The sequence below is a fragment of the Cupressus sempervirens genome, chromosome 9 (assembly GCF_028749045.1).
Source record: "Cupressus sempervirens isolate cs-2001-9-10 chromosome 9, ASM2874904v1, whole genome shotgun sequence".
NCBI lineage: Eukaryota > Viridiplantae > Streptophyta > Pinopsida > Cupressales > Cupressaceae > Cupressus > Cupressus sempervirens.
The window spans coordinates 448,884,066-448,956,154 of NC_143126.1; the positions used below are offsets into that span (position 1 = coordinate 448,884,066).

Below are 72,089 nucleotides of genomic sequence, written 5' to 3' on the forward strand. Positions count from 1 at the left end.
TGCGAAAATGGGATATCAACATCCAAACTTGCCTAGATAACATTATAGAAATAAAAAAGTTTGTCAATGAAAAATTTCACAATATTCTGTGGACAAGACGCATAGGGCGAAAAAAATCCTATTACATTAAAGAATTTAATCCCACTTATAGTCATGATGAAAAGGCCTATATAAGAGCACCTATTAACTGGAAAGCAAAAATGTTGATGGCACAACTTAGAACTAGTTCACATCAGTTGCGATGTGAAACTGGTCGGTGGCAAGTTCCAAAGGACGAGTGGGCAGACAGAACATGTTTATTTTGTAATATGGGAATAGTTGAGACAGAGCAGCACTTTGTCAAGGACTGCCTGGCTTATAATGACATCAAATCTGGTTATACAAAAATATTGCAGAACAAGGACTTCAACTATTTATTCGAGGAAGATCAAGTGAAGAGAGCAACGGATTTGATTACCAAACTTCAGAGAAGGAGAGACAAGTTATCCAAAACTTTACAACTAACTAGTTTTGCTCCTAAGTTGGGAGGGTGATTGCATGGGTCCCATAGACTACTTTAGTCTCGTGGACGTCATTAAAATCTATCATATCAGACATAGGTAGAGACAAAGTTTTTTTTTTAAAAACATGTTCATTGCTATAGGCTTAAATGCCACCACAGACATGTCACCTTCCAGTACTTCACGTGGGTCAAGTCTAGCTGTGCTATTCTTGGGAGTTTATGGGGTTTGTCATTAAAAAAAAATTGACTTGCTTGAATCTCCAATCTGCTTTTTTTTTTATAAATCTGACGCCTAGGAAAGTGGGGGGGCTTAGTTATGACATAAAGTTAAATTGGTGAGGATAAGATATTTGATATTTAGGATTTTTTTTTTTTGTGTATTTATAGTATTGTTTATTTTATTTTATTTTTGTTTTCTTTTCATTTAAATAATCAATATTAATAAAGTTCAAAAGAATATTAACAACATCTTTTAGATGCTCTGTTGTAGGGAAGGAATTAAATCTTTCTCCCATACAAAAAGCAGCGAGCATTTTGTTCTTGTAAATGTTATAAAAAAATTCAAGTCCTTATTTATGTTAAGTATGAATTTTTCAAGCAAATTTATTTTTAATAACAAAGGGAATTTTTTTTTTTCTAAATGGGTTTATAACTTGGAGTTCATAGTTTGTTTCCACAATAATGCAAGATCAATTTTTTTATCTCCTATTAATCATGAAATCGAATTGATGATTCAACCATATCAACATATATATATATATATATATATATATATATATATATATATATATATATATATAATTATATAATTTTATTTTATTTTATTTTTTCCAATATTAATTGAACTCAAAATTGCATAAAATTGTATGTTACCATTTTATCTACTTTTCAATACACATGATCATATAACTAAAAATACGAAGAACTCATAAGCAATGATATTACTTAATCATTATTTTATTGACCACCTAATTCAAAGGCTCTGTTGGGAAAGAACTAGGAAAAAAACTCGACATCATTGCCACTTCAACAATAAGTTTAAATACATTTTTACACAGGATTTCATTTTCGAGGAGAAATCTTCTCAACCTAACTAAATTCCAATAACAAGATAAATTTCCTTCTTGGCCCTTAACAAGGGATCCATTTTGAATTCTGCAATATATTACGGTGATCATGGAGAGGATGAAAGCTAACCAAGAGACAACCAATCACAACATGAAGACAAAATCAGACATTCACTCCCATACCGAGTTTTCACAACAAATTCAACATTGAACCAAACTAGGGAGAAGGTGGATTTTCCCAACATGAGACATCAGACACAACACCAAAATAGATGCCCTATCAGGGCTATAACTCAAGAACTTCCATTCTTCCATTCTTTCATGCCAAAACTCATACGTGGTTTGTGCTGACAGGTAGGGGCCCATAACACCCTACCCTCTCTCCCTCTTCTCATCCTGAGAAGAGACTCTACACTGTTGGAGTCCAACTGAAGACCTTCCCCCATACATGGCCACTTCTTCCCTATCTGAGGGTGAGTAATTCCATTACATCCATACAATCCCTTCGAAAATTCAAAACAAAATGCAAGGAAGACGTCTAAGAAAACTTGTTTCCCATCCCTCCCACACATTCTCAACACACACACATACATACATATGAAATAAAATTGAAACATGAAACACAACATGAACAGAAAGAGGTGAAGTATTCCTACCTTCAAAAATTATTTTATGGCAAATGAACAAATTTGAGATGAGCTTGTTTTCCTCTCCTTTCCTTCAATTCAGAAAATCCACTCTAAAATTAGAAGTTGGGTGAACACCCCAAACCTCCTCAAAATTGCCTCTAAATGTGATCATAACTCAACCACCTCAAAAAGGCAATAACTCCCCCACTTGCCCAATAGTTCTAGAGGCTTCTAACACAACTAGACCTAAGGCTAACCTCAAGGTGGAGTTGAAGTCATTCAACCCATGATGAAATCATTCAATTTTCATACTAAAGCAAAAATTGATTTTTTGAGTAACCATAAAAGTCAACAAAAGGGGCTAGGGGGGTGATAAATGCCCCCAACCCATACCCATACCCCTTGGGTATTAAGATTTCATGATTTTAGGCTTTAGGGATTAATTTGGGACCTAACAAATGCTAGGAATTTTAGGACTATCTAACAACCTTCAAAAGGTAGATTAAACACTAATTCGGATTATGGGTAATTAATCTTGATATAAGCTGATTAGCAATAGGGTCACCAACCTAGTTCGACTTAGATATTTAGGTTACTTGGTTAACCCTAACTATCATGTTGGAATGCATATACAATTCATGAGTGTCAAGTGACACTATAAAAACACTGTTACGAAACATTAACATATATTGATTACGGAATGATACATTCATAAATCGCATGATACAAATAAAATACATACAATGAGGTTTCCACAAATGGTACATAGGGTTCAGTTTCATTTCTCCATTAGATTTCTCGGTTAAAATATCCTGCACACATCAGTAGCTCAAGAAAACCACATGCATATATGTATTTAACGTATTAGGGAAAGCATATTAAAACATCCATTTTCAAATAATCAATTGTTAAATCTCTTTCTACTGATAGTCTCAATCATAAAAATTTCATAATCAAGTGTTAATTCTACATTCACTTACTTCATCAAAATACGTGTTCATAAAGCATTAAATGAAAAAATCAAATATCTGAAAGTAAACATCACACAACATGAAATAACATAATATGTTCAATGTATCTGATAGTGCCTCGACATATCTAGTCATGAGTATCAAAATAATAATGTATTGCTATGCTACGAAGGGTCGGGACGAGGCCTCACATCCTCCCCCACTAGGCATGAACTTCCTCCTGGAGTTCATCAAAAAGATAAGGGTACCGAAATCGCATCTGTGCTGCATCCTCCCATGAAGTTGTGACCTCATCGTAACAATCCCACTAGACCCTAACTTGGTCCAGCTTTCGGCCTTGGAGAGCTAGGGTCCATCGAGCAATAATACGGATAGGCTCCAATGCTAATTGCCCGTCCAACTCCATCTGTAAAGCATCCCAATCAATAATATGAGACTCATCATAAATGTATCCTCTAAGTACTGAAATGTGAAACACATTGTGGATGCGTGATAGGCTAGGTGGCAAAGCTAAACAATATGCAACTGGTCCTATCCTCTCTAGGATCTCGAACGGTCCAACGAACCAGGGTGCCAACTTAGAGCCCTTTCCAATCGAATCAGACTCTTGTGTGGTTGCACCCTCAAGAAGACTCTATCACCAACTTGATACTCTCGATCTATCCTCTTCGCATTAGCATACTTCTTCTGCCTATCTTATGCCTCTCTCAGGTGCTATCTAATCAGGATCACTTGCTGCTCCATCTCCTTTACTAACTAAGGACTAATAGATACTCGATCTCTGATCCTATCCCAACTCAAGGGTGTTCTGCATGATCTTCCATACAAGGCCTCATAAGGCGGCATGTCTATGGAGGAATGGTGCCCATTGTTATAGGCAAACTCAACAAGATGTAGGTATTCCTCCCATTTGACCTGATGGTCCATCACGTACATATGTAACATGTTCTCCAAAACCTGATTCACTTGCTCAGTGTGATTTTCAATCTGAGGATGGTATGTTGTACTGAAATTGAGCATAGTGCCCAAAGCTACCTGCAACTCTCTCCAAAAGGATAAAGTGAACAATGAGTCTCTATCGGAAATGATCTTACGGGGAACACCATGAAGTCTGACAATGTCCCACAAGAACACCTCAGCTATGTCTCATGTTGTGTATGTAGTACACATGAGTGAGAAATGGGAAACCTTGGTCAACGTGTCAACTATCACCAAAATGGCATCATGACAGCAATATGACATAGGGAGACCAACAATAAAATCCATAGATATAGCATCCCACTTCCACTCTGCAATCTGATGAGGCTAAAGAAGCCCACCAGGATGACGATGCTCTACCTTCACCCTCTAACACTCGAGCATCTCGCAACTATATCAACAATCTACACTCTCATGTTTGGCTAGTGATACAACTATCTCAGATCTACATGTAACTTCTTAACACTGGGGTGCACTACATAAGGTGCTCTATGAGCCTCAAGTACAATAAGCTCATGCAAACCCCCAATGGAAGGTACATACATACGCCCTCTATGATGCAAAAGTCCATCGAACTCCAAGGAATACTCTGAATACTTCTCTTCCAAGGGTCTCTAAGAATGCACTATCTGACTAACTTCTACATAAAGCTCATCTGCTAGCAAGTGTTCTAGGATCTACTCCCTCAAGTGAGTGCAAGTAGTCATAGATGAAAGCTCATGGTGCCTTCTACTTAAGGCATCTACAACCACATTCTCCTTTCCCTTGATGTAATGAACATCAAAATCGTACTCACAAAGGAACTCCATCCACCTTCTTTACCTAGCATTAAGGTTTGGTTGAGTAAATATGTATTGCAAGCTCTGGTGGTTAGAATGAAGCTCAAATCTATGACCTAGAAGGAAGTGTCACCACCTCACTAAAGCATGAACCACTGCTGCAAGCTCTAGGTCATGAGTAGGGTAATTGAGTTCATGAGTCTTCAATTTCCTAGACTCAAAGGAAATAGGTCATCCATCCTGCATAAGGACTACCCCTATACCATCTAAAGATGCATTTGTGCACACCACAAAATCTACAAAAGGATCTGGCACTGCAAGAATCGGTGCGCTTGTGAGGGCTCTCTTGAGCTCTTCAAATGCTCTATCACACTTCTCTATCCACTCATACTTCTTCCCTTTCTTCTGAAGAGATGTGATAGCGTGTGCCAATCTAGAGAATCCTGCAATGAAGTGTTGATAATAACCTGCTAGACCCATAAAGCTCCTCACTTCAGTGACACTGGTGGGTGTTGGCCAATCCATGATGGCCCTAATCTTCGATGGGTCTACTGAGACACCATCGCCTGATATGACATGACCCAAATAATGTATCTCAGGTCTGTAGAATGCACATTTCGACAAGTTGCCAAACAACTGATTCTCTCTCAACTTCTGCAGTACCTGTCTCAGGGGCTCTTCATGCTTCTTCTCATCACGAGAATAAATTACAATGTCATCAAGGAAAATAACCACAAACTTATCCAAAAAGGTACGGAATACTCCATTCAGGAGGCTCATGAATACAACTGGAGCATTTGTGAGGCCAAATGGTATCACGGTGAACTCGTAGTGATCGTACCTCGTACGAAAAGCAATTTTGGGGATATCATTGTCCACAATCCTCAACTAATGATAACCTAACTTCATATCAATCTTTGAAAATACTCGGGCAACCTGCAACTGATCGAAGAGATCATCAATTCTAGGAAGAGGATATCAGTTCTTGATGGTCACCTTATTCAATTGATGATTATCAATACACAACCTAAGTGATATGTCCTTCTTCTTTATGAAGATCACTAATGCACCCCAAGGTGACACACTAGGTCGAATATGCCCCTTCTCTAAGAGTTCCTCCAACTGAGTCTTTAGTTCACTGAGCTCATGAGTAGTCATCTTGTATGGTTCTCTCGAAATTGGCTTGGCTCCTGGCACAAGATCTATATGAAAGTCCACTTCTCTAAGTGGAGGCATACCAGGGAGCTCTAAAGGAAACACATCTGCAAAATCATGCAGGATTGGCAAATCGTTGAGGGATGGCTCTCCCACTAAATCTTCCCCTCTGTCACTAATGGTGATAGTGAACAATTGACACCCCGTTCGCATGCACCGCCTAAGCTGCATAGCGAAAATCATACGAAGAGATACTGGTCTCTTTACTCTAAAGATCTCTCTAGAGATACCATCCTCATCCACACATTCCACCCTCTTTTGTAGACGATCCATCTTGGCGCTATGAGCAGAATGCCAATCCATGCCAAGGACTACATCATAAGAACCTAGAGGGGTAATGTGTAGATCAAACATCATGGACATGTCTCCAATCTGCATCTGGCAATCATGCACCATGGAATTAACTGACACTCTGGCTCCTGAGGCTAACTCTACCTCCCAACTGACATCTTGTCTAATTGCCACTAGCCTGCAACGCTCCACTATATATGGAGATATAAATGAGTCAGTAGCTCCAAAATCAAATAAAACTGCAACCATATGGCCCTGTATAATACCTATAGCCTCGATAAATGTGGCCTGATGCTCAGCCTAGCAATTGTCAACCGCTACAAAAACTCTGTGGGATCTACCCATGTCACCAACTGTCAGCTCTAAAAAAAAGCCCCTCTCTGACCATCGGATGCTTGTCCCTATGGACACTCTCTAGCTATATGACCCATGCCACCATAAGTGTAGCATGGTCCTCAGGTATAAGATCTTGCACCATGTGATCCAGACTATTGTGGGCCTCCTGACCTGCTAGATCCACTATATCCACCCCTGGAAGACTGTTGAGTCTTCACTGACTGTGACTGTGGGGCCTGTACCTTATAATCTTGCTTGGGACCATGTGACTACCACTGCTTGAGCTTGGAGCCCTGATAACCTTGTGAGGGTTTCTACTAATGAGATTGTTGGCCCTTAGAGGACCCTACTGTATAGTTCTGATTCCCTTTCCAAGGGGGTTTCTTTTAGGTAGAGTTTCGATTCTGAGACCGATTTCGTGACTCCTGTCTACCCCGAGTATCCTCAGCAACTAGTGCTATCTCAACTACCTGTCTGAAGGTGGTAGGGAAGGCCAAACAGACTGGACCCTAAAGTGAAAAATCTAGGCCCACGATGAAGTGATGTACTCGCAATTTCTCATCCTTCATGTATTCAACATATGGAAGGAGCTCGAGAAACTTGCTCTCATATTGAGCCACTGTAAGACCCCTCTGATATAGAGAATGAAACTCCTCTATCTGCTTCTGTCTGAAGTGCTCTAATAGGTACCTCTCTTAGAATCTCTCCAAGAATGACTCCCATGTGAGGGTATCCATCCTCACTCCTCCTATAGTCTCCTCCTGATGCCACCAATTGGAGGCATCTCCTCTCAATTTATGGACTGCTAGACGTGCCTTCATATTACTCCCATAAGGACGTAATCCAAAGCACCGCTATAGACTCTGTAACTAGGCATCTGCTACCGTTCCCTCAGTGGAACTGGTAAAGAATGGTGGCCTGAGTCGTATCAACTCTCTGATATCATCTCCTATATGCCTAGGAGGTCTATCGAGTGGTGGTCCTCTCTGATGTATCGACTCACCCTCATGCTCGCCTTGTCCCTCTACTTGCCTAGGTGGGGGACTCCTACTCCTCTCTCTGCCTCCTTCGAGTCCCTCTGCTTCCACTACGGGAATCTGTTGCCCTGGTTGTACTACAAGTAGTACCCTCTGCTGGACTACACCAATCAATGTCTAAAGGGCATCCAAAATGTCCTAATTCGAGTTCAATGATGGTGGTGGAGGTGGTGGTGGTCCATCCTCCTATCCCACTCTACCACCTCTCGCCTTACGACCTCTGCCTCGTCGGTTGCTTCGAGTAATAGGAGGCATCCTACACAATTTAAAGTTTAGTTTAAGTTCAGAACCATAATTATTTTGGGTTCCTAGTATTGAAACATGGGCTCTGATAAAATATTAATATGTAGAGTGCATAAACAAGCATGTTGGATAATATTATGAATAAAGCTTATGTTTTCTTAAAAGAAAAAAAATATATATATATACTACATTTTTTATGCAACAACACATAGTATTACTTGCAAAAAGAATATGTATTTGCATGGGTTAGTACATGGATGCCTATTACAAACAAATGCATTTATACTTTATTGCAAGAAAGCAAGATGTAGAACTATGTGATGTGATTATAAAATACGTTGACCATTGTTTTTAATATGCATAGCAAGGAAAAATATTAGTTCATGTTTGAGTGGTTATTTCAAATAGGATGTGTGATGTAGTGAACAATTAAGGTTGGGGAAACACATCAAATTCATTGTGGAAATGGCACACCAAGATGATAGTAAATAAAATGAATCTCTACATTAAATACCTAGATTAAATCTATTTTTTTCTTCTTGTTTTTTATTAAGTATATCTTCCTCTTCTTTTTTATTAGAATGATGAAGGGGTACTTAAATGTGTTTCTCATAAAATTTATGGTTGGGGAAACACATCAAATTCATTGTGGAAATGGCACACCAAGATGATAGTAAATAAAATGAATCTCTACATTAAATACCTAGATTAAATCTATTTTTTCTTCTTGTTTTTTATTAAGTATATCTTCCTCTCTTTTTTTATTAGAATGATGAAGGGGTACTTAAATGTGTTTCTCATAAAATTAATGGCACTTATGTGCTCATAAAAAGAAAGTTGCATAAGGGTAATTTATGTATGCTACAATTGAGAAAAAAATTCTTAGGGGAGACATAAATATTAGTTTTTAAAACTTTAATGCAAGGATGTTGAATGTGGAGATATTGTAGAAGGTTATGAAAATAGTTTTCTTTAATGTATGCCTACCTACAAATAGAAGTTGGTTAGAATGATTTGGCCTAAGCTGATTTGCTTATGTTTACTACGTATATGTGGTTGTTGTAACATCTCCCTTTCAGATCAATGTTTAGTTCTACAATATCGTATGTGAATTGTAGTTAGTTACATTGTTGCACTAAATACATCCAACATGTCAATTCCGACTTGTGATGCAGAGAGTTTAGTTCCATATATATTAAATGATGATTTCACTTTATGGCCTTCATTGTATTTGTAATGTACTTTATATTTGATATATTTGACAAGTTGGTAAAATATAATTGGAAATGATATTCTATTTACTGAGAGTTGATGCATATTTCATTTAATTATTTTAATGAAATTTTATTTGACTCTTAGACTCAATGGTTGGCTTTCATTCTTTTTGGAAATTAGCTTACATTGTTTGTTTGAGAAACAAAAAGAGTCAAATGATAACCTTTTGTTTATTGAATCCAGTTCTTTCACACACTTGTTATATATACTTCAAAAACATCAACATCAAATAAGTCAACATAAACCTATCCCATCATTAGCTCTTGTTTTTCAAAATGAAGATAATATAATACTATGAATATAATAGCTAGTCTAGTTGTTCCATTTTAATAACATTAGTAAACAATCCAAGTACTTCGTTGGAATCAATAATAATTCTTCTAATCATGTTGGATCTAGATTCAAATCTTGCAATTTTACACCTTCGGAATCAATTGATCAATCATGGTATGTTTTTGCTTCCTCTTATCCATCTCATGGATACATCCAAGCCTTCGCCACCTTTTGAACAAAAACACTTTGTTAGTTTTATAGTCAAACTAGCCATGATATGGGAAAACTATCTTTTGGAAACATGTAATCCACAACTTTATTAACTCTAATGTTATTACGGTGATGTGAATGATAAAGATAATAAATATGTGGATGATGTCAACACAACATAGTTGAAAATCTCAAACGTAAAATAAGAAACAATATGCTACACCAATATTTGCATTATCACAAAAACAAGGATTTACATTAAGTTTGTCACAATAAGTAGTTATCCACTCTAGGCAATCATGCTTTGTTACAAATAGAAATCCTACCACTAAACTTCAATCAAAGACCTTACATCATGCTTTCATCCACTTGTTACGTCCATGCCACAAAGAGGTAAATTACAAGCCTTATCAAGACTTCACAACACATTACATTCTCTAAGAATTTGGAAAACATATTACAATATAGGACAAGACCTAAACTACATAGATCTCATCACATAAGTCATGAATTCTATGGTAATCCAAGATAAAAGTCCATACATGATCAAAGAGCATCAAGGTATGTGCTAGCACACTTTACCAATTGAAAAATTGCTTCGCAAGATTAGAAAACACGAATTGGTTGAAAATTTGCAAGAACGTCAAAAACTCGAGAAAAATCCAACATAACTTTAACAAGATGAAACCAAATAAGATTACAACAACAGTAGGTCCAAATCAAAGGTTCGATACCTAAAATAGTAAAACTAGAAAACATAAAGAAAACTAAAAGGGAATATTTTTGGGTGATGCAAGATTTGGAACAACCCAAGAATGCTCTTGCATTAGACACCCCAAGTAAGTAGAAGATGTTCCATAAGAGGAACTTAAGAACATCTTATAGGATTCAACATATAAATCCTATGTTGATTCTTAATCCAAATAACCTCTTTATTTACAACTCTCATTCTCTATAAATCTTCTCTATTCTTTGTTAGATCCATCAACCTACTCTGCTATACACCATACTTCTCAGTAGTGAAGGACTCTTATCATCATCTCCCCTTTTTTTGTTTATATAATTTTCCTCTACTACAATACTTCAATTGTTCAACAACCAAAGTCTTCCAAGTAGCTACTTAATTGTACCTTTCTCAATACTCAACTACTTCATATTCTCAATTTTGCCCAAAAGATCATGTTCCTTTCCACACCAACCTCTAGCTTATTTTTTGCACTCTACTACTCCAAATTGTAAGTCTTCACAATGTTCAAATTTCTTGCACTCATTTCCCCTTCCTCCTTCATGGGTACCAAAGTAAATGTATGCAAATCATTTTCTGTTGTGACCAAGTTTCTTCTAAAACCATGATAGTTCCCTTATCATATTACTAAGGTCTACCCAACAAACCATGAAAAGCACTCATAAATACCACATCATAGAATACTTCATCTTTGTATGGTTTAATGTTGAAACTTACCAAACATTGTTCTCTCACCTCCACCATACGATCACCTTGAAACCAACTTATCCCATAAGGACAACGATGTACAAGCCTCCTTAAGCCAAGCTTTTTTGTCATCTCTTCTAATACCCAATTCATCAATACTATCACTCTCTACAATAACTTTGCAACATTTATAAGTCCTAATTTGCTCACAATCCTAAACAAATTTATCCCTTCAATAGGTTCACCTTCCTTCTTACTCAACATGGTTCTCTTAAGTATACAAGATTCTTTTATCTCAGGTGCTTCCTCGAGTTCATCAATGGTATGTTCCTTAAAACCAACTTATCCCATAAGGACAAGGATCTGTAAGCCTCCTTAAGCCAAGCTTTTCTATCATCTCTTCTAATACCCAATTTATCAAAACTATCACTATCCACAATAACTTTGCAACATTTACAAGTCCTAATTTGCATACAGTCCTAAAAAAATTCATCCTTTGTATAGGTTCACCTTCCTTCTTACTCAACATAGTTCTCTTAAGTATACAAGATTCTTTTATCTCAGGTTCTTCCTCAAGTGCATCAGTGGTATGTTCCTCGTGTGACAAGGTTTTGTTTACCCAAGCTTTTTGCTAGATCCCTTGGAACATTAAGAATCTCTATCCTATGCCACCACCCTTGAAACAAGTTCTTTTGAAACCTTGATGTCACTTCCTCTCCCAAGTGCCCCTTGATTAAGTTCCTCTTCAATTGTCTACTTCTCTTTATCAATGCCATTTACTTGCCTCTCTTTTCCTCTATGACTAACTTGTTTCGTCTTCATCTTTTGCCTTTGATGCATACTACTAAGCATCCTCAACTATGCTAATTATCAACATGGCTAGCTCATCTTGAATATTGAGTCTCAAATTCTTAATGTATTTGGCTACCTTATCCCTAAACTATTCTCAATCTCTAGATTTGGTTCTCATCTTGTAGAAACCCTTGGCATATTCCCTCACATTCAAGTCCTTGTTCAAGTTTTGCAACTTCTTGAATAATTCCAATTCATAATCCTCTAGGATGAATTTAGAGATTAATTTGGAAACCATCACCCTTAATCTAATGATTTTTATTTCACCAATATCTTATATGTCCTACAATTCCTTCCACTATAAGAGAACACGATCCTTCAACTTAGTTTGTGCTAACCTAATGCTTTGTGGATCTTTAATGTCCTTCACCTTAAAGCAATCTTTTAGTTCACATATCCAATCACTCAAATCTTCAAGATGCAATGAATCGAAGAAATTAGATACATCCATCTTATGACTCTTACCCATTTGTGTCATAACTCTCAACAATCTTCCCTCTTCTACAAGGACCACAACAAAAATTATAAATATATAAATGAACTAAAAGAGCATTTATTTATATGATTTAGGTGAAGAATTATACACGTCTTTGTATTTTTATTCTTTTATATTGCTTTAATTATATGGTTCCTTCATGTTGTGAGTAACAAACATTTGAAATTATGCAATGAGAAGCATAATGAATATATCTTTTAATATAATGTAAAATAAATAAATTATAATTATAATTAATTTTTAATTAAGCCGAGAGGCTTTCTACAGTGAGAGCTTTCATCAATGTAAACATTCAACACTTTTTAAAAAAATTGACGGTTGTTTCAGTGTCAGCTTATTGGCCCTTGTTTCCATATTGAATCAAAATCTGATCATTAAAAAAAATTAATGGGATTTTAATGGGAAGTATTGGAGTAATAATATCGTATGAAATGGAACCAGAAAGCGTTCCCTTTGCTAACTGCATCTTTGATCTGTGAAGCCGTTAAAAATTCCAATTTTACCTTCAGATTTATTGAAGACTGGATTTTCGTTGAACCCCACTTTTAACAATGAAGTTAATTTAATCTGTAGAAATGAAGAAAAACTGTCACGTTCAATATTAATGAAAAGACTGCATTTGCATTTCAACTGAAGGGAGAGGGATGCATACGCCAGGCTGGGCCAACTGTACTTGCAGACAAATGGATCCAAGAAACAATGGAAGAGGGCACTGGACCATTCGTTATGCTTTATCAAGATTTAAATTTGCATGTTGCGTTACAAAGCCGACTGCCAATTCAACTAAGACGAATTACTACATCTTCTCTATAAAAGATTTTGCTCATCAATTTCCAAACAAGGATATCTCTTCTTTGTATTAGAGTTTTTCACCTTTTTCTACAGGTATCCATTTTATCATTTGCTATTGCATTGTACTTTAGAAGTTGCAAATTTCTCTTATCGATGACATTTTTATTTAAATATTTGTGCAGGTTTGGACTCGATCAACTTGTTATCTACAAGAAAGTCACATATTTTGTTTTAGCATATTAAAAGCCATCAACTGCATTTTGATCAGGTGCGCTGTTTGGTAGCTTTGCAGAAGCTTCATTAAAGAAATAGAAATTTTCATGTTTTGTTGTATGTGATAAGCTAAAACCCAAAAGCTTCCAATTAAAAAATAGTAATGATTTTTTTGGTTGTTTCTCTTTCAATAGAGTGTTGAATGAATGAATAATAGTGGAGGAGAATGGATGTAGTAGATTAATTTATGTAGTAGAATGGAGCGTTCAATTTATTTTTCTGGTTCTTCTTTAAACAGAATGGGTATTTCTTGGTCAAGCTTGATGGTGACCCTATTTTTTGGAAAAAATCAAGTCTCCATTTATGAAATAAGGATGGAAAATTAATAGAAATGAGTCTCTTTCCTTCTTCACATGAGGATTGTGCTGACAAGGAAGAGATTTGGGGTGAGAGATCAGTGGGAGTGAATTCTGTTAATAGTTTGTGTGAGAAGTATTTGATGCTTTAAGATCGATTATGTAAATGAAGAGTAAAAATGAGACTTGAATTCTTAATGTATTTTAGAAAAGATCAATCTTTTACATTCTTTTCTTTAGTTGATGTCATGCTATCATTACAAAATCGTTGTTTCTAAATATAATATTAGATTTACAATATTTTTAGAAATATTACAAATATTAGATTTAGCTATTGTTTAAAAACATTAGATTTAAAAATATTAGATTTTGTTATTTTTTTAAAAATATTAGATTTAGTTCACATTTTAATAGTTTGTGAATTGACATAAGGTAATAAAGTGATGTTTATATTTATATATTTAAATGTTATTCACATCTCCTCCAAATCTTACTTTTATTTTAGAAAAGATCAATCTTTTATATTCTTTTCTTTAGTTGATGTCATGCTATCATTTCAAAATCATTGTTTCTAAATATAATATTAGCTTTACAATTTTTTTAGAAATATTACAAATATTATATTTAGTTATTGTTTAGAAACATTAGATTTAAAAATATTAGATTTTGTTATTTTTTAGAAAAATTAGATTTAGTTCACATTTTAATAGTTTGTCTTATAAGTTAGATTTAATTTATTCCATTTTTAAAATCCTATTTATAATTGCGTAATTTACTATATTTTTCAATTACGAGACTCCAACTTTGCAAAAAAACTAATATAAACTTAATAATTTTTCTATTACTTTTTGTTACATTCTATGTTTTGAAAATATATTTTCATAATATGAATATTATAAACTCTCTTTACTATTACAAATGATATTTATGTTATGATTTTAACAACTAAAATTTTCTATTGTTTTAACTGTTCAAAAAGGTATAAGACATGGATGTGCATATAGGGATGAAGGTTGAAGTGTCATCTAATGAGAATGGTTTTGAGGGTGCTTGGTTTGAAGCAACCGTCATAGGATGTGTTCGTAATAAGAAATAATAAAATAATAAGTAATATTAAGTACATTTTTTACTTGATAATTAAAAAAGTTCTTTATAAAAAAATATAGGTTTCATTTTTTTAAAAATTATTTATGGACATATTTAATTTAGAAGATATTAGAACCACTTAATCAATTATAAAGTTTGAGTTTTAGTAACTAATTTTAAGCCTTAATTTGAATAGCATCACCACTTAAATAACATACTAATTAGTGAACTCAAAATTAATTTATAATTTTAAAACAATTTGAGAGATATCTTTTTACAAAATATTTTAGAAACAAAATACTTAAATGTCACCCTAACCCCAAATTTTACACGCCCATCCCAAATGTCAAACCATAAATTTTAAATATCAAGCCAAGTTATAATATTAAATAGTAAACCCTAATATTGAATGCTACACCCCAATTGCTAAAACCACGCTCACATCTAAATATGGATTGTACATCTTATATGATAAATGATAAAGTTACTATGGAAATATTCTATTTTGGTTGAATATTCATTGAATTGATCAAATAGGAATCTTTTAAAATATAGTAGAAATCATTTTAAAATTAGAAAGTATGGATGTTAAAAAAAATTAATAAGAAATAATAAAATAATAAGTAATATTAAGTTTTTAAGTACATTTTTAACTTGATAATTAAAAAAGTTCTTTATAAAAAAAATAGGTTTCATTTTTAAAAAAATTATTTATGGACATATTTAATTTAGAAGATATTAGAACCACTTAATCAATTATAAAGATTGAGTTTTAGTAACTAATTTTAAGCCTTAATTTGAATAGCATCACCACTTAAATAACATACTAATTAGTGAACTCAAAATTAATTTATAATTTTAAAACAATTTGATAGATATCTTTTTACAAAATATTTAAGAAACAAAATATTTAAATGTCACCCTAACCCCAAATTTTACACGCCCATCCCAAATGTTAAACCATAAATTTTAAATATCAAGCCAAGTTATAATATTAAATAGTAAACCCTAATATTGAATGTTGCACCCCAATTGCTAAAACCACGCTCACATCTAAATATGGAATGTACATCTTATATGATAAATGGTAAAGTTACTATGGAAACATTCTATTTTGGTTGAATATTCATTGAATTGATCAAATAGGAAGCTTTTAAAATATAATAGAAATTATTTTAAAATTAGAATGTATGGAAGTAAAAAACAAATTAAGAAGAAATAATAAAATGATAAGTAATATTAAGTTTTTAAGTACATTTTTAACTTCATAATTTAAAAAGCTCTTTATGAAAAAAATAGAAGTTTTATTCTTTTTAAATATTTATGGACATATTTGATTTAGAAGATTTCAGAATCACTTAATAAATTATAAAGTGTGAGTTTTAGTAACTAATTTTAAACCTTAATTTGAACACCATGAGTGCCACTTAAATAACATACTATTTGGTGAACTCAAAATTAATTTATAATTTTAAAACAAATTGAAAGATATCTTTCTAGATACACCTATTCTCAATTTGTCTCAAAATATTTAAGAAACATCTCAAACTATCTAAGAAACAAAATATTTAAATGTCACCCTAACCCCAAATTTTAAACGCCCATCCCAAATGTTAAACCTTAAATCTTAAATATCAAGGCAATTTATAATATTAAATAGTAAACTCTAATCTTGAATGTTACACCCCAATTGCTAAAATCATGCTCACATCTAAATATGGAATGGACATCTTATCTGATAAATGATAAATCCTACTTGAAACCATAGTCCTAAATGGTAATAGACAATGATGAAGATAATGAACCCTAATCTTAATAGTAAATTTTAAGCCCTAACTTGAAACCTATTTTGTAAAAGATAAAATCCTAATCCTAAATGTTAAATCATATTACTAAACCTAATTGATGATGTGTGCACGTGCATGCATGCACACGCACACACACACACACATGCACACGCAAATGTGCGTGCGTGCAGGCGCACATGCACACACACACACACAGAGGGGGGTAAATTGGAGCCAAGAGATGGCAATATGCCACAATAAATTTGATGCTAATGTAAATAAAAGGCAATAGATAAGATAGAGCTCAAGGAGGATTATTAAAACTCATAATACATAGAGATAGTGATAGGGGATGGAAGAGGGAAGAAGGCTAATTACACAGGTACATGTGTGAGATATGGTGAGAGATATGAGCTAGAGTTAGAGGGTAAATAAGGAGGAAGTGATGGGGATAGAAGGGACATGTGAGTGAGAGATGGAGAGAGGAAAATGTAGTGTTGAGAGTAGTGAGGGGAGAAAGCACATGTAAGAGGTTGATTAGGAGGAGAGGGGGAGAGGGGGAGAGGATGAAGAATAGAGAGATGGTCGAGGGGGCAACGGGGAAGGAAGATATAGGGAGGGGAGGGAGATTGAAGAAAGGGAGATGATGATGGACAAAAATATGAGGTAGACAAAGGGAAAGGGGCGAGTGAGAGAGATAAGTTAGAGAAAGAAAGTGAAGATTCATAGATATGAGATAGATGAGAGATGTAAGATACATGTGGGAGTGAAGAAATATAGAGAAGGTGAGAGACATGAGGTAGAGACAGATGGTAAATAGAGAGAGGAAGGGGGGTGTTGAGAAATATGTTAGAGAAGGGGTGAGATAAGTGGGAGAGGGTGAAATATATGTGATAGATATAGGTGGAAATTAGGGGGGAGATATGAGAGGTGGGAAAAAGAGAAAGAAGGAGAAGTGGGAGAGGGGAGATGAGGTAGACAAGGAAAATGAGGGGACAAGATCAAATAGATCACAAGAAAGGGTATCATTAGTGTTCAAGGTAGATAGGTATGATGATGATGATGGTGTGTGTGTGTGTGTGTGTGTGTGTGAGAGAGAGAGAGAGAGAGGAGGGGGGTGTGCGGGAGGGGGGCATGTGAGAGAGTGAAATAAGGGGGAGAGGGTGACAAGTAGGAGGTAGAGATAAATAGATGATGTCTATATCGCAAATAATTAAAGAAATTTTAAGGGTAATTATCTATCAAAAAATATAAATAGGTTTCTATTTTAGAAATGCATTTTTACTTAAACTAACCATAAACTATGTAAAATCAAACATATAAGAATATGTTTTTAATAGTTGAAACCAAGCACAAGCTAAAATGAGGCATAAGCACCAACCCATTTAATACTAGAAAATATTATGATTAAATTTCAGCTCATATTTGAGACATAGATATGATCCTTCCTCAATTTTGTTGATGTTTAATTTACCAATCAAAAGTTAAATGCAATTATAGCTTATATTTCTCCCAAAAAAAATACATTAGCTATTTTTTTGTTCATGTTTAATTTACCAATCAAAAGTTAAATGCAATTATAGCTTATATTTCTCCCAAAAAAAATACATTAGCTATTTTAATAAGCTAATTAAGTTGCAATCTCTAAATCGATTTAAATCTAGGAAGTTATATTTAAATAAGGAAGTTATGTAGAAGGGGAGTAGCTTGAGAGATGCACTAAATAAGAAAAAGAAAAATAAGGCCCAAAATAGATGTAGACACTGATGTGGAGAGCAAGAGTATGATGGACAATGATGGACAGTGAGAGTGATTATGGATGGAGAGTAGAGAGAGAGAGAGAGAGAGAGAGAGAGAGAGAGAGAAGGGAGTGGGGGGAGTGGGGAGGGTCTACATTATAAGGGGTGGAGGGGGTGTGGTAATTATAGACTGGGACATGTGAGAGAGAGTGTAACAAGGGGATAAGGGTGAGGCATGAAGTAAACACTATGTGAGAGAGTGAGAGATAATGATACACGAGACAAAAAGAGCAGATAGTAATAATAAGAGGGGACATGATAAAGGGTATGGGGGGTAGAGGACATGAGAGACACGAGGTAGACATAGAAATAATGTGAGAGATAAATGAGGAGGGGACATGAGAGTTAGATAAGAGGAAATATGGTGAGAGACATGTGCAAGAGATATTGTGAGAGATAAAGATACATGAGTGAGAGATATGGGGTAGATATACAGGGTAAATGGGGGGAAGAGATTGTGAGAGCAGGGAGAGGAGAGACTTAAAGAGATTAATGATGTAGGGAGGGAGAGAGATGATGTAGAGATAAATGGTAATAAAGACTAGGATGTGGTAAGTAGGGGTGGAAATAGGAGAAAGGGAGAAACGAGGGAAGGAATAAGGTACAAAGAGACAACATCAAAGGGGAGAGAGATGAGGTAGAGAGAAAGAGAATAATTAGGGCATTGAATGGATGGAAATGATGATGGGGGAGAAATTTTGGAGAGCGAGAGAGAGAGAGAGAGAGAGAGAGATGACAATTTTAGGAGGAGGAGATGGAAAAAGAGGTGGGGAAAAATGCGGTAACTAGGGTCCAAAAAATAGATTTAGATGTGATAAGGAGAGAAGGAGAGGGGGGGGATGTGGGTGATGCATGAAGTAGACAATTTGAGAGAGGGTATGAGATAATGATACATGAGAAAGGTAGAGTAGACAATAATAACATAATAACATGAGGAGGGTGAGAGAGAGAGAGAGAGAGAGAGAGATGGTAATTAGCAGGGGGAGATGGTAATATGTGGTGGGAAACAAGAGAAAGGGAGTAGAGGGGAAAGAGAAAGAGACAACATGGAGAGAGAGAGAGAGAGAGAGAGAGAGAAAATAGGATAATTTGAGAATCAGAGAGAGAGAGAGAGAGAGAGAGAGAGAGAGAGAGATGGGATAATTTGTAATAGAGTAATTAGCATGTGACACATATGAGGGAGAAAGAGAGAGAAGAGGGCCCAAAGGGTGAGAGAAATGGGCTATGGATATATGGTAATCAAGAGGAATAGATAGTGAGAGGGGGAGGGATATAAGATAAAGATGGAATAGGAGAGGGAATAGGGAAGAGATGGGATTAATATAATAATTAAGGCATAGGATAGATGGACATGGTAATGAAGGAAGGAAGAGAGGATAATAGTGATAAGTGTGGCAGGGAGGGAAGTGGGGGTTAAGTCCTACTACGACCTTTGGTCTATTGCAAATAATTATCTAGCTTTAAGGATAAAACTTATGCTAACACTAATGCAAATGGAAACTCTAATTTCAATCAAAAGTTTAATTCTAATTACAAGAATAACATTTTTTTCATAGTAATTATTATATATGTAGTGATTTAAAAAATAAAATCAAAGGGAATCTATTACATTATTTCACGTAAAGTCTACTCTATCAATTAAAGTACAAAAAATTCTTCACGTAAATGTAGAGTTATTGCCAGTCCATCCATGGTTGAGAAAGTAAAAATATTCTACATATTATTTGTCAACGTATTGTCAACATTTTGAACAATACTATTTTTTATTATACCCAATTTTATAATAGCTATTAAATATTACATTATTAAGTTTTCTGATGGACTATGTCATCATTTCTTTCAATGATTATTAAGTATTTTGTTATTACACATGTTTGTAGAAAAATTTCTATATTGCTTCAATATGCTTCAACTGTTTAATTATTAAGTTTTTTGATGGACTATGTCATCCTTTCTTTCAATGATTATTAAGTATTTTTTTATTGCACATATTTGTACAAAAATTTCTATATTGCTTCAATGTCCTTCAATTGTTTAACAATACAATGTATAACATTTCTTCGCTTTTTATAACATTAAATAAATATCTATATGATTTTAAAATATCTTTTTAAATTACTATTATTATTTTTTCTCTATGCAAATTTTTAAAATTAATATATAAAAAATATACTGAAATCATAATAATATTAAATATCTATTAATACAAAAATTTCATAATATATTTAACTATAATGAATTATAATTTAAAAAATAATGTCTTTCATTTTGCATCGCGAGTGCTATTAGCTTGCTTGTATATATATATATATATATATATTTGTGTATATATATATATATATATATATATATATATATATATATATATATATATATATATATATATATATATATATATTATAAAAAGAAAATTAAATAGACTAAAAAATTATTTATTTAAATTTAATTTATCATTCATAATTTATTATCTAAAAAATTCCCCATATAAAATAGTATAAAGAAGAGAAAAACAATTTATAATAAAAAATAAACTCACTTAAAAAGTAAAAAGTAAACTGACTTTTAAAATAAATTAAAATAATTTTAGAAAACTAAAACATTAAATTAATTGTAAAAAATCAAAATCAAATCATATGTTAATTTGTTTTTTAAAATAATCAATAAAAAAATTCTTTGATGAAAAGAGGCTGACAATTTTCTCAAAGAAAAAGTTATTTTCCGAAAGAAGGTGCAAGAACTATAAACTGTAAAGAGCTTTGTAAAAGTTATTTTCAGAAACAAGGTGCAAGAGCTATATAGAAAACTGTAAAGAGCTTTGTATGCTTAGCTGCACTTTGATAATTCATCTTTTTTAAAGCAAAAAGCCCTCTTGTTTCTTTCATGAGTTGTGCAGGGTGAAAAAGAGCTAACTCTAGACAACACTGCCTGATTTGCATATTGCCATGCCTTAGCTACTCTGAACAAACGGTGAGAACTTGGTGCACTGAGTTTTGTAATTTAAATGGCCTCATGTTGTCTGGTAGCATGCAAACACTTGGGATCTGAGTATAAAAAGACGCTTAATTAAAGCTTGCTCAAGAAGAGGAGGAAAGTATCACTGAACATTACATGCAAACCCAAACCCAAGGATTTCGAAGTTATTCTTGCCAAATACACACACATCATGGTGTATGGACCAGAAATGTATAGGCTTTATTTTTTATGTGAAGCGGAGTGTTCTTTCTAAATATGCAACTGGACCCAATGATCAACCTTAAAGGTAGGTGTGTATTGCACATCACGGTGCTCTTTATATCTTTGTTGCTGGTGTGAATATTTGCCGGTGAACACTTCAAAGATCTGTTGCAATTTTGCCCTAGTTGAATATAATATCTGAGCAAAACAAGCAAGCATAACCCAGATTCTATTTTAACTCGGCTGTAATAGTGAAACAGAAAGGAATCAATCATAAATACACAAATCTTGCTAGTACTCGAATAACAAAACAATTCTAAGCTGCACTTCGCAATGCACAAGATCCTCAATTTACGCTTCAAAACAGATACACAAATACATTTTCAGAGTGAGGAAACATATACAAAAATATATCTAAAACAGAATTCGGAAAACTTGCATAAGAACTTATGAGAAAACACAAATCCACATGACTGCCTAAGGCAAGTTTCCATCAAATAGGGTATTTGCAGAACCGTGTTCGTTCTCCATCTCCCTTAACCTTCTCAAAATAAAATTCGTTTGTGTCTCTTCTAGTTTTCAGTGAAAATGCAATTGCCGGTTTAGTGTTACTGGGGAAATTGTTCAAGATAGCGTGGAGGAAAAAATGGCAAATAAAGAAAAGAAAACGAACAAACCACATCAATGCCTGTGATTCGTTGGGAAACAGGATGTGATTTGAGACTTTAAATGGAGAATACTTCAATTTTTGCCACTTTAAGCAGAAAATTGTCATTGTTTGATATTTAAAGCAGAGAATATTGAAAATTCCACATCAATCTTAGATAGCACGACAGACTGAATTCTTCGGAAACATTAGGCAACCAGGATACAGATTTTAGATGTAGAACTCAGTGCAGAAGAACCGGACAAAAGGAAAACTTGTTATTGATCAGTCTGTAATAATTTGGCCGATCTGGGGACTTGGTCAAACAAATTGGTAGGCAAGCATCCTCTGAAGGTTTGTAATTTGTGACCACCAGAAAACTCGAAAATATGAGCAACGGTTCAATCTACCAGAAAACTTAAATATTAGAGGAAAAGCAGATGCGCTGCAGTTGTATATATGCATTTTCAAATGTATCGTCAATAAACATCATAACGTTTAGGGATTATAATTTTACAGGGATGTTACATTTTCCTTCATTTTGTAAAAACGAAAAAAAATTTTATACCTCATTATTCATATTAGCAGTTGAATACAGAATTTCAATTTGCATCTGGCTCCCAAATTTTCTGGCCAAAAGTTCCTTGCAAAACAATCCGTGCCCATTATGGATTTTGGCTGTAGCATCCATGTTAATGATGTTTTGAGAAAAAAAATCTAACGCTACAATGATAAAGATCCAGTTACCGTCTTTGCACTAATGCATATTTTATGTGTCTCCAGACAACTGTATCTCCGCATTTGGAAAAAAATGCCATCTGCTATATTTAGAGGCTGCTCAATAATTATACGCTAAATACAGGGTCTAGGCATCTCAACTCAAAGATTCCCTTAATAGTAATTTGCCAACTAATAAAGAGATATCTTTCCCAACAGTCAATAAGTTGACAATTCAGTAGTAATATTTCATGTTTATAAGTCAGAAAATCAAAATGCTTACAGAAATAAAAAGAAGTTCCCCTAGTTAGTAGGCCAGTTGAGTATGATGTAAAAAATCTGAAAGAAAGATGAACTAGAATTTAGTATTTACAAGATAACTGGTTGGCAGGTAATAGCTTATCAGAAATCAATTGCACTCTACTGAAGCTACACAGTAATTATAAGACTGCAAAATATGCAAAAGTTCCCAACAGTAAAAACTAGGCATACTCCTCAATGAGATTTGCTTCCTTTTGGTATTCTCGAAAGGACTTGGGAACCAAGACTTCCATAATTTCCTTTCATTTTATCCCAAGCTTTAGAAACAAATGAATCGACTTGGTCCTCATTTTTCTCATACAACACTGGCAATATATGGGCAGCAACCAACCCTGCGCAGAGCCAAGAAGCAATCCAACTCAAAACAAATGAAATAAACTATTCATAATGATGTAAAAAGAAACTCAGGGAAAACTCTTGATAACTTACCTATATAAAATATTGTTAAAATGTTGCAATAACTGCTAATTATAGCAGCAATAAACAAACCTCCTGCAACCTGCAGAGGTAAAAAAATTGTAGTTTGGAATCTACAGATTCGAATTTTAATGGATGAATATGATATAGGATTATAGGAAAGAACATTATATAAGAAAAAAAAATACCACAAGGAATGTCTTGACGTCTTTCCCTACTGCAACATCTTGTAGAAAGCTTAAGAACCAATTAATTTCATTTCTGATAGTAACAGCAGCATCAATAAAGATATTCTCTGGAATAGAAATTCGGGGAACACTTGGAGCAGACCTGAAAAGAAATAAATATGAAGCTTAAATATTTTTTACAGCACAAAACCCATTAAGAATAGACTAGGCTGTGAGCCACTACATAGAAAAATTAGCCTAACCTATAATACAATATGAAAACAAGTCTAACCTGTTGAAGAAAAATGCAGCATTCGACCAGAGAAATAAGATTGTCATACAAAATACAAGGCCAATGCAAATCAGCGTCAACAAGTGGTACTCCAGCCACTCTAGAAGCAGCCATATGAATGTGGCAATGGCAAGAACACTCAAAGAAATTCGCTTGTTTCTCCACAATAAGACATCGGCAGCTATATACAAAACCAAACATTGAGGAAAAATAGCTTAATGAAAATTTCAGTTTTATTGTTTGGGACAACAAATCCCCCTGCCCCTGCCGCTATTTCAAATGGGGGGTTTTTTACAACTGTACGGCAACCCTTATTTTGCATTATTGGAAAGCAACTTTTAGTATAAAGTTCTTAGGTATCTAAATTTTTAAGATCTACAAAAAAACAATGGAATTTCAAAAATCTAGAATAACTCGGACACTTGTTTCTAAATTGCATAATAATTAAACTTCTCCTGTAAAAACGCATCATTGTTCAAAATGTTAACAATAGGACTTCAGAAAAAGATTTCTTCTTACATTTGCCTCCACCGAGCAGATGATGAACAGGTTTCTGGCGTCCAAAGAGCCGATTAAATGACTCGGAAACTGATGATTTTTCACTCCTTTCAAATAATGTCTCCGAGCTTTGTTTGGGAACGCTGTCCGCAAACGTTTCCACGAGACCGTTGAGGATATTTTCCGCTGTAATCCTTCCCGAACGTTCAGACATGGCTGCTGAGAAGGAAGCTAAACTCTCGCAGTGAACTTGTTTCGAATGTCTGAACGATGCCCGCTGAAGAAAAAATTGGGGACTTTTATGGACAGGATGTTTTTCCCCCCTGTTTAGATTTTAATTCTACGCACGACGCTTTTTTATTATTATTATTATTATTATATTATATATTCGGAGTGATATTTTGAGAGGGTTTTATATACGTGTGTGTTGGGGGAGGGGAAGGATTATGTCGTCCATGTTGACCGGTGGTTTCTTCAATTGTTTTATTTATTTAAAAGTAAAATAAAATTAGTAAAAAAATAAGGTGCAATGGTTATTCTCATAGATATATAATTGGTATCTTAATGAATTATATAAAAATAATTAAACAAGTATGAATGAAGATGTTCATTTTTTAGTGTTAAAATGGCAGAAGTCTATTAACAAGAATATGGAGGAGATGACTCCTTTGAATTTGCATGTGAGAGAAAGTGAAGAACATTTTTACATATGACAATATACAAGTTGTAAAATGTCTATTAACAAGAATATGGAGGAGATAAAGGAACTTATGATATTTGGTCTATTTCTAATATTTAATAAATATTTTTAACAATCAATACCAAACTTAGTCTACTAGCTTATATATACCTCTATATATATTACGCCAAGAGTAATCGTTTTCGAGGCGCCTATTTTCATTTAATCCCAAGGTTATTTTAATCACAGTTGGGATTTATGAAAATGAAAATAGGCGCATCGAGAACGATTACTCTCGGCGTAATATATATAGAGGTATATATAAGCTAGTGGCAATCACGACGCAATAGGAAAAGTATTTTTAAATTTTTTTCTATTTTTTTAAGGTAAGTGTTGAATTATTTATTTCTTTTTAAATACAATTGTATAAATTTACTATAAAATTATTCTTGAATATTTTATTTTTTAATTCTATATATGGTGTTTATTTGCATCACTTTAATTTAGTTTTATTTTAAGCATATTGTTACGTAAAATGTTATATTGAAGAGTAGAGTTACAGTTAGGGTTAGGGTTAGTGTTAGGGTTGGGGCTATTGTTAGGGTTTGAGTTATGGATAGGGTTAGAGTTACGGTTAGGAATAGAGTTACAATTAGAGTCAGGATTAGCATTAGGGTTAGGGCTAGGGTTATTTTTAGGATTATGAATCTTGTTAGGGTTATAGTTAAGGTTAGGGTTAGAATTAGAGTTAGAGTTAATGTTAGGATTAGGGTTAGAATTTGGGTTACAAATATAGTTAGGGTTAGAATTAGAGTTAGGGTTAGAGTTAAGGAAAGGGCGAGGGTAAGAATAAGGGTTGAGGTTAAACATATAGTTAGGGTTAGGATTAGAATTAGAGTTAGGGTTTGAGTTAGAGGTAGAGTTAGAATTGGAGCTCGAATAAGGGCTAGAGCTAGAGTTTAAATTAGGGTTATAATTAGGGTTAAAATTAGGCTTAGGGTTAGGGTTAAAATTAGATTTACGGTTAGAGTTAGAGAAAGGGGTAGAGAAAGGGTTAGTTTTAGGGTGATGGTTAAGGTTAGGTTTATATTTAGAGTTAGGGTTGTATATAGAGTTACATCAGGGTTAAAGTTAGGGTAAGGGTTTGAGTTGGGGTTAAGGTTAGGGTTAGGGCTATGGTTTTCATCTAGATTAAAGTAAGGGTTAAGGTTAGAGTTAGAGTTTTGAGTCAAGGTTAAGGTTAGAGTTAAGGTTAGGTTACAGTTTTAGTGAAGGTTAAACTAAGGATTAGGGTTAGGATTAGAGTCTAATTATGGTAGAGTTAGATTTACAGTTAGGGTTATATTTAGGGTTAGAGTTAGGGGTAGGATTATGGCTTTAGAAAAGTAATTTTCTTTTTGGCATATTGTAATGTAAAATGTTATAGTCAAACATAGATATATGGTTAGGGACAAAGTTACCATTACAATTAATGTTAACCTTAGGGATAGAATAAGGGTTAGGGTTAGCATTAGGGTTAGGATAAGGGTAAGAATTAGGGTAAGGGTTAGAATTAGGATTATGAATATAGTTAGGGTTAGTGCTAGGGTTAGAATAAGAGTTAGGGTTAGGGTTAGAGATAGAGTTAGAATTAGAGTTAGAATAATGGTGGGAGTTAGAGTTAGAGTTAGAGTTAGGGTTATATTTAGGGTTAGAATTAAGGTTAGGATTAGAATTAGTGTTAGAGATAGGGTTACAATTAGTGTTAGGGTTATGGTTAGGGTTAGCATTAGGGTTAGGGTTAGCGTTAGTGTTAGGGTTATGGTTAGGATTAGCATTAGGGTTAGGGTTATAATTAGAGTTAGAGTTAAAATTAGAGGTAGTGTTAGTGTTAGTGTTAGTGTTCATATAAGAGTTATAGTTAGAATTAGAGTTAAAGTTAGGGTTCAAGTTAGAGTTAGAGTTAGAGTTAGGGTTTGTGTTATTATTGCTTTTAAGATAAATTTTGGGTTACTAATCATATTATAGCTAATAAAATTATAATTAATAAATATTATTACTCTAAATTATAATTATAATTTAGAGTTAGGGTTAGGGTTAGGGTTAATTGTAATCACACTCTCTCTCACATGTTCCATTCTATAATCCCCCACCCCCCCCCCCCCAATAATGTATACCCTCCCCACTCCCCCTACGTTGTTCTCTTTGTCCATCTCTTTCTCTACATATATACATCTCTCCCTCCATAATTATTGTCATTGTCTATCACTATCCGTCATACTCTTCCTCTCCCCATCATTGTCTACATCTCTTTTGGGCCTTATATATTCTTTTTCTTATTTAGCTCATCTCTCCCTACTCCCCTTCTATATGTCTACATCTCCTGCCCCCTCTAATCATCTCTCTCTCTCTCTCTCTCTCTCTCTCTCTCTCTCTCTCTCTCTCTCTCTCTCTCTCTCTCTCCCTCGCCCCGCTCTTTCTCCCTCCTTATTTTTCACTACATCTATCTATGTCTACCTCATGTCTCTCACTCTCTCCCCCTTGTCTCACTCTTTCTCTCTACCACATCACCTCATGTGATCTCTCTCTCTCTCTCTCTCTCTCTCTCTCTCTCTCTCTCTCTCTCTCTCTCTCTCTCTCTCTCTCTCTCTCACACACACACACACACACACACACACACCATCTTCATGTTTATATATCTCTAAAATGCTCTATGTATGTCTACCTCATGTCTCTCTCTCTCTCTCTCTCTCTCTCTCTCTCTCTCTCTCTCTCTCTCTCTCTCTCTCTCTCTCTCTCATGGCCTCTCTCTCTCCACCATCTCCATCTCTGTCTATTTTGGACCCTTCTTATGCTTTTTCTCTCCATGGCTCATCTCTCCCCCTCTCCCCTTTTCCTTCTACCCCCTCTAAGATTAGCGTCTCTCTCTCTCTCTCTCTCTCTCTCTCTCTCTCTCTCTCTCTCTCTCTCTCTCTCTCTCTCTCTCACACACACACACACACATTGCATCATGTTATTTATCTCACTCTTTCTCTATGTCATGTCACCTCATGTTCTCTCTCTCTCTCTCTCTCTCTCTCTCTCACACACACACACACACACACACACACACACACACACACGTCACCTCATGTTATTTGTCTCTCTTTAAATTTGACTTCATTTCTAAAGTTTGTCCCAATTTATAATTTTTGTTTGTATTTCTATAATATAAAATCAAGTACATTTAATAGAACTTAATTATCTTTAATAGTTTTTTATACAATTAATAAATTTAGGTAAAATTTTATAATTTTTATATTTGATTTAAGTAACAATTTTATTATCTTTTCTTTCTATAATATAAATATTATGTTAAAATTCATTTGTAAAATCTAAAATAATTTCTAAACTTCAATATTTTACAACCTCCAAAATCTTATTATTTTAATAATAAAATAAAATTACATATATAAAAATCTTTATTTTTAAGATTTGAAAAAATAATAAACTTTCATATAAAACGAAAACTGCAAGCGAAACAGTAACCAAAAAAGATTTATAGAAAGTTTTTCCTTTCTACTTTACAATTCATTACCAAAATAATAGCAGATTTTCAAAAGAAAGAGAATATTTGTGAAAATAAAAACTTTCTGCAGTTATCTCAAACTGTTATTACTAAGTTTTTCTAGATTTAGTACTATTCTCTGGATGAACTCGGAGATATTAATAATCAATATTTGTAATAATAAAATTAAAAACAACATCAAGACTAACAATAATTATAAAAAAAAAAAAAAATAGTAGCAACAATAATAATAAGAAAAGAGTAATTTCTTTCAGTGTTTTGTCTCTTCCATGCACCATTTAATCTAATAGTCATGCACCAATTCACCGAATAAGGAAGAGAATGTAACATGCAGTTTGAACTTTGAGTTTTTAGAATCATGAATTTACACATGAAATACAGAGAATCAAGCAGTTATAAATTATTAATCGCAAGTTCTACAGCTGTCTATGTTTGTTATAACAACAGTTACATAGGAATCTTGGGCCAGTCTCATTCGATAAAATTAGATTAAGTACAAAGTTAGTCTTGATTGTAGTGTAGTTAAATAAGCATGTGAAAGTCCATATGAGGCATTTCTCAATATAAAATATGGCAATTGTAATATATTTTAAGCAGATGAATTAATACAAAAACTAAAAAAATTTCTCCATTCTCGTTTTGCTGTAGCAATTGTGTTTTTGATATTTTTGATAAGTGTTGTAGCATGTTATATTTAACATTAAATTAATCTTTATTATTATATTTAATAGTAGTTTCAAACATTATTAAAAAGACTCTAAATACAACCAAATCACATAATCTAAGAACTAAAACATAAGTACCCATCACAGGAACAGTTAGAATGCCCAAAATTGCTAAAATAATTGCACCTGCAACTGCCGTTACAGAAGCAATTTGTTACTCCAATCTATTATCTTTCTTAGACTAAAGGAGCACAAGAAAAAGTGAGATTGATATTATGAGTTACAAAAGAAATTTGAATGTATTTATAAGCATTTTTGCTCAGAGATTTCCTATAACATTGTGTTAATACCAGATTTCCCTTTTCTTCAATTGTATTGCTAAGAAAATCACCATGGCCGCATTCTATATCTAGAGAAATTATCACATTGGACAAGTCGTTTAGCATTGACATAATTATTCACACCATTTTCCAATGAAGAATCCCATCAGAATGCCACACGCTAGACATCGTGACAAAATTACAAACCGGTGGGAATGAGCCAGAACCTCTCAATCCGCACTTAACCAGATTAAACCACCGAAAGAATAGGTAGCAGGAAGGAACCTATAAATTGGAGCCACAGCAGAGCCAATTCCAAATGCATATCCAGATCCAGAGTCAGTCATTTATCTTTAATCCATTCCCATTCAGTCCCAACAATGTGCTAATAGCGTCAGGAAGCTCCATGCATGAATCGAAAGAAAATGGATAGATCTGGTTAGGAAAGTACATATTGGACCAAAATATTTCAGAAATAGAAAAGAAGACACCCCTAAAACACTCCCATCAAGCACCATTAACAATGAAAAGTATTATATATATATATATATATATATATATATATATATATATATATATATATATATATATATATATATATATATATATATATATATATATATATATATATATATATATATATATATATATATATATGTATATATATGTATGTATGTATATGTATATATATACATATATATATACATATATATATATATACATATACATATATACATATATATATATATATGTATATATGTATATATATATATATATATATATATATACACTCCAAAACTTCAATTTACTCCTATTCAAAAACTCCAATCTATTCCTCTAATAACCTCCACCTCTTCCTTCCTGCAAAAACATAAAATGAAAATGAAATGAGGAGCCTTGGTTTTATAACTTCTGAGAGGCTCCTCATATCCCCCAACAAACGTCTCTTCACATTCCACGAATTTGTTTCAAATTCCCCCACTCCCCACAAAAAAAAAGCATGAATATGCATGCGAAATTATATTTAACAAAAAAACAATCATATTGAAATTATTTCGCCCCTATTTTTTTCAGGCCCTATTTTTTCGGGTCCTACTTTTTCGGGCCCTACTTTTTCGGGCCTATTATTTCGGCCTCCATTTGGCTTCCTATTATTTCGGCCAGCTATTATTTCTAGAATTCTTTTTTAACATTTAATTTGGAAGTTTGTAACTGCTCCCAATTCTTTTTTATTAACAAGGAATCTTGGCATATTCTCGTGCTGGGCATTTGTGCTGCCATTGTATAGAACGCCTCTCAGCGTAATTAAAATGTGCATGACATGTCCCCTATTGCTTATTATTTAGAATTAGCTCATTTCACACCTTTTTTTTCAATATGAACTAATAGAAATGATATTTTTCAAATACAAAATAAATATAAACTGTAAGCATTTTGTTCAAGTTTTTTATTTATTTGTAATGATTGAATACATTAATTAAAAATAGAAATGCATGGAATATAGATCTTTCTCTACATTGATATATCTAAATATATTTTTTCTAGAATTTTATTAACATATATGATAGTTATTATTAAATTTATATAACACCAAATATTAATTACTTTTCAAAACATAATAAACGTATTTCAATCAATGACTAGCAATGATCTTTAGTAAAAATCTATAAATCACAAAAGGTAACTTGTAACTAACTATAAAAATTCTTTTAAAAAATGGTGGAACTTTAAATATCTAAGGTATTGTTGCCAAATTTCAGTCTTCCTCTCAAAGTGCTAATTTGGACATAATTTCATTGCATGTGTGATTGAGTTTTTGTCTAGGTACCCCCTAGCTAACTCCCTTCTCATCAAGCATCCCCCCAGCTTGCATTTTGAGATTTATAGGTTTTTTCATTGCTCTACTTCCACTGGCACCACTATGCAGGAGTCTTGCATTTTCCCTACATCAAAGTCTTAGGTGATCTAGGATTGAGTGGGTTGTTGTCTCAAGCATCCTCCAAATGAGAAGGAAGCATGTTATTATTATGAAAATGACTCCCAATACTATCATGGTGTTCCTTTTGGATTCCAACCCCCACTATTGAATCCTCACAACTAGCGCACTTTATCAAGAAGCATTCTGAAGAAAAAAATATCCTAACATCTCCAGATATATCTAAAGGTTGACTCATAGTGAGAAGATCATAAGAACAAGGATCCATAGTCATGGAACCTTCATAGTCACAATAAGTTTCTATGATTAAAAGTGGAATTCCATCAATCTAAGTGCTTTCCTCTTTGTAGCAAATGTCTTCAAGTTCATTTCTGAAGCAATGATGGGCAGAGAAAAGAAATACTCCTAGTTGTGCAAATCTCCGGAAAAGCATATGCCTTGATGATACTTTATGTCTAAAAGAAGACATGGGGCCTCTTTATTTAATGTGGAAATATTAAATCTGGATGTGAACACATTCTTTGGAAACATCACAATGTTGATTCCGATGGAGTAGTTCAAGAAGTGTGAACCCAGTTAATGAAGATAAGAGTCTACACCCCTAAGGCAGAAATTTCATTTTGCAGTTTCTCCAAAGGATGAGTTAAAAGATAAAGGGAAACTTTGTGTGGAAAAGAAAGTGATAGGATACCCAATGCTAGTTGAGATTGCAGAACACCAGAAGGAGGAAAAGTTTCATGCACTGACTACTAATGATTTTCATATCATAACGGTTGACATACACATTCCAGTGCATAATTCTATGGTCAACATTTGGAAATCAACAAACGAGAAGATTAAGGATTGATTGGAAGAATTAAGGTCAGAAAAGGAGGTACTCAAAGCCTGAATTAAGGAATTGATCAATTACATGAAGGCTACACTTGGAAACACCTCTACAACACATTCGACCCAAGTGTAGAGGAGAACAATAATTTGCTACTAAAACTACAGCAAGAGAGGCAAATTGGTCAAATTGATCATGCACGGATTGATTAGATTAAGGCCCAAGGTCCCCCTCTCATCAAGAACCTTGGAAACATGTTGTTAGACATCAAAAAATTAAGAGAAGTAGTGTCTATTCATCAGACCTCAATGCACAAAGTACTAGAGAGCCTAACAAAGAAATTGGCCTTAATATAGGAGGTGATTGATATGAAAACTAATGTGGTTGTGACCCATAGAATTCTCAAGATAGGACAAGAACATTGATTCATTAGAAGCAATCACTGGAATTCAAAGTTGAGAGCTCGGTGAGGTCATAAATGAGCTAAAGCATGTAAAATGATTTGGTGCAGAAATTCATGGAAAAAATATTTGGACATATAAAGGTTTTGCATACTGAATCATATGTCACCAATAATGGTTAGTTGGTAGACATCAGATGAATAAAATATAAGTTCCTGGCATTTGTTGAAGAGGCTATTGATTCATCAAGCTTCCAGATGTCAAAGATCTTGGAACTTTTAGCCGAGGATTCTTTTCCAAAGTGTGTAGCAGAGAAGCTCCAATAAAAAATATCCAGAGTTGAGGAATTCATAAAATGCATGATTACTGGATGATTAGAGCCGATAACATCCTCATTCTAGGTGTTCATGAGCTAAAGAGCGTAATTGATGCAATGAAACCATACAGAGCAAAGGTTGTAACTCCAAAGAAAAATTGAAGCTCTAACAAAGGAACTATATTCTCCCTACAAAGACATGTGTCACCTCTCTCTCTCTCTCTCTCTCTCTCTCTCTCTCTCTCTCTCTCTCTCTCTCTCTCTCTCTCTCTCTCTCTCTCTCTCACCTTTATGATATTGTATCCATATTTGGCATTCTCCTCATAAGATGAAGTCTTGTAATAGATAACTAGCTAATCAATTCTATTATTAGATTAATTCAAAGATGCTCTACGAAGTAATCATGAAACGTAACTGGACATTTCTAAGAAGGCCTATAAATGTAACCTTTTGATGTATAAATAAGATCGGCAAAATTTGAATTTGGGCAAACCCCTATAGCTAGGACTTCTGTGTGTGACTCTACATCCATATTTTAATTTTTTCATTCATTTTAGTCTAGTTTTAGTTCTTGTATGGTAGATGAAAGAAATGTGTTGTTAATAAGAATTGTAGGATTGCAAATGAACTAGGCTTTATTTATTTATTTTCAATGGTTATAATCTTTATGTCCCTTATTGGCAGTATTATCTATTTTCCTCTATTCTATAGAAATTAGTTTGCATGCATCTTCATGGTTTAATGGAAAGTTTGGGATCTGTTAATAAAAGCTACTAAGTAAGAAACAAACTGATATTGTGAAACCTTAGTAACTTAGGCAATTAGGACATTTCTAAGTCGACTATCTTTTTTCTTCTTATGTAGTATGCATCTTTAGTTAGTCTTGCATTGTTGTATCTTCAATTCAATAGATTAAACAAGTTGCATTTAGGCATTAAGGGAACTTAAGGTGACTCAAATGCATTCATAGTTATGGAGCTTTGTGAGCCATCATCTAAGATTCGCCTAGATTATTTGAAAGCTTTTGACAATCTGGTCATACCTCTTCTTCTCTCCGGTTAAGAGCATACCCCTAAGACCTGTTGATCTACTAAAAACGTCATTCATTGCAAATATTTGCACCCAAGGGAGTTGTACCTTTCAATTCAGGGGTCCTTGATAGAATACCTACATTGACCCATTTTGTTGCTAACAACTTTGTCTTTCACCATATTGGGCATATTAAGAGTTAGGATATAAACCAAATCAAGGAAGGCAAATTGTTAACCAACAATTTTTGGGGAATCTACTAGGGATTTTTTGGAATCTCTAAAATACATATTTCTCAGTATTGAAAGATAAAGCCTTGTGCATGTTCCTCATTACATAAGTTATCCTTGGTAAGTGTGTTTGTGGCTTTACTGGGATATCTTAAAATTCAACACTCACACATATGTCGAGTCATGTCTGTTGACCCATGAGGAAAAATGGTGTTACCTCATGAAGGCCAAATCCCAATAATTCAGCCCAACCTTCGCTTTCAAGATGAGCAAGAAGATATAATCAATCAGTTGAATACACTCACCTGGAGAAGTAGAAAGTCCCTAGATGAGTATAGAAGAGTCAACTTTGCACTAGAATGAGAGGAAGCCTACGTTGAGTACAAGGAAGGCATGCTTTAGAAAAGAAGGTTGAGACAAGCCTAAAGGCACACCTTTTCTAAATGGAGTGTTCATGATCAAGGTCAAATTGATCCAGTGTCCAAAGAACTCAAGAAAGCTAATTTTCCCATTTTGGAAGACCCCCTTAGAAGAGGAAGAGCTTTCTCAAGGGACCCGATGTTTCAAGGTATCTATGGGGCATTGTGCTTCCCAGAGACATAGTTATTCCTCTTCCCTTCCTATCTTTCGCACATAAATTTTGTCATTGTGTGATGCTCTCACCCTACATGGAGTTTTAGCCCCAATTGTTGTTACCTTCCATCCAATACTAGTTATTCTTCCTACATCAATGGTTGTGCCATGGGGTAATGATATTGGCCCTTTACGTCTTGTTGCAAATAATGATTTACCAAGAGTGTCCCAAAAGAACTTTCCCAAATTTAGTGGTGATGGGAAGATTTATGCAGATGAACACATCGTTGCCTTCTTTGTGCCCTGTAGTATTGTTTACCCTTAACATGAAGATGTGGTCGTAAGAACATTTGTTGAAACACTAGTTGAGAATGTAGCTGATTGGTTCCAAAATCTCCATGTGGGATGCATCATAACCTAGGATGACAAGCAAAATCGATTTGAGGCCTGCTATAAAAGCACTAAAGATGAATATACCTTATTGGCTCAGCTTACTCAAGTCAAGAATGCACCAAATATTCCCATGAGGGATTTCATTACAAGATTCAACAAATTGGTTAATTGAATTCTTGTTGCAAGTAAAATAACCACAGATAATCAGAAGATGTTCTTCATCAATTCTATGCCTCAAAATATTAGCTTTCAAATCAGAAGAGCACATGTGGAAAATCTCCAAGCTGCTCAAACTCAGGCCATAGAACTAGAAGATGACTTGATAGAAACCAGAAAATAGAAGAAAGACATTTGGAGTAGAGCTTCCACAAGCTCTACTTCTGGCCCTACCAACAACATAAAAGCAATGCTTCAAAAGTTGTCAAATAAAATGATTGCCATGAAACAGAAAATAGGTAATATTGCTTCTTCATTTTAATAGCCCTATCAAGACATGTCTAGAAAGCAACACGAGCGAAAAAATTTACAATTACTAGCAACTCAATAGTGGCTCCTATTGAGGCAACTCCTAAGAAATAGAGCATGTTCATATTCCACTTAAGAGAAGATCACGATGGTAAATCTAGTCCTGAAATGAATAGATATAAGCATATGAATGCAAGTAACAAGTTAGATGTGGAATATATAGAAAGTGAAGATGATTATGCTCCTAGCAACTTTGGAACATTTTATTTGAAGTACAAATTAGATTCAAAGAGAGGAGGGGAATGTTGTGGTACTATTGAATTCTTGTTGCAAGTAGGACAATTGCAGATAATCAAAAGATGTTCTTCATCAGTTCTATGCCTCAAGATATTAGCTTTCAAATCAGAAAAACACATGTGGAAAATCTCCAAGTTCCTCAAACTCTGGCCATAGAACTAGAAGACAACTTGTTAGAAACTAGAAAATGGAAGAAAGAGATTTAGAGTAGAGCTTCCACGAGCTCTACTTTTGGCCTTGCTAGCAACACAAAAGCAATGCTTTAAAAGTTGTCAAATGAAATGATTGCTATGAAATAGAAAATAGGTAATATTGCTTCTTCATTTCAACAACCCTATCAAGACATATCTAGAAAACAACATAAGGTAAAAACTTTACAATTACTAGCAACTCAATAGTGACTTATTGAGGTAACTCCTAAGAAACAAACATATTCATATTCCACTTAAGAGAAGATCGCGATGGTAACTCTAGTCTTGAATGAATAGATATAAGCATATGAACACAAGTAACAAGTTAAATGTGGAATATCCAGAAAGTGAAGATGATTCTGCTCCTGGCAACTCTGGAACATTTTATTTGGAGTATGAATCAGATTCAAAGAGAGGAGGTGAATGTTTTGCTACCTTGGATGGAGCACAAATGACTGTAACCATAAGAAGTTAGATGAACAAATCTTCAACTAGCTCAGTGCCTATTCGGGGCATTGCCCCTTGTACCACACCTATCATGGCTAGCATTTATTTCCCCTCTACTTCAAAGAAATAACTATCAAGATCAAAGACAAGTGATAAGCCTGATCCTTCATTTGATATTATTAAGTATTACAAAGATGCCCGTATTTAAGTTTCCCCTTTAGAATACTTGAAATCTAACCCTTCTAATTTACAAAAGCTTGTTGACTATTGCAGAGATGAGACTAGTAATAAAGTCCACCTAAATATCAATACCCCCAGTAATAATAATCCTAGCACTAGTGAGTATGCCCTTGTTGATGAATAACCAATCCTACCTGTGTTATTCAATGAAGAAGAATCTTCAATCTAACTATTTCACCTGGCTAGAAACTCAATCCTTTTTATGTGTCTCTATATGTCAATGGTCACAAACTGAGTAATTGCATCATTGACTCTGGTGCATCAGACAACATCATGCCTTATACTATTGCTTGTGCTTTAGGCTTAACCTTAGCCAAGACCTTTGGGCATTGCTACTCCATGGATGCAAAATAGGTTCCTCTAATAGGTCAAGTGAAAGATGCCCAAGTAGCCTTACTTGCATATCCAGCAAAAAGAATGAACTTGTCTATCCTCGTGGCTAACATTCCTACTAGTTATGGCATGCTACTGAGTAGGAGCTTTTGTAGAGACATGTGAGGTGAAATAAAACTAGATTGGTCTCATGCTATCATTCCTGTGGGCACCAAGAAGATTAAGCTTAAGCCTAAGGAAAAAGCTAAATTTACTGTGATAAAATTTGATGATCCCAAAGCTCAAATTTTGTATCAACAAATGGAGTATGGAAATTATATGATATTCACTAATTTTAGTTCTCTTGAAGAGGAACTAGATCCTCCTGATGATCAAGGATTCTAGGTCTTAGAATTTGATGGTAGTTGTTCAACTACGGATTAGGAGTGGGTGTAATGCTCATTTCCTATAAAGGAGAATTGACACAACTAGCATACAAGTTGCTTTTCAAAAACACAAACAACATGCAGAATATGAAGCTTTGTTTCTAGGCATTTCTACTGCAAAGTAGAGGGGAGTGAAAATTCTAAAGGCCCAAGGTGATGCAAAACTGATTGTGAAGCAAGTCTGAGGTCAATACACTATGAAGAACCTGAGACTTGAGAACTATAGGAAAAAAGTCTAGGATGAGCTAGAAGATCTTAATGCCTATTCTATACAAGTTTTTCCAAGGGATCAGAATGTAAGGGTTGATATGTTAGCTACCTCTTCATCCCTTCTGTTACCTCACCTAGAATTCAAAGATAAAGAATACAAGGTTGAAGTTCTCTTCAGACCTAATATACCTAATAATTTTGAATCATGGCAAGTCTCTAATGATGATAAATAGATCCAGTGCTTTCTAGAAGGAGGCAAGCCTTTCACTGGTTAGTATTTTGAAGGAAGTGAAAGCCCCTGTCAAGAATTTTCTCTTGACAATAAGAAAGACTTAGAGCTAAGTGATGAGCAACTCAAGGGTAAAAAAATTCCTAGACACCTAATCTCTTTAGAAAGATTATTCAATAGACATGATCCATATATCAAGAGAAAAAGAGACAAGAAAGGTGGAATGTTAGATGACTACGAGGGAATCAATGTAGGCACTAAACTTAAGCCTAAAATGATCAACATCGACAGTTGTTGATCAAACTAGGAAAGAATCATAGTTAAAGCACTCCTTTCTGAATAGCAAGATATTTTTGCATGGAGTTATCTATATTTGAAAACATTTAGAGATGGTGAGTTCAAGCATAAGATCCTCCTTAATCTAGAATTAGTTCCTTTTAGGCAAAAGCAAAACAACTACAATCCAATAATTTCAGATGCTATCTTCAGAGGAATTCAAAAAGTTCTAGAAGCTAATTTTATCTATCCCATACACCATTTGACATGGATAGCTAATGTTGTCCCTACCAAGAAGAAAAATGGGGAAATCAGAATTTGTGTTAATTATAGAAATTTGAATCAAGCATCTCTTAAAGATAACTACGCTCTCCCCAACATGGATCACTTATTGCAATCAATGGTAGGTTATAAAATGATGTCTATGTTGGATGTATTATCTAGCTTCAATCAATTTGAAGTGCACCTAGATGACCAATTCAAAACAAATTTCACCACTCCTTGGGGAACTTTTTCTTATAATAGAATGCCCTTTGGGCTAATCAATGCTGGAGCCACCTTTCAAAGAGCCATGAATTCATCTTTTGCAGATTTGAAGGACAAAATCATTGTTGTCTACCTGGATGAATTGACAATGTTCTCTAAAAGAAGGGAAGATCATTTGAAAGACTTGGAGAAAGTGTTGAAAAGATGTAGCGAGCATGGGATCTCCCTCAACCCTAAGAAATCAATCTTCTATTTAATAGAAGGTAAGCTGTTGGGTCACATAGTATCTGAGGAAGGAATTAGAATTGATCCTGACTGTGTCAAGGCTATACAACATCTCAACCTACCAGCAAGCAAAACTGGAGTGAAATCACTCTTTGGTTAGGTAAATTTCTTAAGCCATTTTGTCCCTGACTTTTTTGAAATTACAAAATGCATAATAAACATGATGAAAGGCAGTCAAAATTTAAGTGGAGTGATTCTAAAAGAAAAGCCTTTGATGAGATAAAAACTATTATAGCTCATGCTCCTGTCCTAGTTCATCCAAAGCACACCAAAGTGTTTATTTTATATTCCTACACATCAGCCCATACATTGTTTGTCATACTCATGCAAGAAAACAATGAAGGAATCCAAGCACCTATTGCTTTCATGAGTAATCCTCTCAAGGAACATGAACTGAGGTACTCCCAAGGGGAGAAACATCCTTATGTTGTAGTTAGAGCCCTTAAGAACTTCAGATTCTACATTTTGCATTCACATTCAATCATTTGTGTTCCTGATTTAGCAGTCAAAAGAATTTTAACTCAACAAGAAATAGGATGTAATTCACAAGGAGCCAGGGTAGCCAAAGTCCAAGAATATAAAATTGAGCTAAGACCTACGAATTTGACTAATGGCAATGGTTTGTGCAAGCCAATTATAGAAGGTCAGGAGGGGAGTGAGGAGGAACAAGTATCAAAAGTCTTGATGGTAAGTCTCCAAGACCCATGGTTTTCAAACATTGCTTATTTCCTCACTTATGGAGAATGCCCCAATGGACTAACCTATAAGAAGAGGAGAGATCTTAGGACCAAGTCTACTAAGTAGATCATTTATGATGATCAATGGTACAAAAGGGCAATTGATGGCACATTTCTAAGATGTGTAGATAAGCCTCAACAAGAAAGATTTCTTAAAGCATTCCATGATGAAGCTTGTGGTGGTTACTATTCTTTTATAGTCACAACATTAAAGATTTTGAAGCAAAATTATTACTGGCCAAGTATGTTTAAGGATGCCTACAAATGGGTGGCCCAATGTGGAAAGTGCAAAATGTTTGTTGGTAAACTTCAATTGGTTGCCTTGTCTCTAAGACCAGTAGTGATAGAGGTCCCCTTTTAGCAATGGGGAATTGATTTTATTGGCCCAATTAACCCATCCTCATTTGTAGGACATTTATACATCATTACTGCAAAATACTACTTTACTAAGTGGGTGAAAGTTAAGCCTAGTAAAAGAACCACATCCCAAGTTGTCTGTGAATTCATTAGAGAAAATATCCTTGTTAGATTTGGTGTCCTGTTGAAGTTGGTTATGGACAATGCTACATATTTTTCCTTAGTAGAAATTGTTGAATTTTTCTATTATAATAGTATTCACCTCAGTCATCCTTCAGATCATTTCCCTCAAAGAAATGGTGAAGCAGAATCTAGCAATAAGAACTTAATCAATATTATGAGAAAGCTTGTTTCTAAGAATCAGAAGGACTAGCACAAGAAGTTATATGAAGCCCTATGGGAAGATAGAGTAACACCTAAGAAGGCCATTGGTATTTCCCCGTTTGAGCTAGTATGTGGAGTTGAGGGTAGTCTTCTCCTTCCCCTAGAGTTATTAGTCTATAAGTTGTACAAAATAATTGAAGATCTTGTATTTCACACTACTCTAGAAAAGCGAATAATGTACCTAACCAAGTTGAAAGACGAGTGTGAAAAGTTGGTTGATGACATTATAGAACATCAAAAAAATGTGAAGAGTTTCTTTGAAAAAAGGGAAAGGCCAAGAAGGTTCATGGAAAATGATATGGTCCTACTATGGGATAAGAGACGTGAACCCAAAGCCATGCATCACAAATTCAACTCACTTTGGAAAGGTCCTTTTAGAATTGTGCGAGTAAATCAAAACAACTTTTTCATTCTAGCCTATCCCACTAGTGAGGTTCTATAATTTTACTACAATGGTTAGGACCTGAAGTTATATCAGCTCAGTAATTGAAAGCAAGTAACCCTTGCAATTAGAGCTAGCTTAGGTATTTTTCCTTTTTGCCACTTGCTTTAGCTTAGCTTCCTGCTTTCCTAGTTTGGTTCTCTTCCTGTTGTTTGTTTGCTTGGTTGTTCTCCCCCTCCCCTGCCTAAGTTTTTCCATTTTGGCTTTGTGAAACTAGAGATGCTTTGTGAAACTAGAGATGTTAGGTCCTTTCTTAGACATGTGCATGTTTAAGTTCTCAGTCAAAGCCAACTCTTGCCAAATTTTAGTCTTCCTCTCAAAGTGCTAATTTGAACATAATTTCATCATGTGTGTGATTGAGTTTTTGTCTAGGTACCCCCTAGGTGGCTCCCTTCTCATCAAGCATTCCACCAGCTTGCATTTTGAGATTTCTTGGGCTTTTCATTGCTCTACTTCCACCAGAACCATTATGTCAGAGTCTCATGTTTTCCCTACATCAAAGTCTTAGATGATCAAGGATTGAGTGGGTTGTTGTCTCAAGCATCCTTCAGATGAGAAGGAAGCCTATTATTATTTTGAAAATGACTCCCAATACTATCGTGTTGTTCCTTTCAGATTCCAACCCCCAATGTTGAATTCCCTCTATTAGCACACTCTATAAAGAAGCATCTTGAAGAACAAAATATCCTAACATCTCTAGATATATCTAAAGGTTGACTCGTAGTGAGAAGATCATAAGGTTAAGGATCCACAGTCATGGAACCATCATATTCCCAATATGAAGTCATAATATGTTTTTATGATGAAGAGTGGAATTCCATCAATCTGAGTGCTTTCCCCTTTGTAGTGAATGTCTTCAAGTTCATTTCTGAAGTAATGATGGAAAGAGAAAAGAAATACTCCTAGTTGTGCAAATCTTCGAAAAAGCATATGCACAGATGATACTTTATGTCTAAAGAAGACATGGGACCTATTTATTTAATGTGAAAATATTAATTCCAAATGCAAAGGCATTCTTTAGAAATACCACAATGTTGTTTCTGATGGAGTAGTTTGAGAAGTGAGACCTTGGTTAATGAAGATAAGAGTTTTCACCCTTAAGGTGGAAATTTCATTTCACGGTTTCTCTAAAGAAAGAGTTAAAGTGCAAGGGGAAACTTCATGTGGAAAAGAAAGCAATAGGATACCCAATGCACCAAAGGAGTATTGCTCATGTTGCGATCTTGAATTAAAGGAAAAGGCAAGCTTGTAGAAAGGTAAGTTTATGCTTCCTTCCCCACACATTAAGAGTTGTGGTGCGAGCCATTGTTTCAGATTCCAAAGTAAAGAGGGGAGTTTCCAATGAGCCAAAAACCAACTAAGTCGGTGAGTGATTGATCTCATTGTTATATGAGATTTAAGTGAATAATATGTTCATTGGGTTTGTGAATCATAATATGGGTGGAAGTGAGATATTTTGAAGAGTCATTAACTTATCTAATTTATGACAAATCAAACCATTACAACTATTGGTTGCAAATTATTTCATTCGTGTGGCACCAATGTTTGAATTTCTGAGTCTATATTATCAGATTTTCCACAAATCGAGTTCCTCATGTTGTAACGACTATTTTTATCAAAGCAATATCTCTCTCCTCTATGAAAATATAAGCTAATGGTGATCAAAGCAACAAGGTATGATTGTCTGATTGTTTTGGAAAGTGAATTAAAGAACTATTTAGACACCTGCAGATTTTATGATCTAGGTGACCGGCACATAAGGCTTAATTCCTAGCTCATTCACCAAATCACCCAGAAACTAAAGGAGAGAGAATTAATTGAAGCTATCGGGTTCCCATTGTCATGCAAGTACCAGGACTAGTGAAGGAATGTATCAAAATATACAACCCGGAGACAAATCATATATTGCTACATGATCAGTCTATTTTGCTCTCTATAACCAAAGAATTGATGCAGTATGCACTCAATATTTAGTAAAAGAAGCATACTATGGCATAAACTTTTCCACCTCTACATCAATGTTCAATAAGAACAAGACTCTGAGGAGAGAGGTCATGCAGAGAACTTGGTTTCAGACACCTTGTTCCAAAAAGAGTAAGATGATAAGTACACTTTTTGGGACCAATTTAAAGAGAGAAATTGTCAACATCTTGGCACTATTCCTAAGATTCAAAGGAAGGGAAGAGATCTTAGAAATCATCGAGCATCACTTCTACTTAGCCCATGCCATTTGTGTTGAGGGATTGCAAATTGACTTGGCTCAGATAATATGTGAAGAGCTTGGCTCTTAGATAAATTTGGCTAAGGCATTTAGGCAACTCTATATGTCATCATTTCTGATATATGCCTTAGCCACACATTATCTTTTGCCTAGTCTTCCTAGTATTGAAAACTATGATGAGAACTATTGACATTAAGTCAAGTTTGTTATTAGTGACAACACTTATTCAAATTGTAGTTCAAATGTTTACCAAGTAGTTCAATGTTTGCCAAGTTCTACAATTTAGACTGAGCATTCCAGTGGTTACTAAGTGAATTCAGATAGTGTGAAGACCAACAATTCTTACCAAGTAGTTCAATGGTTACCAAGCTTCGTAGTGTCTATCGAGTCATCATTTCTTGAGAAGCAAAGTTAGTGTTAACCGAGTGATGAGATAATTAGTGTTTACTGAGTGCAGGCATGGTAAACATGGAATTCAGTTTCTACCGAGTGACACTATATCTATCGAGTCACCAGTGTATACCGAGTTTGAAAATATGTTGAAGTGATTAGTATAGACTGAGCCTCTACTTCTATCAAGTGCATGATGATGTCGAGTAATGACAATGGATGTCATGTATCAGAAAGTCACCAAGTCAGTTTTTAGAACTCAAGTATGTACATTTGGGCTGACTTTGTAATATTGGTGTTAACTTGTGTTTTGGCTTGCCTTGTAATTATGTGAATTGGATTGATATATATGAATGTATTGTATCATATCTAAAGTTTATAATGTTTTGATATGAGTTAATGCGAATAAAATGCAAGCATGCGAGTGTGAATCAACAATAGAGTAAAGTGTATTGGAAGGCCATATCAAGAGCAGTAGAGTTACATCTATCATATAAAGGTGATCAGTACTTCAAGGATCTCAATCAACAATTTAGTTGTAAGTAAGAGATCTACTATTTCATCCTAACAGGTGAATCAACTTCAAATCCTTTAACAGGATAGACTTAATAGTCTTTTCTTTAAATCTCTTTACCGAGTGCATACTTCATTGTATGTTTGTAAAACCTCTAACAAGGTGGACCTAGCAGTCCTAATTGCTCCTAATAGGATAGATCATCAGAAGTGATCATTGTAAGCCTTAACAAACCAACTTTATACTGTACTATTGAAGTTTTGTGGGTATCATCCCCACCCTAGTTTTACTTTCTATTCGGAAGGTTTCTGGTCACCAAATATTGTGTTCAAAGTGTTTTATGCTTTCAATTTCTCATGCATGCAGTAGATTAGATCTATTAATGGTAATTTGATTATGCTATTCAGATCTGGAGTTGTTAAAAGTTTTGAGATTACCAATTCACCCCTCCCCTCTCAGTAACCTAGCTAGTCTTGATTATTTCCAACAATTGGTATCAGAGCATTGTGGTTCTCAAGATAAAGTTTGACAGCTTGAGCAAAGATCCAGGATAATGGAGATATTTAGACTTCACAAAGCTATTGAAAATGAAAAGCTAGATTTAGAAATGGCCATAGCTCAACTCAAGAAAGAAAAAGAGCATCTTTCCCAATCTCTAAAAAGAAGGAAGGAACTTGCAAATCAGATGAATGACCACCGGTATGTTGAAGAAAAGATTGAAGATTTTTTCCCCTCAAGTAGTTCAAATGAAGCAAATGATGCAATCAAAGAACTCCTAGAAAAGAATGGCTCCCTAAAAGAAGATGTAAGAAAATTGAAAAGAGAACAAGAAATTCAGTCAATAAGATTGTGTGAAATCTCAGAATAGAGAAATAAGGCAAAAGAAGACTTGGAGGTAAGGAACAATGAAATTCAAAATCAATCCCTTTAGCAAGAAAATTTTATTAATCAGCTCTCCAATGCAAATGAAGAAATCATGAGTCTGAGATCTGAAAATGAAAGGTTAAGGAATGACTTAAACTCTGAAAGGCAAATCAATGAAAGGATGAAAGTTGATCTAAATTCTAAAAACAACTCAATGAAAGAATAATGGAATCCCAAGTAGACATGGATCAATTGAATCAGCAAAATGAGAAAAATCTTTATAGGCAAAAGGGTAAGGTAGGACTTGGATACAAAGAAGAAGGTGAATCCTCCAAACAAGGCGCTCAAAGGAATCAAAGACCTACTTGCAATTATTGTGGTAAGATAGGCCATACATCAAATAAATGTTGGAGTAATGGAAAGGTAAAATTCAATGGAAAATGCTACAATTGTAGTCAGTACAGTCATAAGGCTAATGAATGCAAAGAAAAACCAAAGTTTGAGGGCAAGTGTCACAAATGCAAGAAACAAGGTCACAAGGCATCTAAATGTAGATCTAAGTTATTCAATCCAGCTGAACAATTTGTGAAGGAAATATTTGGTTGGGACTACAACACTTGGTGTAGATGTCATTACTATGGAGAATATGGACACATTGGTATGAATTGTGTTAGACATCACATCAAAAGAAAGAATACCACCATAAGATGTTCCACATGTACTAAACTTAGTCATATATCTAAGAATTGCATGAATATAGGTAGAGTTGAAGATGAAAACAAAGCAAAAGCATATAGCATTAGGAAGTAGATGAGACAACAATTGATTCCCAAATCGACTGAGCAAGCTAGTTCAAGAAATGATAGTCATGTCACTCAAGAAGTGGGTGACTCCACCATTTCTAATTAAGTTCTTAAGGAAGAACTGGAACTATGTTTTTAAGGTCACATTTTAAATAGTTCCAAATTGAAAGGAAGTAAAGATTCATATTGGTATTCAAGATACAGGAGAATCATCAACAAGATCAGTAATAGTTATAACCAAATTGACTTTTCTACTTAGCAAGGTTGGGTCATGGACTCTACCGAGCAAAGTTGGAAGTAACATGGTTATGTTTGGTTGTCGAGTTTCAAGCTTTCACCAAGCAATCTGTATAGTTAGTGGATGATAGGCTGTCATGCACAATGTCATTATGGCTCTCATCGTATCGAACATTAATGGGAAGTTTTTATCAAAAAGATAGGAAATCGACTTCATTTTCACTATGAATTCAATATATTGAGAACAGAGTGATTTGCAGGGCATCCCAACGACCTTGAATAGAATTTGCAGCAAAAGTTTTTCAAAGAATTTTCTCAGCTTACTGAGTAATCATGGCATCCAGTAGCAGTAGCAAGGTGAAGAAAGGATCTAAAATGTTGGTGCAAGATGTCGAATGGAAAGCCCCTGACTTCAAACTGGTGTCAGTGATCGCTGAAACTCTTGACTCGAATGGAGCTCAGTGGCAGATACCACATAAGGTACTTCTTATAAATGACATTTGAACTCATTTTAAATGTATAGTTTAGGAGATAGGAACCCTTGAAATGGATAATGCCCTAAGTGAACTCTGTGTGAATGGAATTCTCAAACCTAAGCACAAACATTTGGAAGAGAAAGGCTTAACCCATATTCCTCACCTGCCTTGAAACTTTCAAATCAAATGGATTAGGTATATCCTAAGTCAAGTTCATAATGGTCAACTGTGGTTAGAGCAACCAATTTTAATTACCAAGAAAATGATACATTGCATTATTGGTCTCCCCATGCTTACCAAAGCTAAAGTCACTAAAACCCTAGGCCGAGATGAGTTATAAAAGAAAACCCTAGCTGAGTGGGACGATAAAGGAATGAAAATTAGTAGTGTATCTAATACAGAACTAAAGTTTGTCATCCATGTAATAGCACATAAGATTTATAGCTCAAATTGACTCAATAGTGTGTCGTGTGAAGCAGTTGACTTAGCTTATAAGGTCGTAAAGAAGATTTTTTCATATGACCTAGCAAATTTTTTGTTGAAGCAATTGAACAAAAATATGGAAAGCATTAGAACATCAAAGAATAACCCATGCAAATTTGGTTCATTGTTGACATGTTTGTTCTTCTATGTTCAAAATTTTTTCCCCTCTAAAGGCAAAATTATATGGAGAAAAGACACACCAGTCTTATATTAGATCAATGAGTTTATCATTGAAATGGGTGAAAATTTTGATAGTATCATGGAAAATTATTTTGAAACTTTCAAAGAAAACATGAATTAACAGATTCAAGGTACCAAAGAAGTTGATTGAAGATTATATGGATGATGTTTGTTTTATGGTAGATAGTGACAGAGTATACATTCAGGCAGTAAGGCCCAGAGTTGTTTGGGTAAAACCTCTTCCATATGAGGTTAACATTGATGAGGTAAAGGAAATCATTGAAGCCTTGGGAAATGAGCCTATAGATCCAAAGTCACCTCTCTTTGGAACCTATGATGAGGCTAAAGCAAGAATTGAACTTGAAGTCAAGCTTCCACAGGCGATGAACAAAGGAAAGAGGAGGATAGCAAAATTGAAAATAGCAAGCACCCCTCTTATGATTACCAAAGGAAAAGGAGAAGATGTGGAAGAATCTGAAAATGAAGAGGAATCAGAGAAGGAAGCAGAGCTAGGAAGGAAGAAAGGCAAGGTGATTATCACCAAGCCACCTAAGCCATCCACAACAGTATTTACAAGAAGAACCAAGAAGAAAGGAGGAAAACATCGTAGTGAAGTTTGTGTTTAGTAAGCCTCCTCTCACCTTCCAGGAAAGACTGAAACAAATGGAAGAAGGTGCAGGTATAGCTAACTTTAAATCATTAAAGTATGAAACCAAGACAGAGGCTGAGAAGAAGAAAATTGAGGAATTGGTACTAATCAAGATGGGTAAATGGAAGTATTTCCCTGATCAGATAGCGTCTCAAATTTCTACTAAACTATTAGAGAGATTAAAGCCAAGATGGGACTTAGCCAAGGAGACAACAAAAGACATCTATGAGCAAACTCTGAGGCAGTTGTTACTGAGCTTACCAATGCTGAGGTAAAAGAATCTATGAGGAAAAATGAAGACAAGATGATTCTTAGATTTCATACTTGTTTAATTTTGTTAAAAGACATAGAGCATGTAGTCAAGAATGCTATAGATATGTGGAAGAATGTCTATCACCTACATAAACCAAGTGACTCTCCAGTAAAAGTCAAGGATGATGTCAATGACAAGGATGAAGAAAATGAAGAAGACTCCACTCCATGTGTTACAATTAATGCTGAAGAATATCAAGAATTAATGAAGGATGATGAAGAAGAAAAAGAGGAAGAAGCTGAAAAGGAAGCCATGCAAGAAGAAAAAGAGATTGACCTAGTCAAGATAGTTGTGGCTGTCATAGCTTCACTTCCTCACTTCTTGGAAAAACTTGCAACATCATCAGGCTTGGAGACAACTTCAGTAGCTTTGATTGTGACAACCATTGATACATCAAATTTCCAATCACTCCCTGCTACCTCTCAGCTTAGCAAATCATAGATTGAAGTGCCTACCACTTTATCCACCGAGCTGCAACATCCTTCAGTTACCGAGCCAGTCTTAGCAATGGATACTGAGTGTTCCACAATTCTAAGCTCCTTAGTAGTAAGTATAGTTTTGGTTTCTTCAGTTTTGACTACCTCAATTGTGCATACTCCAGTAAGTGCTTCAATTGTAAATACTTCTGTCAGTACTTCACTTGTGAATACCTCAATTTTGGGAAGTTTGGCAAATACATCAATTTTGGATTCTACAAGTATTCCACCAGTAGGCATTGTACAAGTTTTCACTACTAGTCCTATTGTTTCCACTATTGTTTCTATTCCAAATCCTAAAGCATTATCTTCAAAGACAATTGAGCCAAAGACTCAACCAAGACTTTTGATTAGTGGAAAGGAAATAGATATAGATCTAGATGAGGATATTTAAATTCCCAAATTGGATTTTGACAATGCCACTGTAGATCAAATGAGATTACTTAGTCAGCCCCTCCAAAAGAAAGCCAAGAAGAAGCAATTAAGAGAAGAGAGAGACAGAGAATACAGGATTATTAAGGATGCAAAGAATATTTTGACAAATGCTATAGGTGTTGAAGTTGATACTTCTCAACACATTTTGTTGCAATTAGAAGAGGTAGTCAGAAAATTAAATGAAGATTCCAGTGGCCAAGATAAGTTAATGGAGAAAGAAGAAAAGAAGTTTAATAACAAAGTGCTTGAGCACATTGCTCAACAAATTGCTATATAGCAGGTAGAACTTTCTACAATTTTGACAAAACTTGAAACTTCTTACACAAATGTAACATCTCTTTTTGTAAAGCTATGTGATACTACCAAGTATACTAAGGCAATAAAGTGTAAATTTAATAAAATTGATAATGATCTAAAGGCTAGTGCACAGTAGTTGCAACTTGACCCCAGTTCAAGCTCTAAAGATCATTTAAAGATCATATTCTTATCAAATATGCAGGCAGAATTATTGAGAGAGGAAGCAAGGATCCGGTCTACACTCATAGACATTCAGAACATGATCCTTCCTATCATGGATACAATGCAGAAGCACATTGCCTATTCCAAAACATTGATCCATGACAATAATTTCTCAATTGCAAATCATATGATCGAGCTCTCTACAAAAGTACAAGTTGCTCTTCAAACCTGCAAAAGATAACTGGGACAAGACCTTAACTCTTATCCTTAAGGTACATTTTGAATTTCTCTCACATTTTGGTGTCTCCATATAAGTAGACTGTGTATAAATCTTTGGTATTACTATCAAAAAGGGGGAGAGACATGTATATAATTAAGGAGGAGAGATATTTGTAAATATCATGAGAGAAAGATATCATACTAGGAGATGCACTTAGTATGACACAATATGTATATTGTATGAGGAAGATATATGTAAAAAGTATATATAACAGAGTTACAAAGGCAAATTTTGAAAAATCTCAAAAAAAAATCAATATTCCAGTACCGAGCTTGTATCACACTGTACATAAGTTTTGGCTAATAAGTGTTTTTGTCACTAATGCCAAAGGGGGAAATTGTTGACATTAAGTCAAGTTTGTTATTAGTGACAACACTTATTCAGATTGTAGTTCAAGTGTTTGCCAAGCAGTTCAGTGTTTGCCAAGTTCTATAGTTCAGATCAAGCATTCTAGTGGTTACCAAGTGAATTTAGGCAGCGTGAAGACCAACAGTTCTTACCAAGTAGTTCATTGGTTACCAAGATTCCTAGTGTCTACCAAGTCATCAGTTCTTGAGAAGTGAAGTTAGTGTTAACCAAGTGATGAGATAATTAGTGTTTATCGAGTGCAGACATGGTAAACATGGAGTTTAGTTTCTATCAAGTGACATTGTATCTATCGAGTCACCAGTGTATACCGAGTTTGAAACTATGTTGAGGTGATTAGTATGGACAGAGCCTCTACTTCTACTGAGTGCATGACAATGCCAGGTAATGACAGTGGACGTTGTGTATCAGAAAGTCACCAAGTCAGCTTTCAAAACTTGAGTATCTACATTTGGGTCGACTTTGCAATGTTGGTGTTAACTTGTGTTTTGGTTGACCTTGTAATTATGTGAATTGGATTGATATATATGAATGTATTGTATCATATCCAAAGTGTGTAATGTTTTGATATGAGTTAATGTGAATAAAATGCAAGCATGCGAATGTGAATCAACAACAGAGTAAAGTGTATTGGAAGGCCATATCAGGACTAGCAGAGTTCTATCTATCACATAAAGGTGATCAGTACTTCAAGGATCTCAATTAGCAATTCAATTATAAGTCAGAGATCTTCTGTTTCATCCTAATAGGTGAATCAACTTCAAATCCTTAACAGGGTAGACTTAAAAGTCTTTTCTTTAAATCTCTTTAGCAAGTGCATACTTCATTGTATGTTTGTAAAACCTCTAACAAGGTGAACCTGGCAGTCCTAATTGCTCCTAATAGGGCAGATCATCAGAAGTGATCATTGTAAGCCTTAATAGGCCAAATTTATGTTATAGTATTGAAATTTTTTGGGTATCATCCCCACCCTAGTTTTAATTTCTATTTGGAAGGTTTTTGGATCACCAAATATTGTGTTCAAAGTGTTTTATGCTTTCAGTTTCTCATGCATGCAGTAGATTAGATATATTAATTGTAATTTTATTATGCTATTTAGATCTAAAGTTGTTAAAATTTTTGAGGTTACTAATTCACCCCTCCCCTCTCAGTAACCTAGCTAGTCTTGATTATTTCCAACAAAGAACACCAGGTGTATGAGTTCTATCCTCACCTATAGTTGTAGACAAGCTTTGAAGAATATGTAAGGGTTAATGATGCCTTTACAATGAGGTTGTCTCAAGAAATGCAAGGGTGCCTTGACCGAAGGTTTTTGCTAGAGGCTATATCAACAATAAGACAATTCGGATGGTGTTTCATCCAATTTTCGTCTTTCTCCTACCTAAGGATTGGTGCATTTTATGGTTTCCCAAAAAGGCTCCCCAGGTATCCCAAGGACAAGGTAGGCAAATACTAGAGGTGAACATCTTGTGTTTCAATGTGAAGAAGATAGTCAAGATTCCCTTTCCAATAGTGGTAGGACCTTACACTTGTGCTTCTAGATCTAATGCCTAAAATCTAGTTGAATCCTTTGAGAGAAAAATTAATTTGATTGATTATAAGGTAATAAGGCCCTAGTATGACCTAGTGAACTTTGTAAAAGATCATCTCAAGCTTGGGTACACTCATTGGCATGTCTCAGATAATGAAGACTATTGGGTTGAATGTCATGATGAATACCAAACTAAGAAGAGGTATTGATCCAAGTTAACAATAGATGAATTTCAATTTTATAATGATACTATTGATTTTTATGATCTTGCAGATGGTGGCTCCTACATGCATCCCTCAACCTATGAGAAAATAAAGAAGACCCTCATTGTGTCAACTCCGCCTCGAGGTTTCGTTGTTGACACAATAGAAGTATTGATGTATGGAATCATCAAAATGATGGACAAGTGAGTGGAATTGATCAAAGCAAGAAATAAAAGAAATGGAATTGTAAGTTCTACTAGTGGAGTAGCTTACAGGACAACCCAAACAATTGTTGCCACATCCATGACTATTGCGACATCAACATCAACTGGACCAACACAATTTGTTGGTGGAGGAGGAGATCAACCTCCTGAAAGAATGTTTAAATTACTCCAACTTGTGGGGAGGATCTCTACCAGACATAGGAAAGGTAGGGGACAAAGAGAAAGACAAGGAAAAAGACAAGAAGAAGGAGAAATCAATACCTAAGCCCTCCTCCCCTGTGCCAGTTATCAACCTCAATGGTGACAATAATACTTTGGATGGTCACAAGTAGGAGACATCTCAGCAAGGTGATACTCTAGCCCTCTCTGTTACTAAGGCAACTTTGTTTCCTATTGCCATCCAAAGCAAGATAACCCCTCCAGTTGTGAGGAAGTTGTTTAATCCTACGGCTCTATAGTTGACACTCAATGTCCTTTCAATTGAGTCTTGGTTGGAAGAGACAATTGATCATATGAAGATGATATGTGAGGAAGTTCCTCCATCTAAAGACTTTTTTTGTGAAAGAAACTTTAGCTCAACCAACATCAAAGAAGGAAAAGAAGAAAAATACTATAGCATCATTAGCCACAGATTCCTCTACTGGTCATACGCTAGTAGAGATTGTAGAACCTTAGAAGGAGAGAAAATTTCATGAACTAACTAATAATGATTTCCAAATAAGAACATGACATAGGCATTTTAGTGCATGATTCTATGGTCAACATCTAGAAATCAACAAACAAGAAGATTGAGGATCGAATGGAAGAAGTAAGGTTAGAAAAGGAGGTACTCAAAGCCTCAAATAAGGAATTTATTGATTACATCAAGGTTTCACTTGGAAGCACATTCAACCCAGGCATAGAGGATAACAAGAATTTGCTACTAAAACTACAACAAGGGAGGCAGTTTGGTCAAATTGGTCGTGCCTGAATTGATTAGATGAAGACTCAAAGTCCCACTCTCATTGAGAACCTTGGAAACCTAATTTAGACACTGGAAAATTAAGAGAAGCAGTGTCCAATCATTAGACCTCAATGCACAAAGCATCAGAGAGCCTAAAAGAGCAATTAGCCTTATTGCAGGAGGTGATTGATATAAAAACTAATGTGGTTGTGACCCAAAAAATTCTAAAAAATGGACAAGAACCCTTGCTTCATTGGAAGCAATAATTGGAATTCAAAGTTGAGAGCTCAATGAAGTCTAAAAATGAGCTAAAGGATGTATATACTTTGGTGCAAAAAGTCATGGACAAAATATTCGAACATCTAAAGGTTTTGCATACTAAATCATATTTCACCAAGAATGGTCAGTTGGTAGACATCAAATTAATGAAATCTAAGTTTTTGGTATTCATTGAAGAGGCTACTGATCCATCGAGCTTCTAGATGTCAAAGATCCTAGAACTTTCACCTGTCAATTTTATTCTAAAGCATATAATGAAGAAGCTCTAATAAAAAATCTCCATAGTTGAGGAATGGACAAAATGCATGATTACTAGATGATTAGAGCTAATAACATCCTCATTCCAGGTGTTCATGAGCCAGAAAGTGTAGCTGATGCAATGAAAGCATACAGAGCAAAGATCATAACTCTAAAGAAAAATTGAAGCTTTGATAAAGGAATTAAATTCTCCCTACAAAATATGACAAGTGTCACCTCTTCTCTCTCTCTCACACACACATTTTTGATATTGTAGCCATATTTGGAATTCTCCTCATAAGATGATTTTTATTAATGGATAACTAGCAAATCAATTTTATTATTAGATTGATTCAAAGATACTCTATGGAGCAATCATGAAATGTAACTAGTCATTTCTAGGAAGGCCTATAAATGTAACCTTTTGATGAGTAAATTATAAGATAGGAAAAATTTGAATTTGGGCAAACCCATGTAGTTGAGACTACTATGTGTGACTCTGCGTCTATATTTTAAAAATGTCATTCATTTTAGTCTAGCTTTAGTTCTTGTATGATAGATGAAATAAAATGTTCTATTAATAACAACTATAGGATTGCAAATGAACTGGGCTTTATTTATTTCTTATCAATGGTTATAAGATTTATTTCCCTTATTAGCATTATTATCTCTTTTCCTCTATTCTATACAAATTAGTTTGCATGCATCTTCATGGTTGTATGGGAAGTTCGAGATATGTTAATAAAAGCTACTGAGTAAGAAATAAATTGTTATTGTGAAACCTGAGTAACTTATGTAATCATCGAATTGCTAAGTCGACTATCCTTTTTCTTCTTATGTAGTGTACATCTTTACTTACTCTTGCATTGTTGTATCTTCCATTCAGTAGATTAAACAAGCTACATTTAGGCACTAAGGGAACTTAAGGTGATTCAAATGCATTCATAGTTGTGGAGCTTTGTGAGCCATCATCTGAGATTCACCTAGATTGTTTGAAAGCTTTTGACAATCTAATCATACCTCTTTTGCTCTTTGGTTAAGAGCATACCCCCAAGACCTGTTGATCTACTAAAAACATCATTCATTGCAAATCTTTGCACCCAAGGGAGTTGTACCTTTCAATTTAGGAGTCCTTGATAGAATACCTACACTGACCCATTTTGTTGCTAACGACTTTGTCTTTCACCATATTGGGCATATTAAGAGTCGGGGTATAAACCAAATCAAGGAAGAAAAATTGTTAACCAATAGTTATAATAGGAAAATAGACGACATTAGATAGTTTGCCTTTCAAAAATCTTCATTGATAGAGTTGTTAGTGAAAAGAAAATGAAGAAATTTGAATATTGTCCCTCATCTTTGACAATTACAAAGTACAAGTCATGGGAAAGCTTAGTATGTTACCATGACTACCTAATATAATATTGGGAGCTTCTAGAGTGCAACATTCTTTTGGTTTTTTGTGTGGAGTTCTTCACAACCTAAAACATTTTCATACCGAAATCATCATTATTACCATGACTCTTGACCATTAGCAATCACTATTTTAAATTTTTTTCTTTTCATGTATATTGTTAATAATTAATGGAAAAATATATTTAAATGAATGACTTGTATACAATCCTCATCTCAAAATTATTTTCAGAGTGAAATTGTCATTGCCCATTATTTTCATCAAGTGCAAATAATTATTTAAATAATTGTTCACCAAATTCAATATATAGTTATGTACTAATTATAAATAATTATTTAAATAAATCCTTTCCAAAATCAATAATATTCAAGGATATCAATGCTCTTTCCTCATAGGTTTCCATATCGTGAACCAGTCAAATCCATCTCATCACAATAAGTCCTTTCAAGTGTCAATTGCAACTTTGTTTGCAGTGATCTACTATCGAGAAACTCTACTGAGATCATCAAATTGGGAGATGGTCTAGACTATTTAAATTTACATTAAAATTATCAAAGATGCTCAACCAAGGAAAAATTAGGCAATACTTTTGATTAAAACAAGTTGTTAGGTGAAATAACTCATTAAATTTGTTCATGTAGATTGTTGAATATCCTAGTTTTTCTTATTCATGCACATCAAGAAAAGCCCTCTCCCATACAAAACTCGCTGAATTTCAAGTCTACAAAGAAGGAACAAAGCATTAATACATTCACACTATTAGTGTTAGTGTTGACATTTGCACATCCTTTCAAATCAACCATAAGTACATCAAACTGCAATTGCGAGAACGAAACATTTGAAGTCTTCAGCCATGGTGAACAAGGATTAAAAAAATTAACCTCAAACCCTAAAGGGGCATGTAGCCATTGTGGCAAATGCATTAGAGAACATAGGAAGGGATATCATAATCAATGTTGCCCTCGAAGGAGCCACAATACTTCTCATTTGTAACTCTTCCAATCCATGATGAGGGCACAAACCACAACCAAAATGAACATAGCAAGAAAAGGGAAATATTATTATTAGAAGTGATATGCTATTACATTTAGTACAATGAAAATAAACTCAAAGACATGCCCTACAGGCTTACAATGGTCTGATTCTGGAGAAAAATCCTCTTCACTGTACCCTCTCTCAAACTCCAGCAAAAATTGCCTTTACAATGCCATAAATGTTATTAAATAAACCCTAATTAGGTTTAGGGTTAGGAATACATTTTAGAATATTCCATTTGACATACACTTCCAAAATAAAAGGTTCTAGAAATTACATCAGAATTCAGTGTAAAATTAGAAGAATCCAAAAATGGCAATCCAACTTTTGAGAGGCATAACTTTTGATCTGGGACTCCGATTGACGAACCATTTACATTTCTAGAAAGCTCTCCAAGTGCTCTATAGGCTTATGGACACACTGCTCTTGTCCCCTATTTTTTTTGGGTCTATACAAGGCTGTTTAGTGCCTCAAATCTGACATTGAAGTGCTCTTAGGAGGTCATCAGGCAACTTAAAACTGCAATAACTTTCTAATCGTACAACCTTTTGACCCTATAATTTTTTCTAGAGTGCTTTAAATTACAATTATAATCATCCATCCAACTTACACCCTCTAACTCATCATAATTATGGATCAATTATAAAATAACCTATTTTCTACATGGGCGCATATCCCAAGGTGCTAAAAAACTCTAACCCAAAAAACCAATAGTGGAACTATGAGAATTGGAACCTTCATTTGACCCAAATGGGTATCCAAAAATGAAAACACATTAAACAAAAACTAACACTAAGCATTTTTTTGGGTGATACAAGATTTCCCTTACACCATTAGATGCTCTTGCATTAGACACCCAGGGTAGATTGAAAAGTGACCTTGTCACTTTATAACTGGTAGATGAAAACCCAAATAGGCAACCTCTGTTTTAGGTATCCAAGTTGAATCTTCTACTAGTCATCCTTTCCACTTCACCAAGTATTCTTCATGTTGCCTATTTATGGTACTCCGACCCACACGACTATCCAAAATCTCTTATATCTCTTCCTTCTTAGAAGTAGGAATTGGACATGGCTCCAGCATCAACTCCTCATCTGCACCATCATCATGATATTTTGTTAAGTCTGCAACATTAGAAATAGGAGAAATATGAATCCCATCTAGTAACTCCACCTCATATGCATTTCCTAAATCATGTTTCCTCAAAATTTTGCAGGGGCCAAATTTCTTCATCTTCAACTTGTTGTAGGTACCCATTAGAAATCATTTCTTCCTCAAGTATACCATAACCATATCCCCAACTTGGAACTCCTTATGTCTCCTCTTTTGATCTGCCCTAGCCTTATACTATTGGTTCATCTTAGTAATATGTGCATGTACCTCCTCATGTAGGTTCTTGACATGTTCAACAAATTCTTTTGCCTCAACACTTGTACTCTCCCCTTTCTCCATCTTCCTTAGCTCTGGTTCAGTCCTTGAACTACTCCCATACACAATTTGGAATGGTAATCTACCAAAACTTATGTTCATAGAATTATTGTAAGCAAATTCTACTTGTGGTAGAATCAAATCTCATCCCTTGGGCTTATCTCCTACTAAACACCTCAACAAATTGCCTAGACTTCTATTTACTACTTCTGTTTGTCCATTAGTCTATGGATGTTGTGCAGAATTGAACTTCAATTCTATCTTCAAATTCTTCCACAAAGTCCTCTAGAAGTACCCTACAAATTTAGTATCTCTATCATAAAACAATACTTTTTGGGAGACCATGTAACCTCACCACCTCTCTGAAAAACAAATCTGCAATCTGTACTGTATCATGAGTCTTGTGGCATGGAATGAAATGTGTCATCTTGGAAAACCTATCAACCACCACAAATATTAAGTCATTACCCTTTTGCGTCCTTAGCAATCCAAGAACAAAATCCATACTTATGTTCTCCCAAGGCTTCGATGGAATAGGCAATGGCTAATAGAGTCCAATATTGTGACTAAATCCTTTGGCTATTTGACATATTTGACAACTCTACACAAACTTCTTCAAATCCAGTGATAATTAAGGCCAAATATGATGTTCTCTAATAATGGCAATGGTCTTATCTCGACCAAAATGTCATTTCATCCCTCCAATGTGTTTCTTCTTGATCAAGTTCTCCCTCACAGAACTCCTTCGAATACACAATTGACTTCCCTTGAACAACATGCCATCCTGAATCAAGTAATCTAGCCACTTGGTCCTGTTTAGAGTAATAGGTTCTTTACAAGCCTTCCATGCCTCTATAAAATTAGGATCCTCAGGGTAAAGATTCTTGATTTCATCAAACCCAACCACTTCAACTTGCATTACTGTCAGCAACAACTATCTCTTACTTAATGCATCTACAACCCTATTAGACCTTCCACTTCTATGTTTCAATACAAATGCATAGCATTGCATGAATTCTACCCTTTTCAAATGTCTCTAATTCAATTTACCTTGGCTATTTAGGTATTGCAATGCTTGGTGATTAGTATACAAGAAAAATTCTTTTGGCAACAAATAATGCCTCCATTTCTTTAAGGCCTGAACTATTGCATAGAACTCCTGATCATAAAAAAAGTACTTCTTCTTTGCATCATTCAATTTTTCACTAAAATAGGCAATAGGTTTACCTTCTTGGCTCAATACAACCCCAATAGCACTGCCACTAGCATTGTAATCCACCTAGGACACTTTGTTAAAATCTGGACGTGCCAACGTAGGTTGCTTTATAACCTTCTTCTTCAGTAATTCAAAACTTTTTTCAGCTCTTGTATTCCGCTTGAACTCTTTTCTATCCCCCCTCATTGTTTTAGTTAGGGGTGCACATATGCTACTAAAATTCCTAATGAACTTCCTGTAAAAACTAGCCAAATCATGAAATGACCTCACCCCAGTAGCAGACCTTGGAGTAGGCCATTCCAAGATGGCCTTCACCTTCTTTGGGTCCATTTTGAGACCTTCAGCTAATACAACAAACCCTAAATAGACCAACTCCCCTTTGACAAAGCTACACTTCATCAAATTAATCATCAGTTTTTCTTCCCTCAATGTTTCAACGACACTATGAATGTGCAATAAATGTTCATCCAAAGATTTACTGAAAATCAAAATATCCATGAAGGTGCTTGGTGCATTGGTCAGTCCAAAGGGCATGACTAACCACTCATATAGACCCTCCTTGGTCTTAAATGCAATCTTCCACTCATCTCCCTCTTGCATCTGTATCTAGTGATAGCCACTCTTGAGATCTATCTTTGTTAAGTACTAAGCTCCACACAAACAGTCCATAAGATCTTCCATTCTTGGCAAAGGAAATTGATACTTGATGGTTATTCTATTTATAGCTCGAGAGTCTATACACATTCTACACTCTCCATCCTTATTTGGTGCTAGCACTGCAGGTACTACACATGGACTCAGGCTCTCTCAAATCAAGCCTTTACTCAACAACTCCTAAACTTGTTTGTTTAGCTCCTCAATCTTAGTAGGAGTCATCCTATGAGCAGCCTTGTTAGGTAAACTAGCTCCAGGGACTAAATCTATTTGATGACTGATTTGCCTTATTGGTGACAACCTTTCTAAAACATTATAAGATGTGACATCTCCATACTCACTTAATAGACCTAAAACTTCAAGCGAAACTTCGCTACTACCTTCCTTACTTTTTCTAGGAATCAAAGCATAACATATACATTGATCTTTCATGCCATCCAAAAATTTTCTTCCATCAACAAGACATACCCTAGAACTACTGCATACCTTTTCACCCTCCTTTATTAAAGGCTTCAATTTGTGGCGAACTCCATCCTTTGTCAAAGAGTATGTATTTGCATGACCATCATGTACAACATGCCTATCAAACTGCCATGACCTTCCCAACAATAAATGGTAGACATCCATTGGAATGATGTCACAGAGAACCTCATCATGATAACTCCCAATCTTGAACTTTACCAAACATTGCTCATTAACTAGGACCTTATAATCATCCTGCACCCAAGTAATCTGATAGGGTTGGGGGTGTTTCTCCCTCTTGAGCCTTAGCTTTGAGACCATCTCCTCTGACACCATGTTGTTAGTGCTTCCACACTCAACAATCACATCACAACATTTACCCTTGCATTTTCACCTGGTATGAAACAAACTCCTCCTTTGTCCAGGTTTAGTCTCACCACTGAGTAAGACCCTTTCATTAACTAGAACCTCTCCTCTTTTTGCATCCTCTGAATGTGATAATTTTGCATCATCATCCACATGAGCAACCCTTTCTTGACCATCAGCTCTCCTATTTATCCTTCCTTGGTGTTGAGGGCATTCAAAGGCACGATGATCTTCTTCATTGCAATGAAAATAGGTACCATGAAAGCCTCCTCTTCCTAAACCTTGTCCACATCCTCTACCTCTTCCTCTCTAATCTCCAAAGTTTTGATCATAGGAGTGGTTGAAACCCTTGTTCCTCTGGTTTTAGCTAATACCCACATCTTCATTTTTCTTCTGGTTCTCATTTCAGCCTCTAAATGACCTATCACCAACCCTTCCACCTTGATTGCACCCTCTTTGCCTTTCATCAAACTTTTTGTTTAGCTTCTCTTCAACCTGCAAGGCAAACTGGTATGCCTCTTCAATGCTAGTCATTCTAACCAGACTTAACTCCTCCTGAATGCTAGGTCTTAACTCACTAAGGTAATGGGAAACCTTCTCCTTGTTTGCTTCTACATGTCGATAAAATTCCTCCATGTATTCTTGGACATATTTTCCCACTTGCTTTAACCCTTGCATCTTCTTGAAAAAACCAAGCTCATAATCAATAGGAATGAATTGCTTCTTTAGTTTGTCCACCATGCAATCCCATCTTGTGATTTTCTCCTTTCCTCTTCTATTTCTTTCCAACTAAATCTATTGCCACTAGATTTTGGCTGGCCTTTGCAAACTTAACCCTATTAGGGTCCTCAATATCCTCACACTCAAAATATTCCTCTAGCTTGTTGATCCAGTTGATAAACTCATCCGAGTTTAGATTTCTCGAAAACATGTCGACGTCAATTTTAGTTCTTTTTCCCAGCTTAGAAATGGCCCTAAAAAGCTTCTCCTCTGCTTGGTTTAGGACTTTTCTATATCCTTCCCCTTCTTGCCCAATATTTCTTTCTTCTTCATTTTCTTCCTCACTTTTGTTTCCTGCGGCAACATTCATCCCTCTGCGAATCTCCTCCTGGAATGCCTGGACTTGTCTCTGGAGGGCTCTAACCTCAGGAGTAACAACTTTAACCCTTCCACCACATTCCCTTCATGGAGGAATCCTTTTGTATCAAAACCACAACCACACATTCCTAGTGCAAACTGCCTCATAGTCAATGCTCTATCTACACACTCAGGAAAACTTGGTCTAATACCACTTGATGAGGGCACAAACCACAATAAAAATGAACATAGTAAGAAAAGGGAAATATTATTATCATAAGTGATATGTTATTACATTCATTGCAATGAAAATAGACTCAAAGACATGCCCTACAGGCTTACAATGGTCTGATTCTGGAGAAAAATCCTCCTCACTGTACCCTCTCTCAACTCCACCAAAAATTGCCTTTACAATGCCAAAAATGTTCTTAAATAAACCTTAATTAGGTTTAGGGTTAGGACTAAATTTTAGAACATGTCATTTTGCATCCACCACCAAAATGGAAGGTTTTAGAAGTCACATCAGAAGTTGGTGTAAAATTAGAAGAATCCAGAAATGGTAGTCCAACTTTCGGGAGGCATAACTTTTGATTTGGGACTCCCATTGATGAACTGTTTACATTTCTGGAAAGCTCTCCAAGTGCTCTATAGGCTAATGGATAGGCTTTTCTCATCCCCCATTTTTTGGGCCCGTACAAGGCCATTTAGTGCCTCAAATCTGACCTTGAAGTGCTCTTAGGAGGTCTCTAGGAAACTTAAAACTGCAATAACTTTTTAATCGTAAAGCCTTTTGACCCGATTCTTTTTCTAGAGTGCTTTAAATTATAATTTTAATCATCCCTCCAACTTTCAACCTCTAAATCATCATAATTATGGCTCAATTACAAAATAACCTATTTTCTACATTGGCATGTGTCCCAAGGTGCTCAAAAACTCTTACCTAGAAAACCAATAATGGAACTATGAGAGTTGGAACCTTTATTTGACCAAAATGGGTATCTAGAAATGAAAACACATTAAACATAAACTAACACTAAGCATATTTTTGGGTGATACAGGATTGCCCTTACACCACTGGATGCTCCTGCATCAATCCACAAATGGTTGAACCCACAATAGTGGGTTATACTTTTTTGGAGGAAGAAATTCCTCCAAAAAAATGGGTGTACTTGATTTTAGTCAGGGACTTTCAATATAAATGGCCCTGACATTTTTTTTTATAGAAAGCTAATTACTTTTTCTGAAAAGTGATTAGATTGACACTTTTGATTGAATGTAACTGACATAGGTACTTTTGATCGAAAGTACCTAGTTACTTTTGATTGAAAGTATTAAGGGCAAAATCAGGGTTAAAACTGACTTTTAAACCCATAGCTTGTCATTCTCACCCCTGCGAGTTTCGATTATGAGAGGATGTTAGCAGGCATCCAACTCATCATCCACCCATTTAGGTTGGTATTTTTCATTTTTTGAGTTTTGTAAAGTTTTTAAGTATTTTGGATGTACACATGTCTATATACACATACATATTGTATGTATATATGTGTATATATATGTATATATGCATATATACATCCATATACACATATACACATACATACATATATGTATGTATGTATGTGTATATGTGTATATGCATGTATATATGTATGTATATATGTGTGTATATATATATATTATGTGTATATATAGATATATGTGTGTGTATACACATATATTATGTGTGTATATACATAACTGTGTATACATATATTTGTTCTTTTTTTTAATTGTATATACATTTCAATTTTATGTATGCATGTTGTAGGACCCCTCCTTTACTATCATTTTAGACTTAAATTGTTGAAGTGTTATCTAACTCTTATGTGCACATGTTAGCCTTAATTGATATTTGAAATGCAATACCTTGTATATAGGATAATTAATTATAACAGATAGTAATGGTTACTTGCAAAGTTGATGTTTTAATTGCTCTTAATTAGCGAGTGTAAATAATTTCATAGTGAAGTCATATGACGTGTCTTCAGATGATATTTACCATATCTTCATAATGATGAGTTGCATATGTTAAGATTTGATGATTTTTATTATCATGCTTTATTAATTATACTTACCCCATATTTGCATGTGTATGGTGTGCGTGTTTGTTTTATATTTCTTCTTGATGTGCTTGATGTGGTTGAGGGAGGGAATCATAGTCACTCGTGAGTCGGGATCTACCTCCCTACCATTGCCTATTTAGATTAGATATAGATGCATAGGTACATGCTTGTCTTTTATGCAAGTTGTAGGTATTGGGCATTGACTTCCCTGAATTGCCAAGATGAGCATGCCCTATCACAATAATTCAATGGTAAGAATGGGGAGATAATGTTCAAGTCCAATTCCAACCAAAGCCTTATTACTTGTCTTGAGAAGGAGGACATATATTTGAATAACTACCCTTTTTAAAACCCATAAGTTTTCTTCTTTGTGCATGTTGTTTGATTTTGACTTTGCTTAGTGTTGCCTATGTTTCTTTTATGTGGGCTTGACGATGTCAATTGCTTGATAAATTGTGTAAAATGATGCTTGGATTAGTCTTATGGTATTCTGATTATGAAATATTATTTGATTTAAAAAGAAAAATATTAAAGTGTAATGATATTTAATTAATTGAGAAATTAATTTAATATATGCTTTAATTTAATTTAAAAACTTAATGTAAAAGTCTAATTTGGGAAATAGAAAATAATTTAAAAAGAAAATTAAAATATTAAAGAGTAAATATGGATTTATTATAATTATTTAATTAATAATAATTAAAATAGAGTTATGTTTAAATAATGGGCTTTGATCATTATTATTAATTAAAATAATAAATTATGATTCTAATAGTGTCACACAAAATAATTAAAGGGGAGAAAATAAAGAAACTAAAATTTTATACTATATTTATTTAATTGAGAATTAATTAAATAAAAAGAGTTAAAATTAAAAGTGTAATCTTGGATTTAATAACAATTAAAATTGCTAAAGTTAAATTTGGCATGATTATAATTATTTGATTTAATATCTATTAATTTAATATCTAAAAGCAGCTTGTTAAATTAAAAATATTGACATTAAGGTCAATTTGTCTATTAGTGACTCACACTTCTAAGTCAATATACATTTTCTACTGAGCTTTAGAACCTATGTACAATTTATGCCAAGTGTAGTAGTGTTTACCGAATTGTTTAGTGCAAGTGATGGAAACTCTAGTGTTAATTGAGTTCCACAGTGTTAACCAAGTTTTACAGTATTAACCATATTCTCTAGTGTCTACCGAGCCAACAATATTAGCAATGTGAATCTAGTGTTGACCAAGCCATGGAGTGTTAATTGAGTGATTCAGTATATGCTGAGTTTCACAATATTCATCAAGTCACACAGTGCTGACCGAGTTCAAGCTATTTGGAAGTGATTAGTATAAAATGAGCCTCTTCATCAACCAAGTGCTAGATGATTTTGAGTGTTGGCAGTGGTTGCCAGGTATCAGAACATTGCTGAGTTTGTCTTTTGAACCTGAGTTACAACAATTGGGTCGACTTTGTGGATTTTGGTGAAACTTGTATTGTAACTGACTCTAGTAAGTTGTGATTTGGAGTGGTATATATGTAATGTATTGTATCATATCCAAATGAGGTGTGTAAGCATATGATGAGAAAAAGTAAAAATTAAAGAAGGTTACAAGCAATATAAGGGAAAACAAAGTATTATCTATCACAGTAAGGTGATCATTACAATTCAAGGAATCTCAACCAGCAAATCAAAGTTGTAGATCAGAGATCAACCACTGGTTCATCATAACAGTGCATCAGTCAAATCCTTTAATAGGGTAGACTTAACAATATTTGATAAATCTCTTTACCCAATGCATACTTCATTGTATGTTTTGCAAATCCCTTGACAAGGTGAAGCTCACAGTCCTTATTGCTCCTAACAGGGTAGATCATCAAAAGTGATCAACTGTAAGCTTGTGGGTATCGTCCCCACCCCAGTTTTGCTTTCTATTTGAAAGGTTTATGGGTCACCATATCTTATGTCAAATTGCTATGAATGTTTATTTGCTTTCATTCTTTCATGCATGCAATTAGATTAGAATATTATATGAAGGATTAATTGGTGAAATAAGATTGATCAAAATATTATATGAAGGATTAATTAGTGAAATAAGATTAAGTTTTATAGGTTCCTGAATCGCCCCTCCCCTCTCAATAACCTTGCCTACCTCATATTTCTAACAATTGGTATCAGAAACTTGTGGTTCTCAGAGAAAAAGCTTAACAACTTGAGCAAAGATTAGAGGCAACAGAGGTATACAGACTAGATAAGGCTATTGACAATGAAAAGTTATATCTTGAATTAGCCATTGGGCAACTAAAGAAAGCAACAGAGCAACTCTCTCAATCATTGAAAAGAAGGAAAGATCTTGCAGTACAAATGAATGACAATATCTACACTAAAGAAAGAATTGAAGATATCTATCTAGAAAGAAACTCAGATGAAGCTGATGAAGCAATCAAAGACCTATTAGAAAAGAATTCCAATCTTCAAGAAGAAGTTAGAAATCTTAAAAGAGAACAAGAAATCCAATCAATTAGATTATGTGAAGTCATGGAAGAAAAAGACAAAGCCAAAGAAGAGATAGAAGAAAAGAACAATGAAATTCAACATCTATCCTTGCAGCAAATAGACTTCATTGATCAGCTCACAAATGCAAATGAAGAACTTATGAATCTTAGGTCATAAAATAAAAGAATACAAAATGATCTAAACACTAAACAAAAAACCAATGAAAGGATGTTGAAATCTCAAGAAATCATGAATTAGTTAAATGAGAAAAATTAGTATAGACACAAAAGCAAAGCAAGATTAGGTTATACAGGAGAAGGCAAATCATCCAGGCAAGGAGCTCTAAAGAATCAAAGGCCTACTTGAAATCATTTTGGTAAGATAGGTCATACAACAAACAAATGTTGGAGTAATGGTAAAGCAAAATTCAATAGAAAGTGTTACATCTGCAATAAGCATGGTCATAGAGAAAGTGAATGTAGGGAGAAACCTAAGTTTGAAGGTAAATGTCACTATTACAAGAAACAAGGACACAAATATTCTGAATGCAAAACCAAGATATTGAATCTAGCAGAACAGATTGTGAAAGAAATATTTGGATGAGACTACAACACATGGTGTAGATGTCACTACTGTGGTGAATTTAGGCACATTGGAGAAAACTATGTAAAACATCATTTGAGGAAAAGAGACACCACCAAAAGATGCTTTATTTGTATAGAACTTGGACATCTTACCAAAAAGTATATGAATATAGGAAGAATTGAAGATGAAAAGAAAGCCAAAGCTAACAATATCAAAAAGTAAATGAAGCAACAATGAATACCAAAATCTCTTAAGAATGCAAGTCTGAGTCATGAAGCAAATGTCACTCAAGAGTTCGGTGACTCAAGCATCTCAACTTGAATCCCTATGGGAATAACTGGAACTGAGACTCTAAAGCAAACATCTCTCATCAATTCCAGCTAGCAAGAAGAAGAGATCCATATCAGCATTTAAGATGCACAAGGATCACCAAGTGGTCATGAAAAGCATAGATCCTACCGAGCTAGGTTAGATTGCAAGACCCTATCGAGCAAGGTGAGGATAAACAAAAGTATTGTATATGGACACCGAGTTGATAAAGATTCTACTAAGTAATAATGATTCTACCAAGCACTAAAAGTTGAACCAAGTGGAAGACAACCCATCACCGAGTGAACAAATGTACCAAGCATTAATGATGATTGTAAAGATGAAATTTGTTAAAAGGAAGAAAATGAAAGCATTGTTTCACCGTGAATTTCTAGAGTTAGTTGAGAAGAGCAATTTTAGAGCTTTAGAACAATTTGAGCATTTGTTGTTGAAGAAATTTTGAGTTTTCCAAACCTACCAAGCATGGCATCTTCTAGCAGCAAAATAAAAAAGGGGTCTAAAATGTTGGTTCAAGGAGTTAATTACAAGCCACCAAATTCCAAATTGAGTCTAGCAATTGCAAAAGCACTTGACCAAGCTGGTGCGCAATCACAATTTTTTCCCAAGGCATTACTCATACACAATATCCTTCATATTATAAATGTTTTATCCAAGAGCTAGGCACTCATAAGATGAATGAAGCATTGAACAAGTTATGTATGAATGACGTTCTAAAACCTGAGCATCAACATTTGGAAGCTAAGGGCTTAACACATATTTCACATATGCCAAGAAAATTTCAATCAAAGTGGATAAAATTTATCCTGAGCTAAGTTTACAATGGAAATTTATGGTTGGACCAACCCATTCTAATCACGAGGAAAATGATTCATAGAATTATTGGTCTTCCAATGTTGGAGAAAGCCAAAGTGACCAAAACCCAAAGTCAGGTGCAACTGGAAAAGAAAACTCTTGCTGAGTGGGATGGAAGAGGAATGAAAATCAGCAATGTAACTGACATGGAACTAAAATTTGGCATCCATATCATTGCTCATAAGATCTATAGCTCCAGTCATCTAAATAGTGTCTCATGTGAAGTAGTTGATCTGGCTCTCAAATTAGTGAAGAATAACATGTCATTCGACCTTGCCAAGTTGTTATTGAATCAATTTAATAAGAACATGGAGAGTATCAGAAGTTCCAAGAATAATCTGTGTAAGTTTGGTTCAATATTGACTTGTTTATTTTTCTTCGTGGAAACATTCTTCCCTTCTAAAGGATTAGTAGTATTGAGAAAACATGTCCCTATTTTATATCAAATAAATGAGTATATAACAAAAATGGTTGAAAATTTTGATAGCATCATGGACAAGTACTTTGAAACATTCAAAGAGAAGATGCAAAATAGATATAGAATACTTATGAAGCTTGTAGAAGACTACAAGGATGCTATCTATTTTATGGTAAATTGTGACAAGGTATATATTCAGATAGTAAAGCCTAGAATAGCATGGGTTAAGCCTCTGGAGTATGAGGTTAACATAGATGAGACCAGGGATATCATTGAGGCTCTATTGAATGAGCATGTGGATCCCAAGGCACCATATTTTGGAACTTATGGAGAAGACAAGGCAAGAATAGAACTTGAGATTAAAATTCCTCAAGCAGTTGTCAAAGGGAGAAAGAGGATAGAAAAACTAAAACAAGCAAGTTCTACTCTCTTGCTAAAAGAAGGAAAAGGCGACGATGTCAAAGAAGACAATGTAGAGGATGAAGAAAAGGAATCCAAATTTGAGGAAGAAGAACCTATAAGATAGAAAGGTAATGTTATCATAACCAAACCTACTAAGTCACCCATTGTTGTATTCACAAGAAAGGCACCAAAATCCAGGAAGAAATTGAAGTTAGGTAAGGAGGATGCCGAGCAGATTATCTTCAAAAAGCCTCCACCTACACTTCAAGAAAAGTTAAAGGAATTGGAAGAAGGATCTGGCATGGAAAATTTAAAATTTCTTATATATAAGACCAGTAATGCAGATGAGAAAAAGTAGACTGAGGACATGCTTACCTCAAAATTGGGAAAATGGAAGTACTCACTATATCAACTTGTACAACAAATTCCTAATGAGATTATGCAAGCAATCAAGTCTAGATGGGAGCATGTAAAGAAGATTGTAAAAGACATGTTTGAACATACTCTGATGCAACTCATGCCAAGTCTCAGTGAAAAGGAGGTGAAAGCATCTTTGAAGAAAAATGAAGAAAAGTTCACTCTTAAATTCAACACATGTATGATATTGATAAAAGACATTGAATATGTAGTGAAGGAAGCCACAACTACATGGAAAAATATTTAAAACCTACACAAACCTAGTGAATTTGTTGTTCATGTTAATGACAAAGATGATGAGGAGGAAAATAGGAAGCTACTAGAGGAAGTCTTCTAGAGATTCAAAGCATTGAGGAAACTAATATAGAGAATATTGCAGCACCAATAGTAATGGCCTCATTTCCTCATTCTCGTAGAAGAGCCTCAGTGCAATATGGCTCTAAGAAAGCTTCTATCGAGTTGGTTGTGACTACAACTACAACACCAAGAACCCAGCCAAGCTCTGGACTTGTTCAGTTGGGTATTCCATAAACTAAAGTGGCTAGCACTTCATTTACCAAGTAGCAAGCACCTTCATCATCAATTTTATCATACAAAAACAAGGTACTTCTACTATCAGTACCATATCTACATTTGTTGCTAGCCCCTTTGATTCTACTATTGTTTCTATTCCACATATAGCTAGTACAATGATAGTTGAGAACAAGTCTCAACTGAGTACTAAAGTTTCAAATAAGGGTAAAGATAAAGAAGAAGATATTGATCTAGATGAGGATATAGTTATTTTGAATTGGGATATCTCTACTCTCAATCCTAATCAAATTAAAACCATAGGTGAATTATTGCAAAAGAGAGCTAAGCAACAAAAGCTTACAGATGAGAAGAGAAAGAATACCCAAGTGCTTGAAGATATAAAAGACATATTTGTAAATACACTAAGTATTCAGGTTGATAGTACAAAACCTATTTTGGACTAGTTAGAAGAAGTTGTCTAGAAATTAGATGGATAGGATAAGTTTCTATAAAGAGCAAAAATAAAATTTGAGAACAAGGTATTGGAACAAATGGCGCAGAAAATTGCAATAAACCAAGTAGAGTTGTCTACTACTCTTGTTTCATTAGAGACATTTGTAAATAATATCACTTCATTATTTGTTAAGTTGTGTGAGATATCTATCTTCACACAAGATATTAAAAATAAACTATCAAAGATAGATGAAGACATGAAGGCAAGTGCACACCAGTTGTTACTTGACACAAGTTATAGTTCTGCTCATTATTCAAAGATCAGATTTCTGACAAATTTGCAAGTAGAATTACTAAAGGAAGAATCTAGGATCAGGGCCACACTTGCAGAAATCCAAGGCACGATTCTTCCAAACATAGATGCATTACAGACACACATTGCACATGCTAAGACACTCATCCATGGCAATAACTTGTCCATAGTTGATCACATGATGGATTTATCAACAAAAGTTTAGATTGCATTGCATGCAAGCAAGGTGTTACAAGAAAATTGGGAGAAGACAATAGCAATAATCCTAAAGGTACACTCTGAATTCTTGTCACATTTTGGTATTAACATATAATATACACCTTTGGCATTTATGTCAAAAAGGGGGAGAAGTATAGATGATTGTATATATGTATAAAGAGGGAGAAATATATGTAAAGATATGTAAAGAATACATGTATGGGGGACTAGTACTCTAGTTATAGGTATGGGAGAACAATATTGTACAGTAAAGTAGAAAACATCCTTTACAAAAGCAATTTAAAAAAAATTGAAAAATAGAGTTGTTACTGAGTTGTAGACATAGAATGGAGATAAAAGAACATTTTGACTTATAATTTTGAGTATTCAGTTTTTGGATGATAAGTGTTTCTTTTGCTAATGCCAAAGGGGGAGATTGTTGACATTAAGGTCAATTTATCTATTAGTGACTCACACTTAGTCAATATATAATTGCTACTGAGTTTCTCAATTGCTATCGAGCTTCAAAACCTATGTACAATTTATGCCAAGTGTAGTAGTGTATACCGAGTTTGATAGAAACTCTAGTGTTAACCGAGTTTCATAGTGTTAACCAAGTTTTATAGTATTAACCATATTCTCTAGTGTCTACTGAGCTAGTAGTATTAGCAATGTGAATCTAGTCTTGACCGAGCCATGGAGTGTCAATTGAGTGATTCAGTATATGCTGACTTTTGCAATATTCACTGAGTCGCATGGTGCTGACCGAGTTCAAGCTTCTTGGAAGTGATCAGTATGAATTGAGCCTCTTCGTCACCCAAGTGCCAAACGTTTTTGAGTGTTGATAATGGTTGTCGAGTATTAGAACATCTCTGAGTTTGTCTTTTGAACCCAAGTTACAGCAGTTGGGCCGACTTTGTGGATTTTGGTGAAACCTGTATTGTAGCCAACTCCAGTAAGTTGTGATTTGGATTGGTATATATGTAATGTATTATATCATATCCAAATGAGGTATATAAGCATATGATGAGCATAAGTGTGAATTAAAGAAGGCTACAAGCAGTATAAGGGATAGCAAAGTATTATCTATCACAGCAAGGTGATAATTACAATTCAAGTAATCTCAAATATCAAATCAGAGTTGCAGATCAAAGATTAGCCACTGGTTCATCCTAACAGGTCCATCAGTCAAATCCTTCAGTAGGGTAGACTTAACAATCTTTGATA

General features: G+C 34.6%; 2 protein-coding genes across 3 annotated transcripts; both read right to left on the reverse strand.

The window, feature by feature from the left end:
* Positions 1-21,330: 21,330 nt before the first annotated feature.
* On the reverse strand, positions 21,331-23,130 carry LOC149539244 (uncharacterized). Its single transcript, XM_089800573.1, has 3 exons — positions 23,008-23,130; positions 21,872-21,991; positions 21,331-21,660 (listed from the first exon to the last, which is right to left on the reverse strand). Exons 1-3 carry the CDS (start codon positions 23,128-23,130, stop codon positions 21,571-21,573), a joined length of 333 nt encoding a protein of 110 aa, XP_089656699.1. The 3' UTR covers positions 21,331-21,570.
* Positions 23,131-23,239: 109 nt separating this feature from the next.
* On the reverse strand, positions 23,240-25,158 carry LOC149539245 (reticulon-like protein B8). Of its 2 annotated transcripts, XM_089800572.1 has the most exons (6): positions 24,873-25,158; positions 24,354-24,534; positions 24,083-24,224; positions 23,907-23,976; positions 23,649-23,809; positions 23,240-23,495 (listed from the first exon to the last, which is right to left on the reverse strand). In XM_089800572.1, exons 1-5 carry the CDS (start codon positions 25,063-25,065, stop codon positions 23,652-23,654), a joined length of 744 nt encoding a protein of 247 aa, XP_089656698.1. In that variant the 5' UTR covers positions 25,066-25,158; the 3' UTR covers positions 23,240-23,495; positions 23,649-23,651. The 2 variants fall into 2 exon arrangements, with proteins under 2 accessions (XP_089656698.1, XP_089656697.1); XM_089800571.1 differs by having other exon boundaries at positions 23,240-23,809.
* Positions 25,159-72,089: the final 46,931 nt, after the last annotated feature.

What these genes read in the sequence shown, in the direction of transcription:
- LOC149539244 (XM_089800573.1), bottom strand. Translation starts at nt 23,130, where the DNA reads ATGGATGCTACAGCCAAAATCCATAATGGGCACGGATTGTTTTGCAAG. An exon ending in CTGCTAATATGAATAATGAG is followed by an intron (nt 21,992 to 23,007) that starts GTATAAAATTTT and finishes TGTTTTGCTCAG; the next exon opens with ATATTATATTCAACTAGGGC. An exon ending in AATACACACCTACCTTTAAG is followed by an intron (nt 21,661 to 21,871) that starts GTTGATCATTGG and finishes TTTTATACTCAG; the next exon opens with ATCCCAAGTGTTTGCATGCT.
- LOC149539245 (XM_089800572.1), bottom strand. Translation starts at nt 25,065, where the DNA reads ATGTCTGAACGTTCGGGAAGGATTACAGCGGAAAATATCCTCAACGGT. An exon ending in GCTGCATTTTTCTTCAACAG is followed by an intron (nt 24,225 to 24,353) that starts GTTAGACTTGTT and finishes ATTTCTTTTCAG; the next exon opens with GTCTGCTCCAAGTGTTCCCC. An exon ending in TTTAACAATATTTTATATAG is followed by an intron (nt 23,810 to 23,906) that starts GTAAGTTATCAA and finishes GGCTCTGCGCAG; the next exon opens with GGTTGGTTGCTGCCCATATA.